Source organism: Lithobates pipiens, unplaced genomic scaffold (assembly GCF_037356315.1).
Source record: "Lithobates pipiens isolate NorthernLeopardFrog02 unplaced genomic scaffold, aLitPip1_a1.2 Scaffold_18, whole genome shotgun sequence".
NCBI classification, from domain to species: domain Eukaryota; kingdom Metazoa; phylum Chordata; class Amphibia; order Anura; family Ranidae; genus Lithobates; species Lithobates pipiens.
In genome coordinates this window covers 41177370-41249113 of record NW_027507758.1, presented here as the reverse complement: position 1 = coordinate 41249113, position 71744 = coordinate 41177370, and the positions used below count along the sequence as shown (strand labels likewise).

The window sequence follows — 71744 nt, the reverse complement described above, 5'->3', positions numbered from 1 at the left end:
TTCTGTAACTGTGAGTGAGGTAACAGAAGTATGCTGTACTGGTGGAGTAGGCATGTTACAGTGTGGAATGTCATGTGACAAATTACTTTTCAGAGGAACTCTGCACTTTATTACTGTACACAGTGAAAGCTCATCTCTATGTTGGGAAACTGTCTCAATATTAGATTGGTCCCAGGCATTGATGAGTGCGCTCTGTGCAGAAAGGTCCCCCTGCATGCAAGGTGAGTGACCATGCCCACACTGTCTGGCGTAGTCCATGAATAGTGATGGACGAACTTCCGACGGGACGTTTCGCGAACGCGGCCGATAGTTCGCGAAACGGAACGTTCGTGGCGGGCCCCATTGACTTCAATGGGAGGCGAACTTCGCAAACCTATAGGTCAAATATGCAGCCACAAAATAATTATTAGCTGTGCAAACATAGTCCCACCACATGGCCAATGACATAACACATGTATGAGGGGAATCTGGGATCGACAACTACAAGCATTCTTTTTTTATATGGGAAATTGTTCTGACAATTCAGGACTGTGGAGCGCATGAAGGCAATGGAGGAGAGGGAAGGTCAGGGACCAGGGTAGGCAAAGAAGAGGGTGCAGGAGATGATCACCAGCAGCGTGACATACAGCAATGACACCTACACCGTGATAGAGTCATCTGACAACAGCACCGTGATAGAGAGCACTGACATCAGCAGCGTGACATACAGCAATGACACCTGCACCGTGATAGAGTCATCTGACAACAGCACCGTGATAGAGAGCACTGACATCAGCAGCGTGACATAAATCACTCACACCAGCACCGTGATATACAGCACTGACAGCAGCACCGTGATAGAGAGCACTGTCATCAGAAGCGTGACATACAGCACTGACATCAGCACCGTGATATACAGCACTGACAGCAGCACCGTGATAGAGAGCACTGACATCAGAAGCGTGACATACAGCACTGACATCAGCACCGTGATATACAGCACTGACAGCAGCACCGTGATAGAGAGCACTGACATCAGCAGCGTGACATTAAGCACTCACACCAGCACCGTGATATACAGCACCGACAGCAGCACTGTGATAGAGAGCACTGACATCAGCAGCGTGACATTAAGCACTCACACCCGCACCGTGATATACAGCACTGACAGCAGCACCGTGATAGAGAGCACTGACATCAGAAGCGTGACATACAGCACTGACATCAGCACCGTGATATACAGCACTGACATCAGCAGCATGACATTAAGCACTCACACCAGCACCGTGATATACAGCACCGACAGCAGCACCGTGATAGAGAGCACTGACATCAGCAGCGTGACATTAAGCACTCACACCCGCACCGTGATATACAGCACTGACAGCAGCACCGTGATAGAGAGCACTGACATCAGAAGCGTGACATACAGCACTGATATCAGCACCATGATATACAGCACTGACATCAGCAGCGTGACATTAAGCACTCACACCCGCACCGTGATATACAGCACTGACAGCAGCACCGTGATAGAGAGCACTGACATCAGAAGCGTGGCATCAGGCTGCTGCAACAATCAGTAGCACAGCAAACCTATATACACCTAACACCTATACCAGTCCTGAAAAGAACTTTTGTGTACCAAATAGCTAGCGGTTTATCTTTCCCTGCTCCAAACAGCAACCTTTCCCTATAGTGACAGAAGAAAGAATGTAAAATGGCCGCCGGATCGGGTGCATTTATAAGTTAGGGGGAATGTCCAAGTGTCCATGTGCTGTCATGTCTCAATTGGCTGTCCTGTACCCCATGATGGATGTGTCATCAGGTCAAAGTTCCTTTACACAGTAAAAACACGGAAGTCCGCTGGGCGAACGGCGCCAATAGTCCGCCGAAATGGCGGACCGCGAACAGCCGAAATTCGCCGCGAAACGACCGCCGGGCGAACTGTTCGGCCATCCCTATCCATGAACCCTATGGGCTTACAGCTTGGAGGAGTCGGCAAAGACACACCAGGGGGGTTATAACCCCCATTATTCCGGTCGGCAAAGATGCACCAGAGGGGTTATAACCCTCCCTTATTTCATTCAAAATGAAAAAAGATTTTTTTTGCCTTTAATTCTACTTAAACAAAAAAAAAAAAAAGACTAATGCAGGCATCTAGTAACTGGTTCACACATACAGGTGTAACCATGCCCTACAAACAACCCTTGGGAATGTGCAAAACATGGACGTGTTTCCCTGTTTTGCACATTCCCGAGGCTTGTGTGTAGGGCATCCCATTCTTTTCAATGGGCTGCCCTACATTTGAGAAATGTGGAAAAGAGGTCTCTGACTGCAGCACCATGCGGCTTGGCATGTGCATTTGCAGATGTGTGGGGATGCCATTAACAATAGTGCTGCTGTGCATCTGTTAATGGCAGTGGGTTTCTATGCATGTCAGAAAAGCAATCAATTTTGCACACATTCCTGACACACATACATGTGAACTTAGCCAGCCTGGTAAACGCTTCTGAAACACCCTATTAGCAGTTTTACTGCTACAGGGCGGCAACTGCGTGCCAGATCATGCATTATATATATGTGTATGTATACATACATATATATATTTATATATACACACACGTGTGTGTGTGTGTGTGTGTATATAATTTATTAATATTCTAGTAATGGTGGCAGTCAGTGACTTATAGTGGGACTAGGATATTTCAGCAAACAGTTGGGAAACTAACTGACGCTTTTAGGGAATCAGTGACCCTAATACAGTGCTAAAAATATGCACTGTCACTGTACTAATGACACTGGCTAGGAAGGGATTAACATCAAAGGGTTAATTGTGTGCCTAGCTAGTGTTTAGGTGTACTGTGTGAGGAACTTTTAATAGGGGAGGTAGTGGATTTTATCCCCTGCTTTGCAGGGACGCAAACTCCATCCCTCCCCTCCTTGTTAGGACTGCAATCTGCCTTGTTTATATATGCAAATTGCAGTTCTGTCTCCCTGCCTGACGATTGGTGGGGGAGGATGAGTATCCAGCACCCCACCCCCCCCCCCCAGTCAGATCACATGTGTGTGTATATATATATATATATATATATATATATATATATATATATATATATATATATATAAAACACACATACATACACAGTCATGGCAGAAATTGTTGGCACCCACCCCAGAAATTTTTCAAGAAAATCAAGTATTTCTCACAGAAAAGTATTGCAGTAACACATGTTTTGCTATACACATGTTTATTCCCTTTGTGTGTATTGGAACAAAACAAAAAAAAAAAAAGGAAGGAAAAAAAGCAAATTGGACATAATGTCACACAAAACTCCAAAAAAGGGCTGGTCAAAATTCTTGGCACCCTTAACTTAATATTTGGTTGCACAACCTTTGGAAAAAATAACTAAAAATCGGTCGCTTCCTATAACTATCAATAAGCTTCTTACACCTCTCACCCAGAATTTTGGACTACTCTTCCTTTGCAAACTGCTCCGGGTCTCTCTTATTGGACTGGAGCCTTTTCCCCAACAGCAATTTTAAGATCTCTCCACAGGTGTTCAATGGGATTTAGATCTGGACTCATTGCTGGCTACCATAGAACTCTCCAGCGCTTTGTTGCCATCCATTTCCGGGTGCTTTTTGACGTATGTTTGGGGTCATTGTCCTGCTGGAAGACCCAAGATCTCGGACACAAACCCAGATTTCTGACACTGGGCTCTACAGTGCGACCCAAAATCCTTTGGTAGTCCTCAGATTTCATGATGCCTTGCACACATTCAAGGCACCCAGTGCTAGAGGCAGCAAAACAAACCCAAAATATCATTGAACCTCCACCATATTTCACTGTAAGTACTGTTTTCTTTGTAGGCCTCATTCCGTTTTTTGGTAAACAGTAGAATGATGTGCTTTACCAAAGAGCTCCATCTTGGTCTCATCTGTTCACAAGACGTTTTCCCAGAAGGATTTTGGCTTACTCAAGTACATTTTGGCAAACTGTAGTCTTGCTTTTCTATGTCTCTGTCAGCAGTGGGGTCCTCCTGGCATAGTTGCCAACATTGTAAAAAAAAAAAAAATAATAATAATATCGGGACACTTTTTTGGCAGTAGGCAGAGTTGTATTATAATTAGGGGGCGGGGCATGCGGTTATAGGTGTGGCATATAAAAAGGCAAAAAAAGCGGCAGCAAAATATGGGCATTGCTTACATGTGGGCGTGGCTCAAAGGGGTGTGGTTAGAGTCTGAGATTCGGGGGGAGAGAAAAGGGAGACAGCAGCCCCCCCCCCCCCCCCCCGATCCTGTACCACAATAGCAATATGTGTTTGCCAGAGTTTGACAATCAGCAGATAAAGATACTCCAAATACCTGGTGTTAGCGCTTCAATCATCCCGGCGCCATGATTGTTATGGTGTCAGGATGATTGAAGCGCATTATTTCTATTATTACATTGTAATATGAAATGAAATCATTCAACTCACCATAATGCAGAATCAGTGGGAGCCATTAGCGCGGCACTAGCCACGTTGCCTGCCATCAGGTGTCCCATCAGAGGTACCTTCCTCACATCTGTGTCCATCAGCGGAGCCCCTCCTTACATCTGGTGCCCCTCTGACATCCAGACTGACCGGCCCCCACATCCACAGACTGGCCCCCACATACTCACTGCACGGACTCCCCCGACAGGACATTACATCTCCTGGCCTGACTTTGAACTGTGGCGCCGCTCACTGTTCTTCACACACCCTGGCAGCGGGGGGTGGGCGGCGCCACAGGTTCTCTATTGAAGACCAGCTTCTGGTCTTTTTAAAAATGGCGGCCGGCGGAAGACATTGTCTCCGCCGGCCGCGGCAAAAAAACGGGAAATTCAATTTCCCGGGACAAATGTCCTAATCCCGGGAATGTCCCGGGAAATTCTGGACAGTTGGCAACTATGAGTTTTTTTTATTCCTTCAGCCAGCAACCTGAATGAAAAAAAAAAAATCAAGTTTTCTACATCCACATTGTATGCTGATATCAGGAAATAGGCAGCAGAAGCCAATCTAATGATTAGCTTGTGTCCAACAGGGGAAGCTACATACATAGCTGTTGAACCCACTGAATTTTGATCCGTGTGTGCTCGGCCTAACTGTACAGGTAACCGCACCATTCCCATCCAGCACACTGACTTTTTCTGTCTTTCACTCTGCTCTCCCCCACTTATCAACATCTTCCTTGCACTTCAGCACACCTAACCGCAGGGTGTATTTTATTTAAAGCAACTCGCTTTTAAATCATAATATTTAAAGAGCAACTGTCATCTCTGTTCCACAGCAGGGGGGGACTCCACGCCATTTTTTTTTTTATTTGGCGTGGAGTTCCCCTTAATAGCCATACCAGACCTGAAGGTCTGGTAATTGAATTGGGGGGGGGGACCCCACGTTTGTTTGTTTTTGTTTTTAAATCAATGACTGTTCTATGTATTACGGGGAGCCGACAATTCATTATAGCCACAAGTGCTTTTAAATGACTTTTTTTTCCTGCAGAAATGACACTTTGTGCAGGGACAGTTCTAATCACGGGAAACATGCGCCCCTTTACAGGCATACTATAGACACCCCTGTATGAAATTTAAAAGAATATTACACTTTTATTGTTTCACTTTAAGCATTATTAAAATCACTGCTCCCAAAAAAACTGCAGTTTTTAAAAGTTTGCATTGATACATGTCCCCTGGGGCAGGACCCAGGGCTCCAAACCCTTTTTATGACAATAACTTGCATATAAGCCTTTAAAATTAGCACTTTAGATTTCTCCCGTAGACTTTTACAGGGTGTTCCATGGCTTTTTGAATTTGCTGTGAACACCCCAAATTGTTTGCCGTTCCGAACAGGCAATGTTCGTGTCGAACACAAGTTCGACTCGAAGCTCATCCCTAATCCTGGCCACATACAGAGGCCCAACATACAGGGAGCACCTTCAGATGTTCTAGGGACATAAATTACACACCCAATTTCCTGACAACCTATCTGTCAGAGAATTAGTAGACCAGACTGTGTGGACTCCACAGAGGAAACCAGAAACACATGCAAGTGAAAAATAATGGTGTTTATTTACACAAGTGAAAAGTAAGTGAATATAATAGTGCACAACCAACCCAAAAACCACAAACAATGATATATACAAATATTGGGGAATACCAGAATTGTAACAAAAGCCAGGCCGAGGTCATACACAGGGGGGTCAGCAGATGGGTAATGATGGGGAACCAATGGGACAGGGCGAGGAAAGATGGATGATGGGCTGTAGAGCAGGGATCCAAGGCAAACAGGAGGGACAGGTCCAGGATGGGGTCAGATACAGGCTCAAGGTCAGAATCCAGGGAGAAAGATATCAAGGCAAGCATGTGTGGGCTTGCTGGGTATTTATAAGACTGCATTATTTGTCCTCAAGTAACACCTGAGTGCAGGAAGTGTTGCCTGCTCCTTACTGCCAGGATCCATCCGCTGGTGGACGCTAGTACTGCGGCCCAATGGTGACATAACACCAGCAGGGAAAGTCTCTCCTGACAGTTACAAACTGCCAGGAGACACCTGCTGGTGGACCTCAGTACTGCATGCTAAATGATGGATCTTACCAGCGGACAGACCCTTTCCTGACAGTACCCCCCTCAAAGGAGCGGCCTCCGGACGCTCCAATTGGCTGAAATTGTCCATAGTCTATGGCGTCAAACAGAACACTGAATGGGGGGGTATATCAGGCTGTGCAACAGGCTCTTCAGGCAGGGCATCTAGGTAGACAGAGGGCTCCAGGTCATCGGCAGGGTCCGGGTTGTTGGACTGGGCAGCAGTCACCTTGAACAGGGCAACAGGCACATCAGCCTGGGCAGCGGGCACAGGCACACATCGGACCGGGAAACTGGCGCATCAGACCGGAAGGCAGGCAGCGGCACGTCAGGCTGGAAGGCAGGCAGTGACACGTCAGGTGCATCAGATTGGAAGGCATCAGACTGGAAGGACGGGAGCAGGACATCAGGCTGGACAGCGGGCACTGGGATGTCAGGCTGGACAGCGGGCACTGGGACGTCAGGCACATCAGACTGGAGCATAGGAAGTTCAGGCGGAGACACTGGCTGGATAGCAGGCAGATGTTTGGCAGAATCGGGTGGGTGATCAGGTTCAGCTGGCATGCAGGCAGACTGGAGCAGGTTGGTTGGTGTGGAGGCAGGTTGCGTTACTGGCAGGATCAAATGGGTAGGAAAGAACTTCCGTCTCTTTAGATTTAGCTACTGAAGACCTGTAGGTAGCTGCAGATCTATAGGTAGGGGGATGAAGCAGACTGGAGAGAAGGGCTGGAATATGGCAAGGAAGAGGTAACAGTAGCTAGGGGAAGTTCTTGAGGGATAGTAGGCAACGGGAAAGAGGCAGTTGGATTAAAGGCAGGGTATGTGCAACAGGAAGAAACAGAGTATTGATATTTGGTGGGGAGTAGAGTATATTGGGCTGAAACTGAGGTTGCCATAGGTGATGGTGGAAGAGGCTCTTGGGCAGGCAGGTCTTTGGTAGCAGAGATGGTTTGTTGTGGGCTGGCTGTGGCTGATTGCAAAATACCAGACCATGCTAAAAGTAGTAGTTGTACAAACTGCGGGTTACATACTGCCTGTCTGACAAGGAATTGTACAGAATCAACACATTCTATTATCTGTTGGGAACAGGCTGTGTAATGCTCAAAAAAGTAAGGGGAATCATCTTCCAGAAGCCATACCAGTGATGTGACCTGATTAATACTGAAAGGGGGAGAAAAATCATCATGGCCCCCCTGGGATGCAGGGCCAGCAGGGCCGTTTTTTAAGGCAGGGCAAAAGGGGCACCTGGGCCCTGTCATTGTTGTGGGGCCCAAAGCAGCTGCCTCATACTTGACAACTATCCTGGTTTAAATTCCCTCGTCCTTTGAGGGTTTTAGTCCTGTGCTGTGTCCCAATATCTCAGTGTGAAGTGTTGCTACTAATGCTGCCCAGCTCTGCCCTATTGTTTGTAAAGATGACTCATCTGCAGACCCTGTGTTTACATGTAAATTACCAGCATTCATATGTAAATAGGGGCAGCCGACAGCATTAATATGTATATCATGCCCCTCTGAGGTCATATCCACAGTTATCTCTAGCAACCAATAAACAAGCAGAAATCATGTGCTGTAACCTCTAGCAACCAGTCAGTGAGTGGTAATGATACACTGTAACCTCTGGCAACCAATCGCTATAGCTGCCTGATCTGATTCAGTAAACTGATTGAGTCTAACTGCTATTTATTGTATGTCTCAGAGCAGGTGGAGAGCAAAACTGCATGGGGGGCCCCCCCCAAGAAAAGTTTTGCCCAGGGTCCAATCAATATTAAAGACGGCCCTGAGGGCCAGCTCTGCGCAGATTTGAATTAATGGCTGAACATCCCCAAACAGCATACAGCCCTGATCAACCCAGGAGTGAGCTAAACGAATCTTTCAGTGTCCGGCGGAGATAGTCACTACTCTCAGACACCAGCAAAGCATAATAACGAATCACCTCTAAATTCATTTCAGCAAAGCAACCTGAACCAAGATGGTTCCTCTGTGTAGCCACTTCTGGTCAGGGATGGCCTTGGTATACTATCAGAGAATTAGTAGACCAGACTGTGTGGACTGCACAGAGGAAACCAGAAACACATGTAAGTGAAAAATAATGGTGTTTATTTACATAGGTGAAAAGTAAGTGAATATAATAGTGCACAACCAACCCAAAACCACAAACAACAATGATATATACAAATAGTGGGGAATACCAGAATTGTAACAAAAGCCAGGCCGAGGTCATACACAGGGGGGTCAGCAGATGGGGAACCAACAGCACAGGGCGAGGACAGATAGATAGATGGATGGATGGGCTGTACAGCAGGGATCCAAGGCAAACAGGAGGGCCAGGTCCAGGATGGGGTCAGGCTCCAGGGAGAAAGATACCAAGACAAGCATGTGTGGGCTTGCCGGGTATTTATAAGACTGCATTAATTGTCCTCCAGTAACACTTGAGTGAAGAGAGTGTTGCCTGCTCCCTACTGCCAGGATCCATCCGCTGGTGGACGCTAGTACTGTGGCCCAATGGTGACATAACACCAGCAGGGAAAGTCTCTCCTGACAGTTACAAACTGCCAGGAGACACCTGCTGGTGGACCTCAGTACTGCATGCCAAATGATGGATCTTACCAGCGGACGGACCCTTTCCTGACACTATCACACGTTTGAAGGCCCTGGAGCATCAGGACAATGGAAACGCCCACAAAATGACCCCATTTTGGAAAGAAACACCAACTTATATTCTATGAGGCATAATGAGTCTTTTGAACATGTCATTTTTTTCCCCACAATTTTTCGGAAAAATTGTGGAAAGAAAATGAAAACACATTTTTTTACACATTTTTACTACACTGATGGGTGCTGATGAGGGTCCACTTACTGATGGACACTGTATTAACACTGATGAGGCACTATAGAGCACAGATGTGGCACTAATGTAGCACTGTAGGGCACTGCTGGGTACAGATGGGACACTGCTGGGGCAGTGCTGGGCACAGTTGGGGCACTGTTGGGTACTGGTGTGACACTGCTGGGGCACATATGTGCACTGATGGGTACAGATGTGCACTGTAGAGCATTGCCTGGCACAAATGTGGCATGGCTGGGTACTGATATGGCACTGCTTTGGCACAGGTGTGGCACTGCTGAGGCACAGATCTGCACTGCTGGGGCACTGTAGCGCACGGCTGGGCACAAATGTGGCATGGCTGGGTACTGATGTGGCACAGCTGGTTACTGATATGGCACTGATGGGCTCTGATGTTGCACTGCTGGAGCACAGATGGGCACTTGGAATACATGCAAAAAAAGCAAGCAGCCTCAAGTTGCAGCTTCTCCCTCCTCTGCTCACACGATCAGTGTGAGGAGAGGAGAGAACCGGACAGGACGCCGGTTCATGGACAGTGATCGCTCTGGATCTGCTGGACGGAGTGATCACATGGCAAAGGGGCGGGTACTAGGGACCCGTAGCGTCATGGATCGGGGTAAAGGGCCAATCCCAGCAGCCCTTTACCCCGATTTGTGATACGCTGGGCCCCGAGTACACGGCGAGCATGGACACTCCTGTGTGTGCGCCCCAGGGTGTGTGTGGGGATCGTGATTCTGGGGGGACATCATTGTGCACCTCCCAGAATTATCCAACCACACTGTAGCCATCATTCAGCTATGGCCCGGTTGGAAAGTTTGTGTGTCCCAATACTTTTGGTAATATAATGTATGTGTGATTGGACAGAGGTGGAGAGAGAGGAACAGGACTATCTAGGAAGACAAGATGAAGTAGATTGTGTATTTTATACCTGGGGAGCCAGAGGCAGAAGAGAACACTGTGCTGGGATGGGATCCTCCATATAGAGATGAGACAGTTTGAGCCGCCAAACAGTTCTTTTCAAGCATGGAGAACTTCCACTTCATGATGTGACCATTGGTGTGTTTTAGGGCTCCTGAGGCATTATAGATGCCGACATTACAGACCAGCTTTTTAAAGGCGAACTCGGGGCTCAACCCCCCCTTCTCACTAGATTTACTGGGTTCAGTTACAGGGAGGGTTACTCTTGGGGCTATAGGGGGGATTAGTATTGGGGTTACAGGGAGGGTTATTCTTGGGGATATAGGAAGGGATAGTATTGGGGTTACAGGGAGGGTTATTCTTGGGGATATAGGGAGGGTTAGTATTGGGGATACAGGGGGGGTATTCTTGTGGATATAGGGAGGGTTAGAATTGGGTTTACAAGGAGGGTTATTCTTGAGGATATAGGGAGGGTTAGTATTGGGGTTACAGGGAGAGTTATTCTTAGGGGTATAGGGAGGGTTTGTATTAGGGTTACAGGGAAGGTTATTCTTGGGGATATAGGGAGGGTTAGTTTTGGGGTTACGGGGGGTTATTGTTGGGGATATAAGGAGGGATAGTATTGGGGTTACAGGGAGGGTTATTCTTGGGGATATAGGGAGGGTTAGTGTTCGGGTTACAGGGAGGGTTATTACTGGGGTTACAGTGAAGGATGTTCTTGGGGATATAGGAAGGTATAGTATTGGGGTTAATGGGAGAGTTATTCTTGGGGATATAGGGAGGGATAGTATTGGGGATATAGGGAGGGATAGTATTGGAGTTACAGGGGCGGTTATTCTTGGGGATATAGGGAGGGATGGTATTGTGGTTACAGGGAGGGTCAGAGAGAGCTATTGAGCTATATAGTAAACAGCAGGCTTTTTTTCAGCCAAGTTGCTTAGGATAGCCTAGAAAATACTTGAAAAGGAGCTGAGTGCTCCACCTCCTGGCTGTAAATGAGAATACAAAATAATCCTATCATTTTACAAAAAATATATATTATTCAAAAGTGCTTAACAAAATCCATACACAAACGCATTACTTTTGGTTTACATTTTATTCCAATTTACACAGCAGATTTCTCCCTGGAGACACAAAGCAGTTAGCAGTTGAGGCAGCCATCTTGGCAATTGCATGCACCAGATCTGGTGGGGAACTTGAGTTAGGCGATATGAGTTCCACCTCTTGTTCTGACTCCTGCACAGGTTTGCTTTGGTCAAACATTTCTTCTGGTGTGCTTGGCATATTCACTTCACAGCTTTCAGGGATCAGTGTTTCTGGTGATGGGCTCTCATAGTTACATAGTTAGTAAGGTTGAATAAAGACACCAGTCCATCCTGAGTGAGTACACACTCACATCAGTCCCTACCATCAAGGATTTCAAGGATATCACCAATTTCTTGGACAGAAGCCAATTAACCTACCAGCATGTCTTTGGAGTGTGGGAGGAAACCGGAGTACCCGGAGGAAACCCACGCAGGCACAGGGAGAACATGCAAACTCTGAGCAGGTAGTGTCATGGTTGGGATTTGAACCAGTGACGCTTTTTACTGCTAGGCGAAAGTGCTACTCACTACACCACTGTGCTGCCCGAATATAAGAAAAACAAATATAATAAACGCACACCGAATATATTAAACGCACACCGAATATAAGAAAACGCACACCGAATATAAGAAAACGCACACTCCATCTCACAGCAACCAGATCCTCTGGAAGGAGCAGGACACTGTCCCCACCCAGACTGAGAATGGACCCTGCCTGCTGCTGGCCGTCATGAACACCATGCTGGCATGGAAGGTAACGTACCGAGCATCACACACAGCTTCCCATAGACAGGCACTGCAGACTGGGACATGGTACACAGGAGGGGCTGCAGACAGGAACGGGGCTAGAGATCTCTCTCTCCACCTTCCTCCCTCCCCCCTCTCTCCCCCTCCCCCCTCCCCTCTCTCCCCCTCTCTCCCCTCTCTCCCCCTCTCTCCCCTCTCTCTCTCCCACTCCCCCTCTCTCTCTCTTCCTCCCCTCTCTCTCTCTCCCGCTCCCCCTCTCTCTCTCTTCCTCCCCCCTCTCTCCCGCCTTCCCCCCTCTCTCCCTTCCCCCCTCTCTCTCTCTTCCTTCCCCCTTCTCTCTCTCCCTTCCCCCCTCTCTCTCCCTTCCCCCCCTCTCTCCCTTCCCCCTTCTCTCTCTCCCTTCCCCCTTCTCTCTCTCCCTTCCCCCTTCTCTCTCTCCTCCCTCTCTTCCCCTCCCCCTCTCTCTCTCTTCCTCTCCCCCTCCCTCCCTCTTCCTCCCCCTCTCTTCCTCCCCCTCCCTTCCCCTCCCCCTCTCTCTCTTCCTCCCTCTCTCTTCCTCCCTCTCCCTCTCTCACTCCCTCTCTTCCCCTCCCCCCTCTCTCTCTCCCCCGCTCCCTCACTCTCTTTCCCTCCCTGTCACCCTCCCTCACTGCGCTGGGATCCCCCCACTCTCCTTCCTCTGTGGATGTGGAATGATTCAATGACACCCCTTCCCATTCTCCCAAGGCAAAGGAGGAAATCCTAGAGGGCTTGTCACCTGTCCCAGATGTTGTATTGGCTGCATATGTCTGAGGAGGGTGCCCTGGAGGTGGTGCTGATCGCCTGTGGGCTAGATCCACGCATCTTTCTGCAGCCATTTTTACTTGCTTGAATTTTTTTTTATCCATTATGGGCGTGAGTGGGGCCTCGTGTCTAAATTTTGCCTAAGGCCTCACAAAGCCTAGAGCCGCCTCTGCCCCTGGCTCTATGACATTGTTATGAGCCTCTTCATGGTACATCGGCCACGGTGTAAACACATTCTCCTGGCAGTTTGCCGTTGGGAAGAAGTTCTGTGGTGGCTGCTGAATCTGGTACCCAAAGTCATTGATGTAATTCTGCTCCCCTGGCTCTATGACATTGTTATGAGCCTCTTCATGGTACATCGGCCACGGTGTAAACACATTCTCCTGGCAGTATGCTGCTGGGAAGAAGACCTGTGGTGGCTGCTGAATCTGGTAGCCAAAGTCATCAATGTAATTCTGCTCCCCTTGCTCTATGACATTGTTATGAGCCTCTTCATGGTACATCGGCCACGGTGTAAACACATTCTCCTGGCAGTATGCTGCTGGGAAGAAGTCCTGTGGTGGCTGCTGAATCTGGTAGCCAAAGTCATCGATGTAATTCTGCTCCCCTGGCTCTATGACATTGTTATGAGCCTCTTCATGGTACATCGGCCACGGTGTAAACACATTCTCCTGGCAGTATGCTGCTGGGAAGAAGTCCTGTGGTGGCTGCTGAATCTGGTAGCCAAAGTCATCGATGTAATTCTGCTCCCCTGGCTCTATGACATTGTTATGAGCCTCTTCATGGTACATCGGCCACGGTGTAAACACATTCTCCTGGCAGTATGCTTCTGGGAAGAAGTCCTGTGGTGGCTGCTGAATCTGGTAGCCAAAGTCATCGATGTAATTCTGCTCCCCTGGCTCTATGACATTGTTATGAGCCTCTTCATGGTACATCGGCCACGGTGTAAATACATTCTCCTGGCAGTATGCTGCTGGGAAGAAGTCCTGGGGTGGCTGCTGAATCTGGTAGCCAAAGCCATCAATGTAATTCTGCTCCCCTGGCTCTATGACATTGTTATGAGCCTCTTCATGATGCATCGGCCATGGTGTAAACACATTCTCTTGGCAGTATGCTGCTGGGAAGAAGTTCTGTGGTGGCTGCTGAATCTGGTAGCCAAAGTCATCGATATAATTCTGCTCCCCTGGCTCTATGACATTGTTATGAGCCTCTTCATGGTACATCGGCCACGGTGTAAACACATTCTCCTGGCAGTATGCTGCTGGGAAGAAGTCCTGGGGTGGCTGCTGAATCTGGTAGCCAAAGCCATCAATGTAATTCTGCTCCCCTGGCTCTAAGACATTGTTATGAGCCTCTTCATGGTACATCGGCCACGGTGTAAACACATTCTCCTGGCAGTATGCTGCTGGGAAGAAGTCCTGTGGTGGCTGCTGAATCTGGTAGCCAAAGTCATCGATGTAATTCTGCTCCCCTGGCTCTATGACATTGTTATGAGCCTCTTCATGGTGCATCGGCCATGGTGTCAACACATTCTCCTGGCAGTATGCCGTTGGGAAGAAGTCCTGTGGTGGCTGCTGAATCTGGTAGCCAAAGTCATCGATATAATTCTGCTCCCCTGGCTCTATGACATTGTTATGAGCCTCTTCATGGTACATCGGCAACGGTGTAAACACATTCTCCTGGCAGTATGCCGCTGGGAAGAATTCCTGTGGTGGCTGCTGAATCTGGTAGCCAAAGTCATCGATATCATTCTGCTCCCCTGGCTCTTTTAGGTTCATATGAGCCTCCTCATAATCCATTGGCCAGGGTGTGAAGAGATTCTCCTGTCTGACTGCTGGTGATGGCTGAAGAAAGACCATTTGCTCTGCCAATTGTTGAAGAGCCGCCTTATAATGGTTCTCCATTGGATTTGATACTGGTCCATGGATGTTCAGTGGTAATATTGGAGACCTGTCCATTGGTTCCTCCTTCTGACACTCACTGTCATCACTACAGTCAGCAAAATTAGGCTTCTTCTCTGGCGATAATGGTGGATGTGAAAATAAGTCCATTGGTGACATCTTCAGACTGTCGCTCATGTATGAAAAGCCTGTGAAATACTCCTGCTCATATCGTGATATTGGAGCCTCCCAGGCCAGGTAGTTGATATACTCATTCAAGGGCATGCTGTTATTTGATGGTTCCTCACAAATCTAGACAGAGAAAAAGACATTCATTACTGCTTCTAATTGATACAGAGAGTGGTAACAAAGTATGATGAACCCCACACCCAAAGTGCAGCAGATTTCACCAAGTAGGCTCCTTCCACCCTAGCTCCCTCTAGTGGTCAGATAACATACACAATAATTAACTCCAATAATGAACAGAAATCATTCAGACCCTACTGTATGATTATATAGTGATCACGAATTCATAGACAGGTCTGAAAAGTCTGTTTAAAACAAATGTCTTAGATGGTGAGGAGCCTGCTGCTGAAAATCTCCCCTCCCCGTCCAATGTCTTTGGACTCTATTATCTGTATACTTACTGGTTCGGATTTAGGTGGCATTGCTTTTTTTCGCTCTAACTCTGCCCAGTCGATGGTCTTGAAGAACGGATTGTTCCTGATGTCACTGACTAGATGGTTTCGTTCCTCTTGGTCTTTCCACAGAAGCTGTAATGAAGAATGAAATATAATGAGATGCTGCATGACCAATAACAATATCTGAGCAATAGAGGAGCTTAAGGCTCTCTGTAACTTACCTTAACTAAGAGGTTATGGAGGTCAGGGTCCATACCCTCCTCATAATCTGGCTCCATTTCAAGAATATTCGTCTTTATTTCTTCCCAGTCCTCCGTGGTGTAGAAGGGATGTTTCCCAAACGCCATCTCGTATACTATGACTCCAAGGGAGAAATAGTCAACCATACTGAAATAATACATTTTTTGCAAGACCTGTAGAAACATAAGAGAAAGAGGGATGAGCACATTGTCAGACCAGGCAGAGGACAGAGATGACAACATAGCGACATATGTGATGTATAAAGCTCATGCATGACTAAAATTGCAGTGAAACGGCATCAAACTGAAGTGGAGCTTGCGAATATTGGAGGTGGGGCTTAAACAGGATGTATAGTCAAAACCCCTTTTTTTTTTTTTTTTACGTGTCGGATAAAATAGAAAGGGATTAAACACTCTGGGGCTTTGCCTAGAGGTGCCCTTTAATTGCCCCAATTAAAGTAGGTGGATGAAGGTATACTGACCCCAATAGCTCAATTTTCACAAGCGCTCCCCATGTTAAAGAGGAGAAGGGAAACAGTGGGTGAGCAGTTACTGGAGGTTTTACCCCATTCATATGTGTGAAATGGGCCAGGCAGATGAATCCATATACACTCGGCCTCAATGTCCCCTACAAAGAAGCCCCAACACTGCTCCATGACTCAGAACTTCCCAGCTTTTGTTGGGGATATTGTTCTAGCCTGGAAACCCATTAAAAGCAACCGGGTCACCAGTGGAGACATTCTCTATTTAGTGGAAGTGGAGCACCCCTTTATCTCTTCTCCATATCCAACCATAATAATGGGTATATCTTGATAAATGTTCTAATTAAATCTGATATCGGGAGCATACTTACTTCTGGAGCCATGTAGATTGGTGTCCCTGTATGTTCGTTACTTCTCTTAGCCTGGGTGACTCCCTTCGCTGACAAGCCAAAATCCGCAACTCTGGCATGGCCAGCGTTGTCTAACAGGATATTTTCTGGCTTGAGATCTCTGTGAACGATCTCTTTGTCATGCAGGAATTGCAGGCCGCAAATAATTTCCGCTGTTAGGTTTCTGATGGAGAGAGAAATACATGGATTAGCATCAAAAATCATCACACACCAGTTAATGGTAAAGATAAAGTGAGTTCTCCCTATAGTACATAGGGGTATAGATGGATGGGATCAGCTGGAGGGGCCTGGATAGGTCACTGCCTGTTCTCAGTAGTCAGCCTCCCCCGACTCCAAAGTGACCCTGACAAACTTACCTTAAGGTGTCCAGAGGAAGTGGAGCTGAATTTCTTATCAGGTCGGAGAGATCTCCTCCGCACAGAAACTCCATAACAAAGGCCAGATGGTTCTGTGAAAATAGGAAAAACAGGTTACGTTATAGACATTGAAGTTTTCACTTTGTGAAGGAATATATGAAGACATGCACACCAGCAGAGAGTGCAGTGTGGCATCTTTACTAAATGCTTCCTGGGGAGGAACTCAGGAAACCCAGACAGAGAATAATATTAGACCGCCATTGCTGGAAGACCTTTACCACAATACTAGTTTTGTCAAGTTGTTATGGTGGCCCAATGACTTCTATATTTTGGCTTCCCATCCTGAAAGATGTATGTCGATCAGGAATCCTGATTTATCCTGCCTTGCCAGTTGTAGACGTGTTCTGACTCAGTGACTCAAAGTTTTAAGGCCAGAGATAGCCAGGCAACTAGTAATGTCTGAAGTCAGTAATGGCGGCCTCTCAGTATGTGGTTTCTTGAAGGAAAGCCTCTACTCTGTACAGTTTATGTCACTAAGCTCCAGCCTTGTAGGAAGCACTCTAGAGACTTCTTCTTTCACCTTTACTGCATTGTCCTGATCAATAGCCAGAGCCCTCAGAAGAACCTGATGTGGGACACAAGTTAAGCTTTCTTCTGCCTCCTCCAATTCAGCACTTAGTGCCTGAAGGACTAGATGACGGGTCTGAACACTGTCATCTCATGGGGCAGGGGGATGCTTTGCCATGTGTAAGTTTTGACTACCAAAAAAAGTCACCATTTGCATAACTATTGTAGGGAGTCTGGATCAATAGTGGAGCGCAATACAGGAAAGAGAAGAAGAAATTGGGAGATTAAAAGACTTACGTTTGTTTGGAAAGATCCATAAATATGGGTGATGTATGGGCACTCTCTGCCTTCTTCCAGAATCCATCTTTCTGTGAGTGCCATCCAGGGTCCACATCTCAGTAGTTTTCTCTTTGAGATGAACTTTACCGCCAGCTTTTGGTTAGTGGCTGGATGGGTGGCCAACACCACTTTCCCAAAGCTCCCTTCTCCAAGTTCCTCATGGAAGGTGAAGGTTTCAGCATATAGTTTCCTGATACTGCAGGATGGGACCAGTTCAGATGTCTTCTTGTTCATGGTGGGGATGGATGAAAGTGAACTCCACACAGACATTTTGTCTCCAAGATATGAAGGGACCAGAGGTGATGACTCACTTATTTTGCACTTTGGAGGTTGTTGTTGCTTCATAAAGTTGGCAAATGAAGCCCAAAATTTGTTTTCAACCTCACCATTAGAAGGAGTGAGTGAATTTTGCTGGTTCTCATTAACTGTATCCAGTTTAATCTCACTGGTGGATGGAACCAGTGCAATTTGCTCACCCTCAATGGTAGATGGGGAGACTGCACTTGGTTGGTCCTCCACAGTTATAGCCAGAGTTGCCTCATTGTCACTGTTGGCTGAAACCAGTGCAGTTTGCTTACCCTCAATGGTAGATGGGGAGACTGCCCTTGGTTGGTCCTCCACAGTCATAGCCAGAGTTGCCTCGTTGTCATTGGTGGATAGAACCAGTGCAGTTTGCTCACCCTCGATGGTAGATGGGGAGACTGCACTTGGTTGGTCCTCCACAGTCATAGCCAGTGTTGCCTCATTGTCACTGGTGGATGGAACCAGTGCAGTTTGCTCACCCTCGATGGTAGATGGGGAGACTGCACTTGGTTGGTCCTCCACAGTCATAGCCAGAGTTGCCTCGTTGTCATTGGTGGATGAAACCAGTGCAGTTTGCTCACCCTCAATGGTAGATGGGGAGACTGCCCTTGGTTGGTCCTCCACAGTCATAGCCAGAGTTGCCTCGTTGTCATTGGTGGATAGAACCAGTGCAGTTTGCTCACCCTCGATGGTAGATGGGGAGACTGCACTTGGTTGGTCCTCCACAGTCATAGCCAGAGTTGCCTCGTTGTCATTGGTGGATAGCACCAGTGCAGTTTGCTCACCCTCAATGGTAGATGGGGAGACTGCACTTGGTTGGTCTTCCACAGTCATAGCCGGTGTTGTTGGCTCTCTGTCACTGGTGGATGGAACCAGTGGGTTGTCCTCCCCCTCCAAGGTGGGGGTGGTGACACTGGGAGATGATGGATCATATTCTCCTGGAGAGAGAAAAAAATGTTTTAATTCTTTCTGTTTTATAAACATACAAATCTTTAGACATTAAAATATATTTTCTTATTGTGCATTTATAACTTCTATATATACATAGACACCCCTCCCCCCCGGGAGTTCATTCTCAGCTCCTGGCTTTTTTGTGCCAGAACAAGTGTACCGTAAAGTGCTTTAAAAAGCCCACATAACTTCCCTAACAGCTATTCACCCCCCAAATGTCATGATTTCTACCAAGAGATACCAATCCTAATGTGATATCTCACTGGGCTGAGATCTCGGTGCCAAAGACCACTGATCTTCTACAGGGGGAGCCCATTGTGGTTTATTATGTATGCTGCCTGTTTAGTAGTCCTTGTTTTGTAATGATGCTTCCTCTCAATTCAATGTCGTCATTCTGCTAAATCCTAAATATATATATATGAGCGCGTCACTAGCTACGTTGACTGCCACCAGATGCCATCAGGTGTCCCAAGCGGAGTCTGTCCTTACATCAGGTGCCCCATCAGAGGTACCTTCCTCACATCTGTGTCCATCAGCGGAGCCAGTGGCGAACTAAGTGGGGGGCGGGGGCGGGCCGCCCCGGGTGCCACACATTGGGGGGGGTGTCAGGCCGGCGTCCTCCCCCTCCGCAACTGAAGAGGAGACAGCGCCGTGGGTTCGCAGCCCACACAGAGAGAGCCCGAGGCACTGGCAGTGGGCGGCATTGCAGGGGGGAGGTGCGAGCAGCACCCGAGTGGAGTGACACCTGTCGGCTCAGTGATCTAGGACCCGGTGGCCGGCGCAACAATCCTCTTCTCTCTGTGGTCAAGTCGCGCCATTCTGATCAGTCTCGGCAGCGGCTGTCACTCACAGCCGAGCAGAGTGAAGCCGCCTCCCCTTCCTGCATGCACAGCACTGTGTAGACGTAAAGGAGGAGGGGGAGGCAGCTTCACTCTGCTCGGCTGTGAGTGACAGCCGCTGCCGAGACTGATCAGAACGGTGCGACGCGAGTCACGCGACCACAGAGAGAAGGGGATTTTTTACGCCGGGTCCCGGATCACTGAGCCATCAGGTGTCACTCCACTTGGGTGCTGCTCGCACTTCCCCCCTGCAATGTCACTGACTTGGGCTCTTCATGTGTGTTCAGGTACATTATGGGTCTGTGGGGGGGGCTGTATTGTTAGGGGGTTCTTTACTGTAGGGGGGTCTGAGCGCTGTAGGGGGGTCTGAGCGCTGTAGGGGGGTCTGTGCACTGTAGGGGGGTCTGTGCACTGTAGGGGGGTCTGTGCACTGTGGGGGGGTCTGCACTGTAGGGGGGCTCTGCACTGTAGGGGGGGTCCTGCACAGTAGGAGGGGTCCTGCACAGTAGGGGGGTCTGCACTATAGGGGGAGGGGTCTGTACAGTAGGGGAAGATTTGGCACTGTAGGGGGGTTCTTTACTGTAGGGGGTATGCACTGTGGGGGGGTTCTGCACTGTAGGGGAGTCTTGCACTGTAGGGGGGTCTGCACTGTAGGGGGAGTCCTGCACTGTAGGGGGGAGTCCTGCACTGTAGGAGGGGTCCTGTACTGTAGGGGGGTCCTGCACTGTAGGGGGGTCTGTACTATAGGGGGTCTGCACTATAGGGGGAGAGGTCTGTACAGTAGGGGAAGATTTGGCACTGTAGGGGGGTATGCAGTGTAGGGGGGTATGCACTGTAGGGGGGAGGGGTCTGTACTGTAGGGGAGGATTCTGCACTGTAGGGGAGTCTGTACTGTAGTGGAGGGGCCTGCACTGTAAGGGGGTCTGTACTGTAGGGGAGTTCTTACTGTAGGGGGGAGAGGTCTGTACTGTAGGGGGGTCTGCGCTGTAGGGTGGAGGGGTCTGTACTGTAGGAGGGTCTGCACTGTAGGGGAGGATTCTGTACTGTAGGGGGGTCTGTACTGTAGGGGATTCTACACTGTAGATGGGGGGGCCTGTATGGTAGGGAGGGAGGTCTGCACTGTAGGGGGTCTGTGTAACATGCAGGGTGTCCAGAGCTGTGAGGGGCTGTGTAATGTAAAGGGGTGCAGAGGTGCAGGGTGCTGTGTAATGTAAAGTGGTCCAGGGGTGCAGGGAGCTGTGTATTGTAAAGGGGACCAGAGGTACAAGGGCTGTGTAATGTAAAGGGGTCAGGAGGTTCGGGGCACTGTGTTATGTAAAGGGGTCCAGAGGTACAAGGGGTGTGTAATGTAAAGGGGTCCAGAGGTGCAGGATGCTGTGTAATGTAAAGAGGTGCTTAGGTGCAAGGTCCTGTGTAATGTAAAGGGGTCCAGAGGTGCAGGGTGCTGTGTAATGTAAAGGGGTCCAGAGGTGCAGGGTGCTGTGTAATGTAAAGGGGTCCAGAAGTGCAGGGTGCTGTGTAATGTAAAGCGGTCCAGAGGTGCAGGGTGCTGCGTAATGTAAAGGGGTCCAGAGGTTCAGGGTGCTGCGTAATGTAAAGGGGTCCAGAGGTTCAGGGTGCTGTGTAATGTAAAGAGGTCCATAGGTGCAAGGTCCTGTGTAATGTAAAGGGGTCCAGAGGTGCAGGGTGATGTGTAATGTAAAGGGGTCCAGAGGTGCAGTTGTGGAGAGGGGGGGTACACAGTAGTGACAAAAAGATATTGAAGGATGCAGAGGTATGCAGGGGGCACAGTGGGGTATTTTTAAATTTTAAGGTGGGGGGTGCCAGATATAGGATCCGCCCCGGGTGCCAAATGCTCTAGGTACGCCTCTGAGCGGAGCCCCTCCTTACATCTGGTGCCCCTCTGACATCCAGACTGAGCGGCCCCCACATCCACAGACTGGCCCCGGCATCCACAGACTGGCCCCCACATACTCACTGCACGGACTTCCCCGACAGGACATTACATCTCCTGGCCTTCAAGCGGCAGCGGTCGTTGCCACGCTGACTTTGAACTGTGGCGCCCACTGCTCTTCACACACACTGCAGCGGGGGTGGGCGGTGCCACAGGTTCTCTATTGAAGACCAGCTTCTGGTCTTCTTAAAAATGGTGGCCCGCGGAGACATTGTCTCCGCTGGATGCGGACCTCTAGCGGCCGGCGACAAAAAAACTGGAAATTCAATTTCCCAGCACAAACCGAATCCCCCATCCGGACTATCCCGCGTTGCCACCATTCATCAATTTTCTCTTCCGTCCATGCCCAGAGAGATTAGCTTGAGTGCCATGGGTTGCAAACTTCTTGATAATGTTGAGCACTCCTCGACTCGAGCTTCTCTCCTTTTTATCTGCTTTCAGGTGTTATTTTTTTATATTGCCCACACCTGTTACTTGCCCCAGGTGAGTTTTAGGCTGGGTTCACACTGCTGCGGTGCTGAGAATCGGATGTGATTCGCACCGCACTGCAGTGCAAATCACATCCGATCTCTGTGCGATGCGAGTTCAGCCATACAGATAGTATGGCTGAATTTGCATCGCACCCGGCCCAAACTCGCACAGGACCCTTTTTTTGGTCCGCAGCAGAATCGGATTGCATGGGTGTTCACACCATGCGATCCGATTCCTGTCCAAGTTTGCAGATCGCACTGCGATATGCGAACTGATCTGGGGGTGTCATTAACATTTCACTGACACTCCCAGCAGTTCGCATAGGGCAGTGTGAACTGCCGCCGGGAGGTATGCGATGCGGGAACCCGCCACGGATTAGCGGCGTTCCCGCATCGCTGCAATGTGAACCCAGCCTAAAGGAGCATCACATGCTTGAAACAATCTTATTTATCCACAATTTTGAAAGGGTGCCAAGAATTGTGACCAGCCCATTTTTGGAGTTTTGTGTGACATTATGTCCAATTTGCCTCTTTTCCTTTTTTTGTTTTGTTCCAATATACACAAAGGGAATAAACATGTGTATAGCAAAACATGTGTTACTGCAAAACTTTTCTGTGAGAAATACTTGATTTTCTGGAAACATTTCTGGGGTGCCAACAATTTCAGCCACAACTGTATATCCCATAGTTTGTAGACGCTATAACGTTTGGGTAAACCAATCAATGTACGCTTACTGGGATTTTTACCAAAAATATGTAGCAGAATATATATTGGCCTAAATTGATGAACAAATTAGATGTTTTACATTTTTTTATTGGATGTTTTATAGCAGAAAGTAAAAATATTGTTGTTTTTTTTTTTTTTTTTAAATATTCAGTTTTTTTTGTTTATAACGCAAAAATGAAAAGCCGCAGAGGTGATCAAATACCACCAAAGGAAATATGTATTTGTGGAGGGAAATGACACATTTTATTTGGGTACAGCGTCGACTGCGCACTTGTATTAAAATAACGGTGTTGTAATGCAAAAAATGGCCTGGTCATGGAGGGGGTAAATCTTCTGAGGGGCAAGTGGTTGATGGCAGGGAGTTTCTCTGCGTGTCAGAAAAGTATACAGATAGGTGTGTGAGGAACTTAGCAATTTATCAACATGCTGCTTGTGGTAAACTTTAATTAAGCCAATCGCCATATAGAGAGTTATGTTCCAAGGACTGCTGAACTATCTAGGGTGGACCTATCACATCTCTGACTAACTTTCTACCGGTAAAGGCCGTTGTTGTGCCGAGAATGGCTTCCCCGCCGAGATCGGCTCCCCCTCTCATTTTTTTTTTTTTTTTGCCCCTCCTATTATTTTATTTATTATTACACATTTTATCTAATTTATTATTACCCCCTTTTTTGGGGGGGGGGGACCCGCAAACAAAACTAAAACATTTTAAAAAATAGATCAATTCCAGCCTCACTGTGCCATCAATTGCCGCCACTGTGCCATCAAACGAAGGCACAGTGCACATCTGTTTCTCTGACTGCTCTACTCTTTGTATAAAGCATCCTCACTCTTCTTTCTTACCCCAGGCCCTTTCTGTCCAGGGGAAGCGGAATTAGATGCAAATGTGCATATATATATATACACACACACACACACACACATTATTATATCATGTGTGGATGAACTAATACATTATATCATGTGTGGATGAACTAATACATTATATCATGTGTGGATGGACTAATATACACACACATATATATATATACATATATACATATATATATATATATATATATATATATATTATATTATGTGTGTATGCGTGAGGACGAGCACGGGGTATTATGTGTGGATGGACTAATACACACACATATATAATATATATATATATATATATATATATATATATATATATATATATATATATATATATATATATATTTATATTATATTATTACATACGCGGGGACTAATGCATATATATATATATATATATATATATATATATATATACACATATATACATAAATATATGTATATATATATATATATATATATATATATATATATATATATATATATATATATATATATTATATTATGTGTGTATGCGTGAGGACGAGCACGGGGTATTATGTGTGGATGGACTAATACACACACATATATAAAATATATATATATATATATATGCATATATATATATATATATATATATATATATATATATATATATATATATATATATATATATATATTTATATTATATTATTACATTATATGTGTATGCGCGGGGACCTATATATATATATATTTTATATATAGATATATACACATATATATACATATATATATATATATATATATATATATACATAAATATATATATATATATATATATATATATAAATATATATATATATATATATATACACACACATATATATATATATATATATATATATATATACATATACACATAAATATATATATAAATATATATATATATATATATACATACATAAATATATGTGTATATATATATATATATATATATATATATATATATATATATATAAATTACATTATGTGTGTATGCGCGGGGACGAGCAGGGGGGCGGGGAAGGTAAAAGTGTAATTTGCATTCGGGATAGAGGAGGAGGATCCGTAGTGCAGAGGGATGGATAGGCGGAGTTCCGATCTGCGCCGAGAGACAGGGGGAGCTGATCTCGGCGGGGAAGCCATTCTCGGCACAACACCGTAAAGCCGTCCCCAATTTCCAACAATAACAAATCCGCTCCGCCACCATAGCAACCACCCTGACCCGCCCCGTGCTCCCCCAGCATGCCGCGCTCCGCCCCCCTTCCATCCTGTGATTGGCTGATCACACTAGTCACGCATCCGTCGGTGACGTTCCTCCCTCGTATCGGAGTTTTCCCGCCATCTGTGTGAGGCAGCCCGGAGCTGAGGGGAGCCGTTGCCATGGCCAAGCAGAGCACTCGGTTCAGCTTCTTCGCCAAGTCCCCTACTCTGTCCAGGAGCCGGACCAAGAGCGGCCCGTCCTCCTCACCCACCGAGGCCGACCTACCCTCCCTGGGGGGGAAGAAGAACAACTCCCCTCCGAAGGAGTCAGCGGGGCCCCGAAACATGGAGGGAAGACCCCCGGGCCAGCACCCCAGGTACCGGGCGGGGGGTGTGTATGTATGTAGCGGAAATATGAGAGGGACCTGTAGTACCATTCACCGCCAGGTGAGGGGGGGTGTGGATCAGAAATGAGGGACCTGCACTGTAATACCATCGCATGGGAAAAAAAATATATATATATAATATGCACTTTGCTTTTACAATTCAAAATTGTGATGGGTCTGTTGTGTGTTCTCCATATTGGGCAGACAATGAGATGTGGTCATTCCTCCCACACCGAATCCATACTCCTGCTGGCCAACTGCCATCTGAAGGAGTGAGCTGAGATTATATTTGAATAATAAAAATATATCCAGTATAGAATTCCCTCCAGTTTCCTACATTATAATTGAATGAAATCCTACATACCTTCTCTGTGTCTCTGTCGGGGTTTTAGGTGAATACAGGGGCAGATGGTGTTAAGAACTGCCCTAAACCCCCGCCTGATACCCTTACGCACTCCTCTACGAGGGGCTTTGGGCTGTGCGGGGGGCTGGTTTTCTGCTGGTAAGTCTGCAACCATGTTTGATTGCATATTCGGGTCTCCTAAGTTGATAAACAAAAGATCCCCTGACTTAATCGCACTTCTATCACTATGAAAACGCGCCAGTTATAAAATAATCAGCAACGTGTCTCAGAGCAACAAAGCTCACGTCCTTTCCCAAGAAGAGAAATTCTGCAAGTGAGCCCAGCTCCTGCCAGAGCTCCTTTTTATATCGGGGACTGGCCCGCTATGACATCATCAGGTGGGTTGACCAATGGGCATGTCGCAAGACCACTTTCTTTTTTTTTCTTCTAACTGACAATCTAAAAATAGATATGGCCATGTCACATGACTTTTTTTAACTGACAAAACTGTTAACCCTTCGCTGCAAGAGACAGTTTTGACATGTCTCGCACACTTGCTACAATAAACATGTTTTTTAGCTAGAAAAATTACTTATAATAGCCAAATATGATATATTTTCTGAAAGCATGAACCTCAGAGGTTGCCATATTTTACATCTGTATATATGGTTAATGGTGTTGCGCTCCACTAATAGTACAGATAAATAAAATAGATAAATATGGGAATATTGAGAACTTTTCTTCTTTTATATAGAAATAGACACTTTCACTATTACTCCGTTGCACCTTATTGGACATTGAACTATTCATTGTTGGGTTATTTTCAGATTTTTTACACTATGTGCACTATGGATTGAAAAAAAAAAAATATATATATATATACATTTTTTTTTTTTTTTTTTCAATCCATAGTGTATATAGTGTAAAAAAATCTGAAAATAACCAAACAATGAATAGTTCAATGTCCAATAAGGTACAAGGAGTAATTAATAGTAAAAGTGTCTATTTCTCTATAAAAGAAGAAAAGTTCTCAATCCATATCACTACTATTCATTGTTTGGTTATTTCAAATTTTTTTTTTTTTTTTTTTTACCACTATATTTTTTGAGTTTTTACACTATATGCACTATGGATTGAATTATATTCTATATCATATATATATTGATTATATGTTTAAACTTTTGGCACTGAATGCACTTTATTGCTTATTGTCACCAGATGCACTTTTGTGGAAGAAGTATTTTATGATAGTTTGCATGCGTTTAGATTCAAAATTCGTTTTTGAAGGAGCATCTACTTATTTTTGAATGAGATAACAGTAATTATTTGCACATTGTATATTGACAGTTATACCCATATTTATCTGTACTATTAGTGGAGCGCAACACCATATATACAGTTTATCGATTTGGGGGAGGGTTTGAACCCCTGTCGGTGTTCAGCTGCAGCCAGGGGAGAAGAACTCCCCTCCGAAGGAGTCAGCGGGGGCCCCCGAAACACGGAGGGAAGAAATATGAGGGACCTGTAGTACCATTCACCGCCAGGTGAGGGGGTGTGGAGCAGAAATGAGTGATTTGTACTGTAATACCATCTACTGCCAGGCGAGGGGTTGTGGAGCAACAATGAGAAAGGGAGGGGGACCTGTAATACTATTCATTGCCATGTGAGGGGGGTGTGGAGAAGAAATATTGGAGAGGATCTGTAGTATCATTCATTGCCACATGAGGGAGGTGTGGGGAAGGAGGGATCTGTAGTACCATCTACTGCCACGTGAGGGGGGTGTGAAGCAGAAATAAGGGAGAGGAAGGGATCTCCAGTACCGTTTACTGCCATGTGGGGGGGCTGTGGCACTGAAAGCGGTTGTATAATCCTTTTTACAACTTTTACCTACAGGAAAGCCTATAATAAGGCTTACCTGTAGGTAAAAATAAATCTCCTAAACAGAACAGGTTTAGGAGATATTCCCCTCACAATGCGCACGGGGGATTCTCGGCTGAAAGTCCGACAGACTATTCACCGACATGTGGGGGGGATGTGGAGCAACAATATGAGAAAGGGAGGTAGATCTGTAATACCTTCCACAGCCATGTGAGGGGGATGGAAAGCATGCATATGGGCAAAGGGGGATCTGTAGTACTATTTTACTGAATGAAATTGATTCATTCAGATTTGTTGTGATTGGCCTCTACCATGTGATCACTGACCAATCGCAGCTAACAGCACAGTTGTATACAATGGATGGCATGAAAGAAAGTCATCCATTGTTTACAATTGACGTGATCTGCTGTGATTGGTCACATCGATCACATGACACTGGCAGCGGGCCGGTGCACTGATCAGTTGACGGCTGTCCGCTGACAGACTACATGGATGCAATGCCCTGTGCAAAAGTTATAGCGTTTACAAAATAGGGGATAGTTTTATGGCATTTTTATCAAATCTTTTTAAATACATTTTTGGGGGGATATTTATTATAGCAAAGTGTGAATTTTTTTTATTTTTTCAAAATTGTCGCTCTTTTGTTTATAGAGCAAAAGATAAAAACCGCGTGGATGATCAAATACCACCAAAAGAAAGCTATTTGTTGGGGGGGGGGGGGGGGGGGGAAGACATCCATTTTTGTTTGGGAACCATGTCGCATGAGCGTGCAATTGTCCGTTAAAGTGACACAGTGCCGAATCTCAAAAAGTGCTCTGGTCTTTGGTCAGCAAAATGGTCCGGGGCTTAAGTGGTTAATGCAACTAGTTTAAAGTGGTTGTAAACCTCAGACATGAAATATGAACAAAACATATCCCTCTATAGTGTGTACTTGTCTCAGTTAAGAGCACTAAGTGTCACTTTTTTGTCTGCTGCTTCTTTTAGCATGAATCGCTTCTGACAAGATTTCCTGACACCAAGAGAAAAATGGTGATACAGGAGGGAGCTCCAGCTGACTGACAACCTCAGCTCTGTTGCTGTGTGAAGGGGGGGGGGGGTGTACCTTCCCTCCAATCAGCTTTCAGGAGCTCTCCTCACTGAGCTCTGCAGAATGTTACTTCAGCTCTGCCCCCACCCCCCCCCCCCTTTTTTTTTTTTTTTTTTTTTAATATAGACAAGCTTAGTAAATTCAGGACTTTGCCTGAAGAGGAGACCGCAGATACACAGGTACAACTTTTATATAGGAGATTTGTTTAAAGAGGAAGTAAACCCTTCCAAACAACTTGGACCTATAGGTAAGCCTAGATTAAGGCTTACCTGTAGGTCCAAGCAATATCTCCTAAACCTATATGGTTTAGGAGATATTTGCCCGAAAATGGGCACCGCTGTCTACGGCGCATGCGCCGTAGACAGCGGCGCGCAGGCGCACTAAATGCGGCAAATCCAAGAATGGATTTGCCTAAATTGTCGACTCCCGTGCGCATGCGCGGGAGTGACGTCATCGCGGCTTCGCCGTATGGCAGCGGCGGAGCTGCGAGACGCGACTCCCGTGCGCATGCGCGGGAGTGACGTCATCGCGGTTGCGCCGCTGTGATTCGTCGGAGCTGCGAGACGCCACAAGCAACATGGATGCGGCGGACTACAGGGGACAGCGGCGACTTCGCTGGCTCCTGTGTCAGGTAAGTGACACATAATGAGCTACTATGCGATGCATAGTAGTCCATTATGCTTTACCTTTGCAGGGAAAAAAAGAGGAAGTAAACCCATCAGGGTTTACTTCCTCTTTAATCTGTGTATATTGCATAAGGATTGTCCCTTCACTGGGTATATGTAAGGGTTTACAACCACCTTAGTGATTAGCTAACTGTATTTAGCTTATGTTCTCTCTCTTCTATGCTTGGAGTTCTGCTATAAAACGTTGGACACTTCCTGGGATATTATTAATATAAGAAATTTATTTTTCTGTCTGCAGTGTTTGCGATTTCTCACCTGGTGACCTTGTTTGGGCCAAGATACCAGGTCACCCCTGGTGGCCGTCATTAGTTTACAACCACCCCAACGAAGACACACATTTCAGAGGAAAGGGCAAGTCTCTTTATGTTCACGTGCAGTTCTTTGATGACCCACCAACTAGAGGATGGATAGGCATAAAATATGTGAAGAATTATTCAGGTAAGTAAGCGCTTTAAATGTTGAAGTTTTATTTATAAACATTTTTTTTTATGTGTAAACCAGTTATGCTGGACTTGGTCAATGAGCAGACCGGAGGACAGTGGTGTGAGAAGAGCATGTTAATCCCTATCCAGCGTTTCAGTGTCACTTTGAAAAGTTCTGAGCGCACAGGGGGTGGGGAGGATCCACAATCATATGACCAATGTGACTGGCTTGCATAGTGGTCACTTGATGGGGAGCTGGTCCTGCCAGCTACTGATTGTTGGGATCTAGATGTGTCATTGACAGGGTGGATAAAATATAGATTAAAGAACGTTACGGCTATGAGGGTACCTCATCCAGCTTTGCATAGAGGGCCAACATGATGGATTATTGCGGTACCAGAGAGGGATTTTATACACAAGTTAATAAAGAATACATTTATTGTAACAAAATTTACACATAGAAAACACACAATAAAAACATCCGACTCATTGTAAGGTTCAATACAATAGTTACTGAAAATATCAGAGATGGTCGACGAGTTTCACTTAACCGATTCTGAAGAAGTTATTAACCACTTAAGGACCAGGCCTCTTTTTCAGATTTGGCATTTACATGTTTAAAACTTTTTTTTTTTTGCTAGAAAATTACTTAGAGCCCCCAAACATAATATAAACACACACACACACACACACACACACACAACGCCCTAGAGAATAAAATGGTGGTCATTGCAACAGCTTTTTTTTTACACCGTATTTTCTCAGCGGTCTTAAGAGCGTACTTTTTTGAGAAAAAATTCACCTTTTTGAATTAAAAAAGACACCAGTAAAATTAGCCCAAGGTTTTTTTTTTTTTTTTTTTTGAGAAAGATAATGTTAAGCCGAGTAAATTGATACCAGACATGTCATGCTTCAAAATTGCGCCGCTCATGGAATGGCGTCAAACTTTTACCCTCAAAAATCTCCATAAGCGATATTTAAAACATTTTACAGGTTGCAGAATTATTGATCTCGCTCTACCGATCGGGGTAATACCTCATATGTGTGGTTTGACTGCCGTTTTCATATGCGTTCGCTTCTGTGTGCGAGCTCGTCGGGATGGGGGGGGGGGGGGGGTTACATTTATTTTTTATTTTTTTATTTATTTTACTTGATTTTATTTTTACACTTAAAAAAAAAAAAAATACATGGATCACTTTTATTCCTATTACAAGGAATGTAAACAGCCCTTGTAATAGAAAACATGACAGGTCCTCTTAAATATGAGATCTGGGGGTCAAAAAGTCCTCAGATCTCATATTCGGACTATACCTTTTTAAGAGGTGTGGGCGGAAGTGACGTTTTGACGTTGCTTCCGCCCTCCTATGGTATAGAGATGGGTGGGGGCCATCTTAGCCTCTCTCGTCTCTATACCCAGCAGAAGAAAGGACCCGACGGCTCCGGAGAAGGGGGGTGGCACCTTCCGCCACCGATAACGGTGATCTTGCGGTGAACCCACCGCAGAGACCACCGTTATCGTACACAGGTCCGCCTCCTGTAAATAGGGTTATCTCGCTTGTGGCAGCAGTATCTGCTGTTACTGAGATATCCCTCTTCAAAAAAACGACGTGTATTTACATGAGGCGGTCCTTAAGTGGTTAAGTGAAACGTGTCAACCATCTGATATTTTTTGTAACTATTATAGATGTTTTTTTTTCGTGTTTTCTACGTGTAAATTTTTGTTAAAATGTATTCTTAACTTGTGTATAAAACCCCTCTCTGGTACCGCAACAATCCATGTTAGTTCTCTAGCTATGCATATATATATTATTATATATATCTCTCTATATTGATATATATAATAAAAATGGATGCTTTTGGAGTAAAAATCTAAAGAGTTTTCTATTTAGCATGAAATGGAGCTTAGTTCTGTAGCATGAGGCTGTATATTCTGCAAAATGTTAAATTTTTGGTAAACTCATTCAATGAATCCTAACTGAGAGAACACGCACTGCATTGATGCATTCACACATTTCAAAGTAATCACGAGATGAAACAAAGTTGAGGAATATTCTTTTATCCCATTGTTTTGAAAATCTATGTACACGACAGACTGTGTGATTGTTTGAAGAGAAATGCATCTGTACTAGGCTGTAAGTGTGAGGCGGAAGGGCAAGCGGTAAAAATGAAGTTAAAGATTCTAACTACCTGCAAGAAGGAGTCCTTCAATTTTTAAAGGGCACCTGTCATTTCAGATCCATCATGGCAGCGCCTGTTAGCGGGCATCCAGTCAACTGCTGCTGCCACCTCCCTCGCCTTCAACCTAAGAGGGTTTTCACACTGCCGTGCTCATAGCATCGGCGGTAAAACGCCGCTATTTTTAGCTGCGTCTTACTGTCGGATTTGCAGCGCATTTCGGCCGCCCCCGCTAGCGGGCAAGAAAGGGTTAAACCCGCCTACAATAGCGGGATTCTGCCAGCAGTAATACAGCTCTGCCCCATTGATTTCAATGGGGAGCAGTGGTGGAGGAGCGGTAAACGCACCGCTCCAAAGAAGCTGCTGGCAGGACTTTTCTGAACGTCCTGCCAGCGCACCGCTCCAGTGTGAAAGCCCTCGGGCTTTCACACTGGAGACGATGGTGCAGCAGTTTGAGGGCGGATTGCAGGCGCTATTTCTAACACTATAGAGCCTTCAAAACGCCCTCGGTGTGAAAGGGGTCTAATTGTAACAATGACAAGCCTCCATCCCTGATATGTATACAACAAAAGGAGGAAAGAAATGGGACTTTGTATGAGGCAATTCACTGAATGCATAACTTTATTCAATTCGTTTATAAAATTATTAAATCACATTTATAGAGGGTGTCGATCTGAAATACAGGACACAATATAATGTAATAGTTATACAGAGCAATATAAAACTTAATAAGCACTATAGTTAAAAAAGGACACTCATCCATTCATAAAAGTTCAATGAACATAATTGATTTTTCATTGTGAGCCAAAATTGTCTAAGCATCAGTTCGATGTAATTCGACGCAGGTTTCATGGCTCATGCAGTAAAATGGTCTGAAATTAAATCAGTGTAAGTATAGGATATCCCCTAGGATATAGGTGTGACTTAAGCCCCATACACACTATGGGTTTTTCTGCTGAGTTTTTCCTTCAGGTTTACCAAAACCATGTAGTGGAAGGGCCTGCCTGATTCAATACAAATTGAAACTTCTAATGTTTGACCTCATATTATATGGTTTTGGTAAATCTGAAGGAAAAACTCAGCAGAAAAAACGATAGTGTGTATGGGGCTTAAGTCACACCTATATCCTAGGGATATGAGCCATGAAACATGCGTCGAATTACATCGAACTGATGCTTAGACAATTTTGGCTCACAATGAAAAATCAATTAAACTGATAGTGTGTATGGGGCTTTACAGTACGGCCAAATGGTGACGCCCACCCTTTAAATCCAAGGGAAGAAGAGGGACAAGGATGATCATCTCCCCCGGGCCTGAGGTGAGGAGTCCCATCCAGACCAGAGACAACAGCCAGGTGGTGACCATGTCACGTCCATGTGAATCTGGTGTATATTTAACAGTCCACACTGCTCTGCAAGGGAAGGAAAATGAAACCATGTGAAATGAATGTGTTGAAGTAATTCACCTGGTCTTCTCCTGGCTGTTGTCTGGTCTGAGGTGAGGTGGGACACCTCACCTCAGCCCCGGGGGGGAGATGATCATCCTTGTCCCTCTTCTTCCCCTGGATTTAAGGTTGGGTGTTACGCCGTCACCATTTGGCCGTACTGTAAGTTACACACCTTTTTTTTTATTTTGAGAGATTGTTCTCCGTTTTTAACCACTTGCTTACTGGGCACTTAAACCCCCCTCAGTCCCAGACCAATTTTCAGCTTTCAGCGCTGATGCACTTTGAATGACAATTGCGCGGTCATACAACACTGTACCCAAATGAAATTTTTATCATTTTTTTCCCACAAATAGAGCTTTCTTTTGGTGGTATTTAGTTACAGCTCGGAGTTTTATTTTTTGCTAAACAAACAAAAAAAGATGCAAAAAAAAAAAAATCATGTTTTAATAGTTTGTTATAAAATTTTGCAAATGGGTCATTTTTCTCCTTCATTGAAGTGCGCTGATTAGGCGGCACTGATGGGCTGCATTGGTGGGCACTGATGGGCTGCATTGGTGGGCACTGATGGGCTGCATTGGTGGGCACTAATGGGCACAGATAAGGCGGTTACCGATGGGCACTGATGGGCAGCACTGCTGGGCGGCACTGCTGGGCACTGATGGGCGGCACTGGGGTGCAGCACCTTTGAGGCAGATTGTGGGCACTGTGGGTGGCACTGTGGGCACTATGGGCACTGCTGGGTGGCACTGACGGGGGGCACTTACTTTCATTCAGGATGGCACTGCAGGGGGCAGGTGGGCACTGGCAGGGGGCAGGTGGTCGCTTGTATTGTAGGCCGTGATCGGGACTGATGTCCCGATCACGGCCGCCGGTGATCGGCTTTTTTTTTTTCTCCTCGCGCTGTCAGCGCGAGGAGGAATAATAGCCGATTACCGGCTCCGTTCTATCACATGATCAGCTGTCATTGGCTGACAGCTGATCACGTGATAAGGGGTCGGGATCGACCCCTTTCACGGATCGGTGATCAGGCGAGTCTCATGGATTCGCCGATCACAGAGCGCGCCCCTCAGGGGGCGCACAGGCCGCTCGTACACGGGACGACGTCAATAGACGTAGTCCCGGAAAAGTAGGTCCGCGCTAATGCCGTCATTTGGCAATAGCGCGGATTCCAAGTGGTTAAAGGATATTCTATACTTGTAGATATCGCTGATTTAATTTCAGAGCATTTTACTCCTGATGATTGGCATGAGCCATGAGTTGCATCGAACTGATGCTTAGACAATTTTGGCTCACCATGAAAAATAGATTATGTTCATTGAACTTTTATGAATGGATGAGTGTTCTCTCGTAACTATAATGCTTACGTCTTATCTTGCTCTGTATAACCATTACATATTTATGCAAATGTATTACATTAGTTTGTGTCCTGTATTTCAGATTGACACCCTCTATAATATGATTTGTTAATAATTATTTTATAAATGAATCGAATAAGGTATGCATTCAGTGACTTGCCTCAAGTCCCATTTCTTTCCTCCCTTTTGTTGTATACAAAATATTGCGTTGGGTTTTTTTTTTTTTTTTTTTGTGGGGAGAAAAAAGGACATCAATTTTTGTTTGGGTACAGCTTGTCACAACTGGGCGATTGTCACTTAAAGCAATGCAGTGCCGTATCTCAAATGGGCTGATCATTGAGTAGCCAAATCTTCCGTGGCCGAAGTGGTTAAATCGAGGAGATTTAAATCAAAGCCACCCTGGTCATTGACACATCACTCAGTGAGTGCGTTCTCAAAAACCTTGGCAGCCCAAAGGTGCCTGTGTGGGAGTTGAAGCCCACCCTTTTGCCGTCGCACATTAGTTACGCTGGCAACAGGTTAGCTGCTTGCCGACCAGCTGCTGTCGTTGTACGGCGGCAGGTTGGCACTGCTGCGTGAATCGCCGTAGCTGTATGTGCAATACCCCCCCCCCCCACCACCTCATGCCATTCAGGAGGTGACCTAAATCGATATCTTTGCACATAAACAGTTTACTTATTGCCAGATGACTGAGAGCAGACTGTAAAAACCATGCCAAGCCTTTCCAAAGTTAGTTTAGTTAAAATCTTTGTGTGTGTGTGTATATGTGGATCATTTTTCTTTTTTTAAATGTCATATTTATTTGTACTTTTTAGGTTCCTCTGCCGCAGAAGCCCAAAAAGGGGCATGTTTTTCAGTACCAGGCCTGAAATAACTAAAGCAATGAAAATGGCAGATGATGCACTGAAAACCGAAAAGGACAAGAGGCTGGCACTGGCTGTTTGCACAGAACCTTCTGATACGGAGGAGGAAATGGAGGTAAAAAAAAAAAAAAAAAAAAACCTGACAAGACAACAATTATCAAGATGTGTATTTCCTCCCACCAACTGTTGCATAGATGTGTGCTGCTTTTTTATTCGGTTAAACACTACAAAATTTTGTTTGACAGAAGGGGTTTGTAGCTGCTGTTAAAGAGCAAGTAAACCCTGATGGGTTTACTTCCTCTTTCATTCCCTGCAAAGGCAAAGCATAATGGACTACTATGCATTGCATAGTGGCCCATTATGTATCACTTACCTGACACAGGAGCCAGCGAAGTCGCCGCTGTCCCCTGTAGTCCGACGCATCCATCTTCTCGGTGGGGTCTCGCAGCTCCGCCACTGTCATTCGGCGGAGCCGCGATAACGTCACTCCCGCGCATGCGCAGGGAGCCGACATGCGTGGCAGGTCCATTATTGGAAATGCCACGCTCAGTGCGCCTGCGCGCCACTGTCTACAGCGCATGTGCCGTACACAGCGGTGCCTGTCTTCGGGCAAATATCTCCTAAACCGTATAGGTTTAGGAGATATTTCTTGGACCTACAGGTAAGCCTTAATCTAGGCTTACCTGTAGGTCAAAGTGGGTTGTAAGGGTTTACAACCACTTTAAATACAAATATGTATTATGAATGTAGCCAGCAGAAACCTATATTCAGATTATCGGCGTGCAGATATCCATGCTGATGTGAGATATGGGGAAAAGTTCCACTTCCAACCTAGTGTACATCATATGACATCCTGGATTTTGATGGGAGCCGCCAGATGGTCCATGGCAGTCTCTATGACCTTCGGAGGCCGGGCGCTATGTTATGACTTTACATTAGGCCCGGCATTTGTAAACCGCTGTATATTCAGCTGGAAAGGCTGAGATCATGGTGCGTGGGGTTTTTTTTTTTCTTTTATTATTAATCTCAGGCTTGCAGACTCCACATCTCTCTGTAAAGAGGACCCGCCTTGCACTATTCCTATTGCAAGGGATGTTTACATTCCTTCTAATAGGAATAAAAGTTATTTATTTATTTTATTTTTTAAAGGGTGAGTGTGAACACCCATGCGATCCGATTCTGGTGCGGACCAAAAAAGGGGCCTGTGAAAGTTTGGTCTGAATGCAATGCAAATTCAGCCATACTATCTGAGAAACTGCACAAAAATTGAATTATTGTTATTGTTTATCTGCACTCATGAGGCTTTATTAGAACTTACAAATGTGTGCCTCTTCTGAGCACTGCCAACTCTCATGGTAACGCAGACCCTTTTGGTTCATGGGCTAGTATGCACATTTTTAAAAAAAATGTGTTTGTTTTGTTTCTGAAATCATTGCAACTTGCATAATTTTCTGTTTAAATGAAGTAGCAAATAAATCTTAGGTGCAAGTTGCACTGGTGTGAACTAGGGCTAAGGTTAACGTGGTTAAACATAATCCCTTCGCCACCCGTGGTATAGCCGAAAGAAGGATACAGCTGCAGGCTCACTTTGCTGGGAGGACGTCTATTGATGTCTTCCCATGACCTTGCAGCCTGCGTCCCTCCTGCGACATGCATAAGCAGGGATCTGTGATTGCTGTGTCCTTAGGACACAGATGATCGGAGTTAAGAGCCAATTGCAGCGTGCTCGTTACAATGTGACCAGCTGTGTCCCATAACAGCGTAAACAGGATTTGAAAGTTATCGGCAATCCTCTCCTTGCGCTAAGTGCATGAGGAGACCCGATAACCGGCAAATCCAAACAGGGAACATCTACACTAATAATCAGGTCGCCGATCTTCAGTGTCCCGAATTTATAAATTCGTAAATTTTGTGAAAAAAAAATGCCTTTTTCTTTGTTTCTGTCATACATTTTTGCTAATTAGTAATTTTTCTTCATAAATTTTGGCCAAAATTTATACTGCTACATATCTTTGGTAAAAATAACCCACATTAGTATATATTTGGTCTTTGTGAAATTTAGATTCTACAAATTATGGTGCCAATCACTGAAAATTGATCACTTCTGATCAGGCCTTCAGTACATCAGGTGTATCTCATTTCTTGAGACACTAACAAGTCAGGAAAGTACAAATACCCCCCAAATGACCCCTTTTTAAAAATAGATTCTGCTACTCTTCCTGAGTACGGCGATACCACATGTGTGAGACTTTTACACAGCCTGGCCACATACAGAACACCAACATTGATGTAGTACCTTCAGACGTTCTACGAGGAAAAATGACGCATCTCATTTCACAGCCACCTATTACACTTTTGAAGGCCCTGGAGTACTAGGACAATGGAATTTCCCATAAAATGACCCCATTTTGGAAAGCAAACACCCCAACGTATAATCTGTGAGGCATAATGAGTCTTTTGAATGGCTCATTTTTTCCCAGAAGTTTTTGGAATATGTGGAAAAAAATTAAAACGCCTTTATTTATTTTTTTTTATTTTATTTTTACACAAAATTGTCAATTTATAAGATATTTCTAACACATAGCATGTATATAGCAAAAATTACACCCCAAAATACATTCTGCTACTCCTCCCGAGTATGGCGATACTGCATGTGTAGGACTTGCACAGCCTGGCCACATAGAGAGGCCGAACATTGAAGTAGTACGTTCAGGCATTCTAGGAGCATAAATGACACATCTCATTTCATTCCTACCCATCACACTTTTGAAGGTCCTGGACCACAAGGACAGTAAAATTACCCATCAAATGACCCCATTTTGGAAAGCAAACACCCCAACGTATATTCTATGACACATGGGCTGCAAATAGGTACTTGGGTACTCTGATGGGCTGGAGATAGGTACTCTGGTGACGGGTACTCTGGTGACGGGTACTCGGGTACTCTGATGGCCTGGTGACAGATATGGGCCGGGGCAGGTGCTCGGGCACCCTGATGGGCCGGGGCAGGTGCTCGGGCACCCTGATGGGCCGGGGCAGGTGCTCGGGCACCCTGATGGGCCGGGGCAGGTGCTCGGGCACCCTGATGGGCCGGGGCAGGTGCTCGGGCACCCTGATGGGCCGGGGCAGGTGCTCTGATGGACTGTGATTGACAGGTAATATGAGGGGTGGTAACAGGTCCTCTTTATTGGGGGGGGGGGGGGGGGGGGCAGGCAATCAGTGTGATTGGTGTACACTAGGCGGTAACGAGATGTTACCGCAATCTCCTCCTCCTCGATCGGTGTGTGAGGAGCAGAACAACCCAGTAACATCTCGTTACCACGGTTTGTTTACATTTTAGTGATAGGCTGTAAAAGGATCACGTGGGTAAACAGCCGGCTAATGGCTGTTTACCAGCGCCGGTGACGAGCAGTGTTCCCAGTGCACAGTCGGGGTGTGACCATCTGTGAGCAGCCGTGACTTCATCACGGCCGATCACGTGGTAAACGGCCATAACCAATGGCTGTTCACCCACTTCAGTGGCGAGCAGTATCTCCGTAACACGCCGCCACCGAAGAAACAGGGATGCGCGCGCACGATCGCGCGCATTCCCTGTTTAAACGGGAGGACGTCATATGACTGCCTCCCGCCACAATAGGTGTGCCGTCTGGCCGTCATTTGACAGCCGGCGGTCAGTATCTAGTTAAAGATAAACATCCTAAAGGTCGATTCCCAGACTTAACGTCTGAACGAGGTGGGACACTTCATTTGATCACGAGAAGGCTAAAAAAACTGGTGATTACCCCTAAAGCTGGCTTTGACCCTGACTATGACGAAGCACTGAGAGATATCAAGACTGCCGAGCAGAATCTTAGACTATCTGGAGAAACAATGCAAGAGGCTTGGTTGTAAAAATATAGTGTATTGGGGAACGGCGAAGAATCGCTACCAAATGGAAATGCCAGAGAGTGTAACGGAGCGCAATCTGCCAGAGGAGTACGAGCTCAAATCCACAAAGGGCTACAAACGTTACTGGACAAAGACCATTGAGAAGCTTTTTGGTGAGCTGGTCAATGCAGAAGAGCGCAGGGACGCAGCACTTAAAGATTGCATGAGGAGGTTGTTTTACAACTTTGATAAAAACTGCAAAGAGTGGCAGACAGCCGTGGAATGTCAGGAAAGTACAAATACCCCCCAAATGACCCCTTTTTACAAAGTAGACATTCCAAGGTATTAAGTAGCATGGTGAGTTTTTTTAAGTTGTAATTTTTTCCCACAATTCTTTGCAAAATGAAGATTTTTTTTTTGATTTTTTTTATTTTTTTTTACAAAATTGTCATATCAGGTTATTTCTCGCACACAGCATATGCATACAACAAATTACTAGTGATGCACCGAAATTTCGGCCGCCGAAACATATCGGCCGAAAATGCCCTTTTCGGCAATTTGCCGAAAGAGAAAAACGGCCGATAATGGAGCCGAAAATGGGGCGTGGCCTGGGTGGGGGGCGGGGCCCCGCCCCTGGTGACGCCCATCATGGGGGGTGTATAGCGCAGGAGAGCCACCTCTGCCGCCTGTTTGATAACAGCACCGGGAACATCACAGCTTTCATTTAAATTGCTGTGTGTTCCCGGCCGCGCGCCGTCACACGCAGCCCCTCCCCCTTGTCCGGGCACTTTGATAGACAGATCATCCGCAGCACACAGTGCACAGGCTGGCTGCAATGCGACACACTGGCTGCAATGCGGCACACTGGCTGCAATGGGGGATGCTTCTTGTACCACGTCCTCTGTCTCTGACCATCTCCTGTACCATGTCCCCAGTCTGACCATCTTCTGTACCACGTCCCCTGTCTCTGACCATCTCCTGTACCGTGTCCCCTGTCTCTGACCATCTCCTGTACCGTGTCCCCAGTCTCTGACCACCTCCTGTACCGTGTCCCCAGTCTCTGACCACCTCCTGTACCGTGTCCCCAGTCTCTGACCACCTCCTGTACCGTGTCCCCAGTCTCTGACCACCTCCTGTACCGTGTCCCCAGTCTCTGACCACCTCCTGTACCGTGTCCCCAGTCTCTGACCACCTCCTGTATAAAAATATTTTTTAAAATTTTCATTTTCGGTATCGGTTTCGGCACCAAAAAACCCATTCGGTGCATCCCTACAAATTACACCCCAAAATACATTCTGCTACTCTTCCCGAGTACGGCGATACCACATGTGTGAGACTTTTACACATCCTGGCCACATACAGAACACCAACATTGATGTAGTACCTTCAGACGTTCTACGAGCAAAAATGACGCATCTCATTTCTCAACCACCTATTACACTTTTGAAGGCCCTGGAGTACCAGGACAATGGAATTTCCCATAAAATTACCCCATTTTGGAAAGCAAACACCCCAAAATACATTCTGCTACTCCTCCCAAGTATGGCGATACTGCATGTGTAGGACTTACACAGCCTGGCCACATAGAGAGGCCGAACATTGAAGTAGTACGTTCAGGCGTTCTAGGAGCATAAATGACACATCTCATTTCATTCCTACCCATCACACTTTTGAAGGTCCTGGAGAAATTACCCACAAAATTACCCCATTTTGGAAAGCAAACACCCCAATGTATATTATATGAGACATGGGCTGCAAGTAGGTAATCGGGTACTCTGATGGCCTGGTGACAGGTGCTCGGGTACTCTGATGGCCTGGTGACAGGTGCTCGGGTACTCTGATGGCCTGGTGACAGGTGCTCGGGTACTCTGATGGGCCTGGTGACAGGTGCTCGGGTACTCTGATGGGCCTGGTGACAGGTGATCGGGTACTCTGATGGGCCTGGTGACAGGTGCTCGGGTACCCTGATGGGTCCTGGTGACAGGTGCTCGGGTACCCTGATGGGTCCTGGTGACAGGTGCTCGGGTACCCTGATGGGTCCTGGTGACAGGTGCTCGGGTACCCTGATGGGCCTGGTGACAGGTGCTATGAGGGGTGGTGACAGGTCCTCTTTATTGAGGGGGGTAGGCAGGCAATTAGTGTGATTGGTGTACACTAGGCGGTAACGAGATGTTACCGCAATCTCCTCCTCACACACGATCGGTGTGTGGGGAGGAGAACAACCCGGTAACATCTCGTTACCGCGGTTTGTTTACATTTTAGTGATCGGCTGTGAAAGGATCACAGCCGATCACGTGGGTAAACAGCCGGCCAATGGCTGTTTACCAGCGTCGGTGACGAGCAGTGTTCCCAGTGCACAGTCGGGGTGTGACCATCTGTGATCGGCCGTGACTTCATCACGGCCGATCACGTGGTAAACAGCCATAACCAATGGCTGTTCATCCCCTTCAGTGGTGAGCAGTGTCTCCGTGACACGCCGCCACCGAAGAAACAGGGATGCACGCGCACGATCGCGCGCATTCCCTGTTTAAACGGGAGGACGTCATATGACAGCTCCCTGACCCCACTCACATGTTTTTCCTCCTGGCCAATCAGCAAATCCTGAGACCCGACTGGCCGGGATTCCTAAGCCCCCTTTGGCCGGATTGCAGGACTCCTGATTGGCCAGGAGGAGACTGTTGGGACTTGGAGAGAGAAACGCAAGGATAAAGGTAATGTGGGGTTGGCGAGCGATGAGCGAGCAAAGCGGCAATCGACGGGGGGTGGGTGTTGGGAGGGCATCGGCGATCGATCAAGCGATGGGGGGTGGGTTGATTTGGTGGCGGTTGGATGGCTGGTTGGGGGGTGTTGGCTGGATGGGGGCCGTCCCCAAGAAATTTGAGCGCCAGCCGCCACTAACTGTGAGTAGGTGGCAGGTACAGGCACAATCTTGTACTTGTATGTCAGCACATTCTTTTGGGTTCAGTGGCGCCACCTGCCGAACTGTGCTGTGAATTGAGAATTTGCCAGCTGATTTCAACTATTGATTTTGCCTGAAGTCAGCTGAGGGGCTGTGTCCAATCACACACAGTTCTGTGCAACAGGAACAACAATCTAGCTGTTTTTTCTCCCTGGAAAAACAGGGGGGAAAACTAGACAGATCAAAAAGTAAAAGCCGTAAACATTACACATTGTTAGGCACACAGTTAAAACCCTGATTACCAGCATTGTTAGTACAGTGTTATGTACAGTCAGGGCCGGGGCTACCACTAGGCAAACTAGGCAGCCACCTAGTGTGCACTGCTGCCTAGGGGGCGCCCGACCACTGGTGTTTCTACTCTCTTCTCCCCGCAGCAAGCAACAAAGTCTCAGCATCAGAAAGCCGTCGCCGTTCCATTCGCTCATAGTGTCAGAGGCGCAGTGGTGGCAGAGGACACTGTCTGTGTCCTGACTCCCAAATGAATAGAAGCAAGTAAACATTCATTGATGGGCGCGGGCGAGGCTGCATTTGATGGGCGAGGCTGCATTTGATGGGCGAGGCTGCATTTGATGGGCGCGGCTGCATTTGATGTGCGCTTCATTAAAAAGGTGGGGTATACATGGACAGGGCGAAGGGGGTGGAGTCAGGAGTGTAGCCAAATGAGGGAGGCGGCAAAAGGAGATTTCACCTAGGATCTCAAAAGTCCTTGCACCAGCCCTGTGTACACAACTATTCCTGAGCAATGTATTAGTGTCCTTAATGACGTCAGTGTCAGTTAGTGACCCTCCCTGATAGCGTCTTTTAGCGCCAGTTTGCCCGCCACCCTATTACAGTCACACTATAAGTCACTGATCACCGCCATTACAGCGTAGCGCCTTTAACTGCGTAAACTCCAGTATATATACACCATAGTTTGTGGACGCTATAGCTTTTTCACAAACCAATTAATACACTTGTGGTTTTTTTTTTCTTACCAAAGACATGTAGAGGAATACATTTTGGCCTATATTTTTTAAAAAGAAATTTGATTTTTTTTTTTATTATATATGTTTTAGAATAGAAAGTAGAACATATTGATTTTTTTTTTTTTGATTTTTTTCGGTCTTTTTTTACTCCCTATAATAAAATAAAAAATCCAGCAGTGATCAAATATCGCCTAAAGAAACTGGTATTTGTGTGAATAAAATTATGTAAATTTCATTTGGGTACAGCATTGCATGACCGCGCAATTGTCAGTTAAAATAGCGCTGTGCTAAATAGCAAAAAAATGCCCTGGTTATGAAGGGGGTAAAACCGTCCGGAAGTCTGGTGGTTAACGTACCATGAATAAATAAAAAGTAATTCCTTATGGAAAACACCTACCTAAAATGAGGATCTTGTCTATAAACTGCATGGCTTTGTTGGTAAATGGTGAACCCATTCACTGAAGCCGAGGGGAAGCGCGGTAATGACGATTCATGCCATGCGTTTCAGTCCTATTCCTTTAGTATTACACCTCAATAAACATAACTCACATTAGCCGCACTAAATAATACTGCAGGGATATTTTTTTGTTTGCTGCTGTGTGTTGGCGGCTCATTTTGAATGAATGAACGACTTTAACACTGAAAACTTTAACGCTCAATTTACTACACAATGGAATAATATTAAAGTAAATCTGAAGCAATGTTTTTGTTTTGGTTTTTGCATGTTTTTTTTTTTAAATAAAGTTACAAAGGGTTGAACCCCCTGTGAGATTTTGTTTTGCCATTTGTATCCCACTGGGGAGATTTATTTTCAGTCCCTCACCTGTAGACACAACAGAAGAAATCTCCCCAAAGTGAGGGCAATGCCACCTTAGTCAGTGGTCACTGGAACAAGACCCCTCGTTATAAGATATCCACTCTATTCCTTTTCTGATGACAGATCATAAATTTGGATTTTTCCCCAATTTTGGTCCCGGTGACAATGGTAACCAGGACAAGTAGGCTGAGTGAACCTCCCTAAGGCTAGATTCAGACATGTGGAGAAATTGCTGCTCCTCTGAAAAGTGATCTGCTTTTGGATTGTTTTTTAGAGGCATTTGACAGGCGGTGGGGAGGTGACATGATGCGTCCTCTTTTTAGCTCCATAAAAGCTGAACTAAAGGGGTTGATTTACAAAAGGCAAATATTCTTCCCACTGACAATGATGGGGCAGTTTTCCTCCGCCTGATACCAATGATGGGGTACTATTCCTCCCACTGACATCAAGGATGGGGCACTATTCCTCCCACTGACGTCGAGGATGGACTATTTCTCCCACTGATACCAATGATGGGGCGCTATTGCTTCCACTGACGCCAATGATTGGGCACTATTCCTCCTTTTTTCGCTGCCTTCCCGTTGGTCTTCCGCTCCCCCAGTTGGTGAGTGATTTGTGCCGATCTCTTCTGTCTTCAGTATTAACTGAAGCATATTAAACTATGTTTAGCGCAAGCTGCAGAGAAAGGTACTAGGGAATCTCTGTCCTCAGCAATGTTAATTTAGTTGACTAAATGAATACTATTTTAGTCGACTAAAATACGATTAAAACTAAAACAATTGAGATGACTTAAATACAACTAAAACTAAAAGCCATTTAAGTCAAAAGACTAAAGTAAGACTAAAACTAAAATATCATTTTAGTCAAAAGACTATGACTGCAACTAAATTTCAATTACTGAAATGTACTGGAGATTTTAGTCAACTAAAACTTAGGACATTTTAGTCGACTAAAATGTACTGGAGAATTAGTCGACTAAATACAACTAAAACTAAAACAGTTGCAGAAGACTAAAATGGGACTAAAACTAAAATGCCATTTTAGTCCTAAGACTAAAATTAACACTGGTTCTCAGTTTCTTTCTCTGTCTCAAAAGTGAGACATAAGGGGTCTGTTTAGACCCTTGTCATTTCACCAAAGCCCCATAACAGGGCTTCTAAAAATAATTGTAAAAAAGTAATTAAAATATAAAAAAAATTATATTGTAGAAATTAATAAAAAAAATAAAAAACTACTGACGCTGTCCACTGCCCTACTGGCACCAATTTGTTCTCTACTGACACCGTCCATTACTCTGCTGATTTACATGCATGTGTGTTTATGCTCTGGGGTGCACACCCTAATGCAATAGGCTGTGCACACCAATGCCTCCTAGGTTTTGGGGCTGTGCGTTTTCGATTGATGTACACAGTGTAAGAAGAAACAACTCTAGTCCCTGCATGCAAGGGTGGCTCTGTAGGATGCTGCAAGAGAAAGGAACCACCCTGACACAGGATTAAATGATAAAGAAGTACTCAGATGCTTAACTGCTTAAAGTGGAGGGCCACCCTAAAAAACAAAACTACATTAAAATGTTCCCAAAAAAAATAATTTTTTTTTTTTTTTAATTATCTTACCAGAAATGCCTGTTGCTAGGCAGATCGTCCTAAACTGCCTCTTCCTACTCCGCGGTGATCTTCGCTGGTCTTCGTTCTTCTCCTCCGGCATGTTCTGGGAACTGTGTGTGCCCCCAGAACACAGCGCGCCCCATTCACAAAGCGCTGCACGACTCGGGCATGCGCAGTAGGAAATGGGCAGTGAAGCCGCAAGCCTCCACTGCCTGTTTCCCTTAGATAGAATGGCAGCGCCGGGACCCAATAGCCGAGGGATGGGTCGGCCTCGGGAGCCTGACATCGCGGGCACCCTGGACAGGTAAGTGCGCTTATTAAAAGTCAGCAGCTGGCTGGCCCTCCCCTTTAAAAACAGAGTTTAATATAACTTTAAACTTAAAGTGTACGTTCACCTTTACAGAAAAATCTATAAGGTGAACTTACACAGGACCCCCTTCCCACCCCCAGTCCCGCTGATCTGTTGTGCAGCGATCTCTCGTTCTGAGCCTCCCGTATAGCCGCATCATGAGTCCGGAGCTCGGCATTCACACGTCTTCTTCCCCGCTGATAGGACTGGCTACATGGGCTCTGATTGGTCGGCGCCACCCATGTGACGGTGTTGACCAATTAAAATGCTCCTAAACATCCCTTCTGACGGGGTACGTTTTGGAGATTGGGCTGTGGGGATTTCTAAGCCCCGGACCAGTGATGCAGCTATACCGGGGCTCAGAACGAGGAGATCACAGCACAACAGGCTAGCGGCCCTCGGGGGAGGAGGGGGCCCTGTGCAAGTTCACCTTACAGATTCTTCTGTAAAGGCAAACTTACCCTTTAGGCTTGGGTCACACTATTGTGAATTGGATGCGGTTTCCCCACATCCAATTCGCAATAGCAGAATCATTTTGACCGGCTCTATATTGAGGCGGTTAACATATCTCCGCTGCGGCTTCGGTGTGTCTTTTGGTCAGTTTCAGGTCCAAATTTGGGCAAAAATTTGGGCTGAAATTGGAGCTGAAGCGGTGAACGGGGACACACCGGACCCCTGCTGTGAGGTGAATGCAAAGATAGTGTGAACCCAGCCATAAACATGCCAGATGCCCAAAGTCTCCATCTATCGGCGCCAAGATCCCATGGGGAAAAGGTGCTGATATTTCATTTATTATCTAAACAAAACAAATCACTATAATGCTATTTATTCTATAACAGGATGAATTAAATGTATGTAAATCCATACAAATAGGGAGTCCTTGGTCTTAGGAGGGAAGCATAGCGGGGAGTTCCCATCCGTGTGCAATACATCTTAATGGGTTTTTCTTGTAGCAATCCCTTTGGTAAATGAGGTGTTTGCAGGTCGGGTCCTGTAAATGCAGCAGCTTTCCTCTGATTCACTAGAAATACAAAGACAAGGCCCAGGGCTCTCAGCTTTTCATTTACCAGGGCTTGATCTCCATAGACATATTTTCTTTTTCAAACTAAATTGCTGTGTAAATGTTCAGTTATACCAGCAAACCTCTGCCGCTGCCATGAACGATCCATCACAGCAAATACACTGATTCTTTCTTGGCGATATATACTACATATACAGTACCTCACAAAAGTGAGTACACCCCTTACATTTTTATAAATAGTTTATTATATCTTTTCATGTGACAACGCTGAAGAAATGACACTTTGCTACAATGTAAAGTAGTGAGTGTACAGCTTGTATAAGTGTAAATTTCCTGTCCCCTCAAAATAACTCAACACATTGATGTCTAAACCGCTGGCAACAAAAGTGAGTGCACTCCTGAGTGTCCAAATTGGGCCCAAAGTGTCTATTTTTTGTGGCCACCATTATTTTCCAGCACTGCCGGGAGTCCGCCATTTTTTTTCTTTTTTTTTAAAGCCAGCAGCTACAAATACTGCAGCTGCTGACTTTTAAAATAGTGACACTTACCCGCCCAGCGCGCCCGCGATGTCGGCACCCAAAGCCGATCTCTTGATCGTCTCTCAGGTGCTGCCGCCACCATCTTGGGTATGGGAATCAGGAAGTGGAGCCCTTTGGCTTCATTTCCCGGTTCCCTACTGCGCATGCGCGAGTTGCGCTGCGCAATAAGGATGGTCCCGCTGTCTCTGGGATCCGTGTGTTTCCCAGCAGGCAGCGGGGGGACTTTCGGAAAGGGGCGTAGATTCTGCAGAATCTACGCCGGAATCTACGCCCATGTTGAGGACAAGGGCCTCTTCCCGACAACCCTGGCCGTTGGTTATCGGGGTCTGCGGGGGGCTTATCGGAATCCGGGAGCCCCCTTTAATAAGGGGGCCCCCCACCCTATGTGAATGAGTATGGGGTACAATGTACCCCTACCCATTCACCTGTAAAATAAAGTACAAAAAAAGCCACAACACACAAGATATAATAGTTTATTGCACAGCTCCGGGGGTCTTCTCGCCGGACTCCTCCGCTATCTTCTTTTAGCTCTTTTGCTAGCGGAGGAGCCCGGCTTTCTTCCTCGCCGCCGCCCTCTTCTTCCGACTTCGGGGGTCTTGTCCCCCTCTTCGGTTCTTCTGCCGGGCCACCGCGCCTTCTTATAGCTCTTTTACAGGCGGTGGCCCGGTCTGCTCCTCCTCCGGGACGCGTGGCGACTTGTATAAGGACAAGGGGCGGGGTCATTGGTTGATGTCACATGGTGACAGTCCCAGCATCCTCCAGGACTGTGACATTGTAAGGGGGTGGGGTCACCATGTGACATCAACCGATGACCCCGCCCCTTCTCCTTATATAAGTCGCTGCGCGGCGCGTCCCTGGCATTGCGGCCGGAGAGAGCATCGAGTCAACATCTCCAGGAGAAGAAGAAGAGGAGGAACGGAAGGCGGCGGCTACAGAAGACCGGATCACCGCCTGTAAAAGAGCTATAAGAAGGTGCGGTGGCCTGGCAGAAGAACCAAAGAGGGGGACAAGACCCCGAAGTCGGAAGAAGAGGGCGGCAGCGAGGAAGAAAGCCGGGCTCCTCCGCTAGCAAAAGAGCTAAAATAAGATAGCAGAGGAGTCCGGCGAGAAGACCCTCGAAGATGGAAGACTCCCGGAGCTGTGCAATAAACTATTTTATCTTGTGTGTGTTTTTTTTGTACTTTATTTTACAGGTGAATGGGTAGGGGTACATTATACCCCATACTCATTCACATAGGGTGGGGGGCCCCCTTATTAAAGGGGGCTACCGGATTCCGATAAGCCCCCCCCGCAGACCCCGATAACCAACGGCCAGGGTTGTCGGGAAGAGGCCCTTGTCCTCATCAACATGGGGACAAGGTGCTTTGGGGTGGGGGGGCCGCACGCCCCCACTCCCCCAAGGCACCCCCCATGTTGAGGGCACGCGGCCTGGTACGGCTCAGGAGGGGGGATTGCTGCCTGCTCGTCCCCACCCCCTTTCCTGGCTGGCCGGGTAGCGTGCTCGGATAAGGGTCTGGTGTGGATCTGGGGGGGACCCCCACACCATTTTTTCGGCGTAGGGGGTTCCCCTTGTAATCCATACCAGACCTAAGGGCCTGGTATGCTCTCGGAGGGGGAACCCACGCCAATTTTTTTTCAGAAATTTGGCGTGGCGTTCCCCCTTCAGAGCTCATTCCCTGATTGGCCACGGCAAAAGTCGCCTGGCCTGGGGCGACTTGTAAGTCGCCCCAGGTAGTGTCTAAGTCGTGTTCAAGTCGTCTCCAATTTGCCTCACAAAGTCGTCCTGAAGTCGTGTCGCCCCTGTGTGAACAGAGCCTTAATCTGTTCAACCAGAGTCTAGCAGACATCCCGGGTATGATAAAGTTCATAATATAATAAATAATAAAAATTATTCAATAATGTAATCAAATCCAAAAACACTGAAATTTGCTCATTTGCAGAATTGTCACTGTCATTAGATTTAGTGTTTGACGAATTTCTCCACAAATCACTATCGCTCAATTCTGCATATGATTATAATTTATTATCACTGTTTTCTAGCTGGTCTATAACCACTTTTGACATAAAGGGACACTTTTTGGTTGCTATGGGCAATCTCCAAATTCCAGGCAGAAAAAACAGTATAATATAAAAGTGCATGCAGGGCACTGCACAGACCACTAGGGACAAAGGGGTGTGTAATTTTTTTTATACAGTACTGTAATCTGTAAGATTACAGTACTGTGTGTGTTTTGTGTATTTTAACTTTTTTGAATTTGGTGCTGATCTCCGCTCCCGTGCGCCGTAACGTCGCAGGGAACGGAGCTCAGAGGCATTCGGGCATTGTGTGAAGCGAGCGGAGGACAGCTCGATCACACAGCGCGGAGGACATCGCTGGATCCAGGGTACAAGATAAGTAACTTCTCCCTGTATCCAGCAATGCGATCCCGAGCTGGCTTGGGGTTACCACTTGGCTTGGGGTTACCACTTATGATAGTAAAATCCTAACCCGAGCAAGATTTGGGATTACCGCCAGGGAGGTTAATGCCAATCAGTGCCCACCTGTACCACCTATCCATGCCCACCAGTGCCGCCTACCATTGCCCGCCACTACTGCTTATTAGTGCCCACCAGTGCCACCTAACAGTGCCCATTAATGCCTCCTATCAGTGCTCATCAGTGCCACCTATCGGTGCCCACAAGTGTGGCATATTAGTGCCTCCTCATCAGTGCCCATAAGTGCCACCTTATCAATGCCCACCAGTTTAGCCTATCAGTGCCCATCGGTGCAAGCTCTATTTGTGTTAAGAAAATTATAAAAAAAATTGTTTGGGTATAGTGTAGCATGACCACGCAATTGTCATTCAAAGTACAATAGCCCTGAAAGCTGAAATATGGCTTGGGCAGGAAGGGGTGTTAGTGCCTGGTAGACAAGTGGTTAAACTCCTAATTTTTATCTGGATGCTGTGCAATGAGTTTTCTCTTTTCTCATTGTTATATCGCATGACTGATTCCTGAGGATACCTTAAGGACATATATCTTTGGTGGTTTCCATGATCGCTTTCCATAAGGCGGCTGGATAAGCTGATGTAGCCTACACCTAGTGTGAGGGATAAAGCTCACAGATGCGAGTACAGACCTTGCTAGGTCTATTGATCTGCTAAGCAGATATTTTGCTCTTTTCCTATGGGGAGCACTAAGTATTGCACCGAATAAGAACTGGACGACATTGCACCTTCTTTTCATCGCTCTATGGACTTTATGGTGTTTTCAGGACATTATTCTTTTGGACTTTTGAATGAATCACAAAATATATTAGGTGTGATAATTGTTGCACTATTTATATGACAGCGCAACATGTTTTTTTTTATATATACTCTTTATGGAGAGATCTGGGGTCTTTAAGACCCCAAATCTCTCCTTTGCACTTAAAAGCATTCAAAATGCCAAGTTTGGCTGTTTTGAGTACTGAATTTTTTTTAAAAATCTGGAGCCTTTAAGGCTGCGGTAAACTGGATGTGCCTGTTTGTTGCTCGGGCCTCCCATTGGGACGGGAGAGCCCGGGTGGAGCAGAGGAAGGCAGTGGAAGGGGGGGGCCTCGCCTTGCTTGTAATAACAATAGAGTGGCTGATTAGCCGCATTGGTTATTATCACAAGAAAGCCATCCCTCGGCTCGTATTGGTCAGCCGTCGGTGCCGGGGGCATGGACTGCGAAGTTTGGAAGAGGCTGGAGCAGACACCATGGAGTGAGCGATAAGAGAAAACGTGAGTGCAGTCCCCCCCCCCCCGCCCCCTAACCTGGATAGGATAAGCAGTGGAGGGGGGCTGCATATAGAACAATCTTTTCATCTTCCTCCTGCAGTCTCTGAATACCTGCGAGAGGTAGAGAAGCAGGCATTCCGAGACTGCAGGAGGAAGATGGAGGGAATGATTCTTCTATATGCAGCCACTCCTCCTATCCTGGTTCTCTCTGATGCCACCCCCCCCGCGCTCTCCGCCTCCCCCGGGCTCTCCACCACCTCCCCCGGGCTCTCTGCTACCCCCCTTGGCTCTCCACCTCCCCCCATGCTCTCTGCCACCCCTCCGGGCTCTCCACCTCCCCCATGCTCTCCGCCACCCCCTGGGCTCCATATCTCCCCCCATGCTCTCCGCCACCCCCCCATGCTCTCCGCCCTCATGCTTTCCACCACCCCCTGTGCTCTTCACATTCCTCCATGTTCTCTGCTGCCCCCCTGTGCTCTCCACCTCACCCCATGCTTCCTGACATGCCCCCTGTGCTCTCCACGTTCCTCCATGCTCTTTACTGCCCACCTGTGCTCTCCACATTCCACCATGTTCTCTGCTGCCCCCCCCCCCCCCCCTGTGCTCTTCACATTCCACCATGCTCTCCGCTACCCCTGTGCTCTCCGCTACCCCTGTGCTCTCCGCTACCCCTGTGCTCTCCGCTACCCCTGTGCTCTCCAAATTCCCCCATGCTCTCCGCTACCCCTGTGCTCTCCACATTCCCCCATGCTCTCCGCTACCCCTGTGCTCTCCACATTCCCCCATGCTCTCTGCTGCCCACCTCCCCCCGGCTCTCTGCTGCCCTGTGCTCTCCACCTCCCCCCGGCTCTCTACTGCCTTCCTTGTGCTCACCACCCCCCGGCTCTCTGCCTTCCCTGTGCTCTCCACCTCCCCCCATGCTCTCCACCTACCCCCATGCTTTCCGCAACCCCCCCCCCCCCCCGTGCTCTCCACATTCCCTCATGCTCTCTGCTGCCCCCCCCCCATGCTCTCCACATCCGCCCATGCTCTCCGCCAGCCCCCCTGTGCTCTCCACATCCGCCCATGCTCTCCGCCAGCCCCCCTGTGCTCTCCACATCCGCCCATGCTCTTTGCCCCCCCCCATGCTTTCCACATCCCTCCATGCTCTCTGCTGCCCCCCTGTGCTCTCCACCCTCCCATGCTGTTTCCTGGTCCCCCCTCCCCCCCACACCTTTGTTGGGTTCCCTCGCCCGGGGGATCCATCAGGGTGGAGAGTGGGGAACGGGCCAGTTAACATGTTAAGGGCTGCTCAATCCAAAATGCCCGGGCCTATTTTTTTGTCCCAGTCCGAGCCTGCTCGGTTCTAAAAGAAAATGGTACCGACATGATGCCTGCAGCTGCATATCACCCCAGTATAGGCTGACCAGATGTCCCCGGTTCCAGGGGACAGTCCCCGGATTGAGGACACTGTCCCCCGGACCAAGTCTGCCAAATTGAATTGCAACCCCCCCCCCCCCTGCTCCTACTAGCTTAGGGGGTGTATTTTTTCCATTATCTGTGTCCCTTTCTGATGATGATGTGCTGGTCAGAGCGGATGGATTATTTCTTCAGTTTCCGGCACATGCCCATTCCAGTCATTTTCCTCCGCTCCCCACCCAGTAGTAGCCGGGGCCCGGAGAGTGAGACCTGAGAGGCTGTGAGGCCCGCGGAGGCGGCAACAGGCAGAGAGAGGCAGCTGAGCTCAGCTGATGATGTCCAGCAGCAGGAATAGAGGGGGAGGGGATCCAATGGTGGGGCTGCCAGTGCCTTCAAGGCTTCAACACAGGTGTGCTTTGGGGTGTCTGTGAATAGACTACATTGCACTGTGTCTGTCTCTCTGGCCTAATGGGTGGTATCAGAACTCACAGGCAGTGGGGGGCACTTAATGGTCAAAAGTTAACAAAATCAGCACCCAGCAGCCATGTTATGTGACACAATATTACAGAGCCATGATAGAGTGCCCCCTGCCTGTGAGTTATCATAATGCTGATGATCTTAACTAGTTGCCGATCACCTGATAGCAGATTTACTGCTACAGGGCGGTCGACCTGCACAGGATCACTTATATACGTGATCACAGCCAATCAGCGGATCCGACGGACTCGCCTAGTGGTCTGCCTAAACAAGGCAGTGCGCCATTCTGTCAGTGTGGAAGACATTGATCCTGTGTTCCTAGAAATAGAACATGTTCTAAATATTTCTGACTGAACCATTTCCTATCGGGAAAACCGCTCGTCTGTATGCTGCTCCCATGGACCAAAAACGGAGCATGTTCTGAAGCAAGTACGAGACGGAGGCTATTGGCTATTGAACTTCCCTTTTCTAGTCCCGTCGTACCTGTTGTAGGTCACCGCGCTCTAGACTGTTGGACTTTGTTGTGATCATGTGTAGGCAAGACAGTTTCAGTGGAACTCTGCCGGAAAAAATCTTTGGAGTTTATTCTGACGGGAAAACCGGTCGTGTGTACGCGGCATTCGTGTCTGATTTGTCCACCACAATATCGCAGTCCCGCCATCAGTCGCTGATTGCTGCCATTACTAGTAAAAAAACAAAACAAAACAAAAGTATGTCCCCGGATTTAATTTTAACCACTTGCTTACTGGGCACTTAACCACTTGCTTACTGGGCACTTAAACCCCCCTCAGTCCCAGACCAATTTTCAGCTTTCAGCGCTGATGCACTTTGAGTGACAATTGCGCGGGCATACAACACTGTACCCAAATGAAATTTTTATCATTTTTTTCCCACAAATAGAGCTTTCTTTTGGTGGTATTTAGTTACAGCTCGGAGTTTTATTTTTTGCTAAACAAACAAAAAAAGATGCAAAAAAAAAAAAAAAAAAAATCATGTTTTAATAGTTTGTTATAAAATTTTGCAAACGGGTCATTTTTCTCCTTCATTGAAGTGCGCTGATTAGGCGGCACTGATAGGCTGCATTGGTGGGCACTGATGGGCTGCATTGGTGGGCACTGATGGGCTGCATTGGTGGGCACTGATGGGCTGCACTGGTGGGCACTGATAGGCATAGTTAAGGCGGCACTAATAGGCACAGATAAGGCGGCACCGATGGGCACAGATAAGGCGGCACTGATGGGCAAAGATGGGCACAGATAAGATGGCACGGATGGGTGGCACGGATAAGTGGCACGGATGGGTGGCACGGATGGGCACTGATAGGTACCACAGATAGATGGGACTGATGGGCACTGATAGGTGGCACTGATAGGTGGCTCTGATAGGTGGCACTGCTGGGCACTGATGGGCGGCACTGCTGGGCACTGATGGGCGGCACTGGGGTGCAGCACCTTTGAGGCAGATTGGGTGGCACTGTGGGGTGGCACTGTGGGTGGCACTGTGGGCACTATGGGCACTGACAGGGGGCACTGACGGGGGGCACTTACTTTTTCTTTTATTTTACTTCAGGATGGCACTGCGGGAGGCAGGTGGGCACAGGCAGGTGGCAGGTGGTCCCTTGTATTGATGGCCGTGATCGGGACTGATGTCCCGATCACGGCCGCCGGTGATCGGCTTTTTTTTTCTCTCCTCGCGCTGTCAGCGCGAGGAGGAATAATAGCCGATTACCGGCTCCGTTCTATCACATGATCAGCTGTCATTGGCTGACAGCTGATCACGTGATAAGGGGTCGGGATCGACCCCTTACACGGATCGGTGATCAGGCGAGTCTCACGGACTCGCCGATCACAGAGCGCGCCGCACGCGCCCCTCAGGGGGCGCGCAGGCCACTCGTAACCAGGACGACGTCAATAGACGTAGTCCTGAAAATGTAGGTCCGCGCTAATGCCGTCATTTGGCAATAGCGCGGATCTGAAGTGGTTAAACACCCTTCCTGACCAGACCAATTTTTAGCTTTTGGTGCTCTCACAATTTGAATGACAATTACTCAGTCATGCAACACTGTACCCAAATGAATTTTGTGTCCTTTTTTTCCCACAAATAGAGCTTTCTTTTGGTGGTATTTGATCACCTCTGGGGTTTTTATTTTTTGCGCTATAAATGAAAAAAGACCGAAAATTTTGAAAAAAAACGCATATTTCTTTGTTTCTGTGATAAAATTTTGCAAATTATAATTTTTTTTTTCATAAATTTTGGCCACAATTTATACTGCTACATATCTTTGGTAAAAATAACCCAAATTAGTGGATATTATTTGTTCTTTGTGAAAGTTAGAGAGTCTACAAGCTGTGGTGCGAATCGCACAAAATTGATCACATCTGATGTACTGGTATATGACATAAATTACACATTTCATTTCTCAACCACCTATTACAGTTTTGAAGGCCCTGGAGCACCAGAACAATGGAAATGCCCACAAAGTGACCCCATTTTGGAAAGCTAACACCCCAACGTATAATCTATGAGGCATAATGAGTCGTTTGAATGGTTCATTTTTTTTCCAGAAGTTTTAGAAAAATGTGGAAAAAAAAATGAAAATGCATTTTTTTTTTATGCAAAGTTGTCCATTTATAAGATATTTCCAACACATAGCATGTACATAGCAAAAATGACACCCCAAAATACGTTCTGCTACTCCTCCTGAGTATAACGATACCAAATGTGTGAGACTTTTACACAGCCTGACCACATACAGAGGCCTATTAGTTTTGAAGGCCCTGGAGCACCAGGACAATGGAAATGCCCACAAAGTGACCCTACATGGCACTGGAGGCAGATGGCACTGGAGGCAGACAGATGGGGCTGGCACTGACTAATTGCTCTGGCAAATGGCGCTGGCAGGTGGCGCTGGCGGCACTGGGGCTGACGGATGGCACTGGCGCTGGCAGGTGGCACTGGGGCTGGCGGCACTTGCGCTGGCAGGTGGCACTGGGGCTGGCAGGTGGCACTGGGGCTGGCAGGTGGCACTGGCGCTGGCAGGTGGCACTGGTAAGTGGCACTGGCGGCACTGGCACTGGTGGTGGCAGGTGGCACTGGCGGCACTGGGGCTGACGGATGGCACGTGGCACTGGCATGTGGCACTGGCTGCACTGACGGCACTGGGGCTGGCAGGTGGCACTGGGGCTGGCAGGTGGCACTGGCGGCACTGGCACTGGGGCTGATGGATGGCACGTGGCACTGGCAGGTGGCACTGACGGCACTGGCAGGTGGCACTGACGGCACTGGGGCTGACGGCCGGCACTGACGGAACTGGGGCTGACGGCCGGGAACTGGGGCTGACGGCCGGGAACTGGGGCTGACGGCCGGGAACTGGGGCTGACGGCCGGGAACTGGGGCTGACGGCCGGGAACTGGGGCTGACGGCCGGGAACTGGGGCTGACGGCCGGGAACTGGGGCTGACGGCCGGGAACTGGGGCTGGCAGGTGGCACTGGGGCTGGCAGGTGGCACTGGTAAGTGGCACTGGCGGCACTGGCACTGGTGGTGGCAGGTGGCACTGGGGCTGACGGATGGCACGTGGCACTGGCAGGTGGCACTGACGGCACTGGCAGGTGGCACTGGCTGCACTGACGGCACTGGGGCTGGCAGGTGGCACTGGGGCTGGCAGGTGGCACTGGGGCTGGCAGGTGGCACTGGGGCTTGCAGGTGGCACTGGTAAGTGGCACTGGCGGCACTGGCACTGGTGGTGGCACTGGCGGCACTGGGGCTGATGGATGGCACGTGGCACTGACGGCACTGGCAGGTGGCACTGGCTGCACTGACGGCACTGGGGCTGACGGCCGGCACTGACGGCACTGGGGCTGACGGCCGGCACTGACGGCACTGGGGCTGACGGCACTGGCGCTGGCGGGCGGCACTGGCGGGCGGCACTGGCGGGCGGCACTGGGGCTGGCGGGCGGCACTGGGGCTGACAGATCGCTCTCCCTCCTCACACGCTGTCTCTGTGTGAGGAGGGAGAGACACGGCAATGGGAGATGATCTCATATGTTTACATATGAGATCATCTCCCATTGGTAGCTGCGATCGCGCTGTGAACGGCCGCTTTGATTGGCCGTTCACGAGATCTGTATTCGCCTGTCTCCGGGAGACACGGCAAATACAGTACTTCCGCGATGCGCGCCCCCGGCGGCGCGCATTGCGGAAGTAAACGGACGGCCAGGCGAAGGAAGCCGCCCGCTCGAAGGCCATCATTCGGCCATAGGGCGGGTGGGAAGCGGTTAAAAATCTGGTCACCTTACCCTAGTACAAACACTTGAAGCAGAATGGCGTACAGTTATGTGATTTTGCAGCAAGTGGTTAAATAGCTAAGATCAAATAGAACTAAGGCCTCCATTAAAAAAATAAAAATAAATGTGGTGCAGATTTTAAATCGACTGTTAGACTATTTTCTTTCCAGGTCAAATGTTATTAAAGTGAAACTAAACTCTCTCAATCAGAATGAACTTTTTAATCCCTATGCTGCTAACATAGTAAATAGATAGGAAGGTATATTTACTTTTTTTTTATTTCTCTGCTACTTCCTGGTTTCTGGCCTAGACCAAAATGATGTCATACATCCCAGGAGTCTTCATGGGAGGGGAGGGGCTTTCTCATCTAAGCACACCCTCCTGCCTTGCATGCCCTGAGAGACTCAGGAAGGTTTTCAAAAAATGTATAAAGATTTCAAACAAACGGCTTTCTCGTTGTCATTTTGGGGTATTGTTTGTAGAATTTTGAGCGGAAAAAATGAATTTAGTTCATTTTTGGAATAAGACTGTAACAAAACAAAATGTGGAAAAAGTGAAGCGCTGTGAATACTTTCTGGATGCACTGTATGGGCAGATGAATTACAGGAAATAAATGCTCCATGAATCATCAGCCCTTACCCAAGTTGGCCGCATCTAGAAGTGCAAGGGGGGTGTTTTTCAAAGTGCTTTCTGAACAGTTAAAGCATGGAGACATGGATGGATGAGTGAAATTATTTTAAATATTAAAAACGTATTAAATAGCAATTTCGGTTTATAGCCCTAAGATAAAGTCTAGTTCCACTGTTATTTTGAATAGAGCGTATAAAAAAAAAATTGCCTTTAGATGGAGCTAGAGTTGCCACCTTTTCTTCAAGCTAAACCCGAACACTTTAACAGTGCACAGCAAATTTTTACCTCTCCTTAGAGACCCCCCATTAGAACAGAGTGCCCTTATATCAGTGCCCTATTAGATTAAAGACCCCCATTATATGAGTGCCCCCCTAAACACTTCCATTAGTTCAGGAATCCCCCTTTTACATTAAAGTCCCCTTTAGATCAGGAGTCCCCCTTCATCAGGTTTCAGGAGTCTGGAGTCCCCCTTTACACCAGGAGTCACCCTTTTACATTAGGAGCACTGTACTGAGCATCAATGGTCCCCCTATGAGATCAGAGTCCCCCCCCCCCCCCTTCACATCAGAGTCCTCCCTCACAACAGCAGAGGCCTGTTATATCAGTAACTCCACATATCAAGGGCCCCTTTACATTAGGAGCCCTCCTAAATCAAGAGACCCTCTTTTCAAATCTCAATTTACATTAGTAGTCTTCTTTACATCAGTACCCCGGTGTGGCAGGAGGGGGATGCAGAGTGTGGCAGGAGGGGCCCATGCAAATACAGAGGGGGGGGGGGGGCAATTACACAGAAGGGTCAAAACATAAGGGAGAGAGAGGCGACAGGCAGCTGCTGGTGCAGAAGTTTTTAATAAAATGCTTAAAAGCAATCCACTCACTCTCCATGTCAGAGCTGTATATGTCAGTCTGTGAAGTTGGCTGTCCCATTCTCCCCTCCGATCCACGCTGCTCTTATCACTGAATCGGGAAACTCATGTCAACTGTCAGCCTCTGATGATGGAGGCGTGCTTAAGCCTCTGGAATGCTCTGATTGGTCACAGCATCCCAGGCTGACAGCTCACTGCAGTCTCCCCGCAGCTCTGTATCCTTGGCTTCCTCCAGCGATTCAGTGATAAGAGCAGCGTGGATCGGAGGGGAGAATGGGACATCCAACTTCACAGACTGACATATACAGCTCTGACATGGAGAGTGAGTGGATTGCTTTTAAGCATTTATTTTATTAAAACCTTCCGCACCAGCAGCTGTCTGTCGCCCGCTCTCTCTCTCATATGTTTTGATTGCCCTGTAATTGCTCCCCCCGCCCGCCGCTCCGCTGCCCCTGCTGTCCAGGTCCCCCTGTGTGCTGGGGCTCGTAAAAGGCCCCATGGTACCCCTGTCAGCTGGAAATGGTGTCCGGGTGTGAGGCAAAGGGAAACCCGGGCACAGCCTCCTAAACCCGTACTGTCCGGGTCAAAACCAGACAGGTCGCAACCCTAGATGGAGCTGATCATAGTACCGTATATACTCGAATATAAGCCGAGATTTTCAGCCCCTTTTTTTAGGTTGAAAGTGCCCCCCTCGGCTTATACTCGAGTCACCGCCGTCTGTCTACCCGATCAGCGTGTCGTGCAGACAGACGGCGGCCATTCCACTATTCAAAAGCCGCGCCTCCCTGTCTGTGATGGGCGGAACACTCAATTTCCCAGCAGTCAGTGGTCCGCCTATCACGGACATCCGCTCATCCTCATACAACGGACGAGGATGAGAGGATGTCCGTGATAGGCGGAACACTGACTGCTGGGAAATTGAGTGTTCCGCCTATCACAGACGGAGGCGCGGCTTTTGAACAGTGGAATGGCCGCCGTCTGTCACAGATGAGAAGAGGTGCGGCGATCCTGGCATGTTTTTACATGCAGATCGCTGCAGAAGGACACAGGCTGCAGAAGGACAAAGAGGCACAGGACACGGGTAGGCTGGACGGACACACGGGTAGGCTGGACGGACACACGGGTAGGCTGGACGGACACACGGGTAGGCTGGACGGACACACGGGTAGGCTGGACAGGCATGTCTCACCCTCGGCTTATACACGAGTCAATAAGTTTTCCCATTTTTTTGTGGTAAATTAGGGGCCTCGGCTTATATTCGGATCGACCTATACTCGAGTATATACGGTATTTATTTCCTATGATTGTTAGCTTATAAAGCAGTATATTGCTGATTCACTCAATTCTTTATGAAGGAATGACATTTGACTTGGAGAGAAAATAGCCTAGTAACATGCCCTTCATTTACAGCAGAGAACATCTTGCCATGTACATGCAATCTTCCCACCTCCTGAATGCTTGTGTTTTTTTTTTGTTTTTTTGTTTTTTTGTTTTTTTTTGTTCTCTTTTCCTTTTGATGAACAGTGAACTAAAATGGAACTAATGAGCCACAACCATAAGCCAAGTGTTTGCCGTGCGGTAGCGATGCAGTCCTGTTCAACTTGACAATTTGCTGCTATGCAAAGCAAGAGGGCCACAGCATGAATACTGCCCCCTGTATGTTGGGTTTTAGGTGGTCAGGGGCTTGACTGCCTGTTTTTACCGCCATCTGGCTGCCCTGTGAAAAAGGCCTAAACAAAAAAAAAAAAAGGGAAATTGGATTGAATACTTACCACAATTTTCCTTTCCTGGCACCAATCAATGGTAGTATACTAACATGTATGCTGCCATTTTGGCACCAGGGAAATGGAAAATTTTATTAAATTCTTACCGTAATTTTCCTTTCCTGGCACTAATCCATGGCAGCATACATGTGGTTTAGTATGTTGCCATGTTGGCACCAGGGAAAAAAAATACTTGATCGGATGTTTTCTTCTAGAAAATTGTGCAGGACGGCTTTCTTCATGTCTGAATTACTGGTAAATACTGCGACAAAGGGGGAAATCGAACAGCCTGGTCTGCAGAGGTAACGCGCTCAGCCCTCTTTGCCACAGGATAGTTGGTAATGATTTCTGAAGCTGGTTAGCATACTCCCAGTAGCTGGATGTATTTTAGCGGATTTGGAGGATTACAACGAATGCACGCAAGTTCTTCTATACTGCTTCTCATAGGAAAGAGAGGAGTGGAAGCAAACAGCCTGCAGCTTGCCAGCGCCACCTACTGGAGATATGGGAGAAAAACATGCAGGTGTATAAAAACCTATTAATGGTACACCTATTGCTGACCTTTCGAGAATGTTAGTTGCCTGGCTGTCATGCAGATCTAAATGCTTCAATATTTTCATTTACCTGGAATAACTATACAGTCACATCCTCTGACTGCACTCTGACTATGAAATTTCCATCTAATCTCTCAAAAGGGATGGGAATACCCTACTTAGACTTTACACAGCTGTGTATTGCAGATGTGTGGTGGTGTAATTTATTCTTTTTTTAACTATTATTATTTAATACCAGAAACCAAAACAGGATTAAGGCTGCGTAAAGTGGATTTTCAGCCTGGGGGAAAAAAATTGAAAGTCAGCAGCTACAAATACTGTAATACTGTAACTGCTGACCAGTGGCAGCTGGTGCTCCAAATTTTTTTTTGGGGGGGGGGGGGGCGTAAACAAACTGAAAAATACTGAAACCCCTCCCCCACTAATTGCAGCCATTTGTGCCCATCAAATGCAGCCACCTGTGCACACCAAATGCAGCCACTGTGCCCACTGACCCCCCCCCCCCCCCACACACACACACTCGCAGAGTTTTGTGGCTCTGGTTCCTTCCCCCCACGCACGCGTGGATCACAGCACTGGCATGCCCCCCCCACAAGCACGGATTTCGGCTCTAACTCCCGAGGGGGGGGGGGGTGCCAGGGCCGCGATCTGCACGCAGGGGGGGTGCAGCTGACTCAGCCAGGCGGACATACCTTTCAGAGATGCGACAACCTCCGCTCTATTGCGAGTCTCCTCGCTTCTCTTCCTAAGCGCAAGGCATCCAATAGGGTGACCTGGCACTTTGGCCAATCAGGAAGCAGGTCTGATGTCCTGCCTCCTGATTGCCCGGGAGGAAGGTTAGTGTGAGAATAGCGAAAATTTATTTGCTTTTGTCACACAATTGGGTGGGATCAGGGCCCACTCTCTGCGGCCCGAGTCCACCCTATTTTGAAGTCATTAGAGCCTCTGGCTCTAATCAGGTTCTTCAAAATATACCACCCCCACCATAGGAATCCATACGTCCGGCATCCTGAATGGGACATGGATGGGGGGGGCCGGCGACCATGTGCCCACAGTGCATGGGCCGCCACTGCTGTTGACTTATAATATAATACTTACCTGCCCAGGGATCGTGCGATGTCGGTACCCCAAGCCAATCCATCCATCGGCTCCTGGTGAAGGCGCCAGCATCTTCACCAAGAGAAACAGTTAGTGAAGCCTTTGCAGCTTCACAGCCTGTCTCGTACTGCGCATGCGTGAGTCACGCTGCACTTTCAGACTCGTCCCGTTATTTTCTGGGACCTGTGTGCCTCCCAGAAGGCAGTGGAAGGGAAGGAGGAGGGGTTGAAAATTTTGTAGATCGCCACACAATAATTGCGGAAATCTTACCCAGAAGTGGGAGTTTTGCCAGGTATCCGCTGCCCCCTGAAAGGTGCCAAATGTGGCAGCGGGGGGGGTGGGGTAGCCAACAAGCGGAGTTTCCCCTTTTGGATGGAGCTTTGCTATAATGAATAAAGACAGACCATAGATCATTATGACTGGACATATGTTATACAAGAGGAGTTGGACGTATTCATACAGATGGAACAGATAGTAGCCATCTGGCATTAAGTCCCGTTCACACCGGTGTGACTTGTCATGCGATTTGACTGGTCCAAATCCCATGACAATCACACCCTATTGTCAGTAATGGAACAGTTCAAATCAATTTGACGCTGCACCGATTTGAAAAAAAAAGGATCCTGCACTCTTTTTTGCGATTTCAGATGCAATTTGCATAGACCTCTGTGCATGAAGTCGCACAGATTGACAGCCAAGTCGCACCTGAAGTCGCACTGATCTGCAGCTTTAAAATCATGCGACTTCAAATGAGGTCGCACAAATGTAAAAGTTGGATTTGGTGTGAACGGGGGCTAAAGGTCAAAGATAGCATCAGCCAATATTCTCAATGTGCAGTTCGTTTTGTTAACGAATTAATATTCGGATACATTTTTTTTGTATCCAAATACCCTAGTTTGAATTACAATATAAAAATTTTTACCGAACGCTCCGAATAACGTAACAAAATGCTTCAGAATTTTGGAAATTTGGACTGAAATTTGAATCTAATTTAAATTGAACTCCCATCAAATTCTCACAACACATATTGCTGAGATCAACTGCTGTGGGGGTTATTTACTAAAGGCAAATCCACTTTGCACTACAAGTGCACTTTCAAGTGCATTAGCTTTAGATCTAAGGGGAAGATCTGAAATGAGAGGAAACTCTGCTGATTTTATCATCCAATCATGTGAAGCTAAAATGCTGTTTTTTATTTTCCTTGCATGTCCCCCTCAGATCTACAGCAACTGCACTGCCGGGAGCAGCAGCAGAGGAAGAGCACCGGACAAAGAAGACAGAAGAAAGAAGAAGAGCGGAAGAAGAAGCAGCAGGAGAATGAGAAGCCTGGAGGAGGAAGATGCAGGAGAACATGGAGGAAGACCGGAGGAAGAAGCGGAGAAGAGGACAATTTTAATAAAAGACTTGTCAAAAACTGTCTACTGTATTTTTTAACACTACATTACTTTTTTGGTGAATGGGTAGGGGTACAACTATACCCCATACTCATTCACATAGGGGGGAAGCCTGTGATCGGGGGCCCTCATTGTTAAAGGGGGCTTACAGATTCCGATATGCCCCCCGCTCGCAGACCCCCGACAACCACTGGCAAGGTTTGTTAGGAAGAGGCCCTTGTCGCCATCAACATGGAAGCAAGATGGAAGCCTCTCCTTGCCCCAAAGCACCCATCCCCTCATGTTGAGGGCATGCAGCCTAGTATGGTGGTGGGGGGGGTCCCCTCCCTTTCCTGACCTGCCGGGCTGCATGCTCGGATAAGGGTCTGGTATGGATTTTGGGGGGACCCCCGCGCCATTTTGAAAAAAAAAAAAAATTGGTGTGAGGGAGTCCCGTCCGAATCCACTAGACCCAAGGGCCCGGTATGGGGGGGGGGGGCTCACACTTTTTTCATAATTTTTTATTTTATTTTTTTTAACCCGCAATTTTTTTTTTTACATTCAGCGCTGGAAGCCGCTGACAGCTGATGACTCATTGGCTGTTAGGGATGCGGCGGCCGGCTTTTCCGGCCCCCTCCTTAGCAACCAGCTACGTACAGTGTAAAAAAGATGCAAATCATGGTAAAAATGTGTGTCCAAAAAAGTGGCAAGCACCGCAGAAGGCACTGCAGAAACGCTCAAAAGCAACATGCATAGATGTGAATCGAGCCTAAAGGAGAATTAACCAAAAAAAGGTTAATTAAATCCACAAGTACTTTTTTTTTTTCACCACTACTATTCCTTTTATATTGGCTTTTAAAATGTACAAATGCAGCAATTTAGAAATTGGATGAAAGTTTTATCACTGGGAAACACTTTTTGAAAGATAAACAGTGCATTTTATATACAACTATACAGATCAGACCAAAATGAGGGACACATGAGGAGCACAGAGGGACAGTCCCTCAAAGTCAGGGACAGTTGGGAGCTATGCACCTTTATAATTACGAGAAGGAATAAGATTTTCCATGGACTAAAGATTTTGGATTTATGAGAACCAATAGGCCATCGAGGGTGGTTAGGATTGTTTCCATTTGAGTGGAATACACGTTCTCCTTGCATTGAACAGTCTATGGCTCTAGCCATGTGGACTGCCCCAATGCCAACCTGTATTTATTTTTGGCCAGATTACAAGCATTCACCCCGTGTGGTTTATTGGCCCAAAGAGAGTTACGAAACTCTGTCCAAAGAACCCAGATAGCAAGGATAACTAAGTTAGGAAAGCCTCAGCAGAGTCAAGCTAGGGACCCAGTGGAACAGTATGGCTGACGCTTGCAGAGGATTCAGCAGGTTAGCTGAAGAGCAAAGTCAGGGACCCAGTGGGACAGTGTTGGTGACACTTGGAAGCCACAGTGGGATAGTTGTGAAGGAGCTCAAGGCATCCAGTAGCGGCTGGGATTTGAAGAGTCTAGTGAGAGACTGGGAGCTCAGTGAGAGGATCCAGAACAGGATACTGTGAGTTGCGATTTGTACTGAAGTTACCAGATCAGTTGCTATAGGAGACAGCGGTCTACAGATAGTTTGCTGCAATTCAGCTTAAAGGTCCTTGAACTGTATAGCTGTTCTTCTATTCCGATTTTTGTCTCGGAGTCTGCCAAGTATTTTGCATCTGCCTAAGGGTGTTCAGGCCCTAACCCTCTCTCCCCAGTTCTGTTAAGAGAAAATAAATCTATTTTTGAATTCTCAAAGTGTCTGGTGCCCAACTAATGCTGCGTACACATGAGCGGAATGTCCAACAGAAAAAGTCAAGACAGAATCTTTTCATCGTATATTATGATTGTGTGTATGCCTCATCTGACTTTTTTTTTTTTTTTTTTTTAATTCTGACGTACCTAGAAATAGAACATGTTTTAAATATTTCCGACGGAACCAATTCCTATCAGGAAAACCGCTCGCCTGTTTGCTGTTCCACCGGACCAAAAACGACGCATGCTCTGAAGCAAGTACGAGACGGAGGCTATTGGCTACTGGCTATTGAACTTCATTTTTCTAGTCCCATCGTACGTGCTGTACGTCCCCGCGTTCTTGACGATCGGACTTTGGTGTGATCATGTGTACGCAAGACAGTTTCAGTGGAACTTCATCGGAAAAACCTTCACAGTATATTCCGACGGGAAAACCGGTCGTGTGTATGCGGCATTAGAGTCTGCAAAAGACTTCAGACTGGGGGACAAGGACCCTAAACATACAGCCAGAGCTACAATGGAATGGTTCAGAGCAAATCATATTTATGTGTTAGAATGGCCCAGTCAAAGTCCAGACCTAAATCCAATTTACATGTGGCAAAACATGAGAACATGTGGCAAAAATGTGACTCTCTAGATGTGCAAAGCTGGTAGAGACATCCCCAAAAAGACTTGTAGCTGTAATTACAGAGAAAGGTGGTTCTACAAAGTATTGACTCAGGGGGCTGAATACAAATGCAGGCCACACTTTTTAAATATTTATATGTAAAAATTTTTGAAAACCATTTATTATTTTCCTTCCATTTCTCAATTATGTGCCACTTTTTGTTTGCCTATCATGTAAAATCCCAATAAAATACATTTAAGTTTTTGGTTGTAACATGACAAAATGTGGAAAATTTTAAGGGGTATGAATACTTTTTCAAGGCACTGTAAATAGGAGTTTTGCATTGCATTGACATACTCCTGTTTCCATAGTAACACTAATGCCGTGTACACACAATCGGACTTTCCGATGGGAAATGTTGGATGGGAGCTTGTTGGCTGAAAGTCTGACCGTGTATATCGGCAGACTTTCCACCAAAAAATGTCGGCTAGCAGGTTCTCAAATTTTCCGCAAACAAAACTTTGTTGTCGGACTTTCCGATCGGATGTACACAAGTCTGTCCCACAAAAGTTCACGCATGCTCAGTGTTATGTCCCTTTGACACAGGGTCTCTCAGGGTGTTGCTAGCAATGCTGCCAGTGTCTGCTCAGCAAGTTACACACAGGCTGGATGCACTTCTTAACCAGGGAAGGGTTTATTACTCGCTCAGAAAGTGATTTACATTTTTACATGGAGGAGTCATATACAACAGATCTCCCTCTAAGTATCATGCTGCTGCTTCCAGTCCCACATATACTGTGCATGACTTCCTGGTACAGCCCCTCCCCCAGCATGCATCAGGAGAAAGGGGTTAAGAGTCACAGTGATTCTGCATAAACATTACACAGAATCAAGTAAGAGCCGGAAAACTAGCGTTCAAAATGGAGATATCACATGACTATTGAACTTCCTTTTTATCGGCTCGCTTGTACGTCACTATGTTCGTAATTGTTGGCCAACATTTGTGTGACCGTGTTTATACAAGACAAGTTGGAGCCAACAGCCTTCGAACAAAAATCCACAGTTTTGTTGTCGGAATGTCCAATCGTGTGTACATGGCATAAAAGTTGTATCAGTTATTCGTCATCACCCATATATTTACAGAAGGTGGACTGGTCCTTTAAGATCTGCAATAGGTGGCCACTTGCATAGTCCAGGAACGAAATTCCGAAACGGTAAAACTGGAGTTAGCAATGTTTTCCTATTGTACAGCAACATTTTGTACATAAATATTCATAACCAATATTTTATTTTCAGTAGGAAGCTCGACGTGAAGGTGAGAAGAGGCTTTTATAAGCACTTTCAAGGCTGTTTTGCTGATGTTTAGGATCTGTGAATAATGTAATTGTTGCAAAGTTGTATTTTATGGAGGGCAGTAAACATTGTCTGTTTCTGCTATGCCGCACTGCTCAGCCTTTCTAAAAATCCATCTGTAATGACTTTTCTTATTCTTTTTTTTTTTTTGTTAAAGAAAGCTTTAGTAAGAGAAATACTTTTGCTAAACTCCATCTAGTCGGGCTGTTTCTGGCTTTAACCACTTAAGCCCCGGACCAATTTGCAGCCAAAGGACCAGGCCCCTTTTTTTGTGATTCGTCACTACGTCACTTTAACTGACAATTGCGCGTGTTTTGCAAACAAAATTGGCATCCTTTTTTTCCCACAAATAGAGCTTTCTTTTGGTGGTATTTGATCATCTCTACGGTTTTTATTTTTTGCTCTATAAACAAAAATACAGCTATAATTTTGAAAAAAAATAAATTTTTTTTACTTTGTGCTATAATAAATATCACCAAAAAATATGTAGAAAAACATTTTTTTCTCAGTTTAGGCCGATATGTAGAAAAATACATAGTTTTGGTTAAAAAAAATCGCAATTAGCGATTGGTTTGCGCAAAAGTTATAGCGTTTACAAAATAGGGGATAGTTTTATAGCATTTTTATTAATATTTTTTTTTACTAGTAATGGCGGCGATCAGCGATTTTTATTGTGACTGCTACATTATGGCGGACACATCGGACATTTTTGGGACCATTGTCATTTATACAGCAATCAGTGCTATTTAAATGCACTGATAACTGTGTAAATGACACTGGCAGTGAAGGAGTTATCCACTAGGGGGCGGGGAGGGGTTAAGTGTGTGTGTTTGTTTGTTTGTTTGTTGTTTGTTTGTTTGTTTTTTTTTTTTTTAACTGTAGGGGGGGGTGTTGCTTGACATCTGACATCACTGATTGTCTTTCCCTATAACAGGGCTCAGTAGGAAGCACGGGGAAGAGGTTTGTTTACACAGACCTCTCCTCGTTCTTCAGCTCTGTGACCCAATCGCGGGACACCAGCGGTGATAGGGTCCGCCGTCGCCACACTCCCGACCCACGGCTGGGCACTTAACGTACAGGTACGTGCCTGTGCCCAGCCGTTCTGTCGACATATATGTGCAGAAAGAGGTCCTTAAGCAGTTAAAGTAGAAGTAAAGGCAAAACATTGTCTTCATTTTAGATAAAGTAATGGAGGGCTTATAACTTCTGTCATTTTTTATTCACCATAACAGGCTGACCTTGTTGGCCTAATAACAGCTCCTCCCGCTGTCTGTCAATTTTTACCGTATTCACCATAACAGGCTGACCTTGCTGGCCTAATAACAGCTCCTCCCGCTGTCTGTCAATTTTTACCGTATTCACCATAACAGGCTGACCTTGTTGGAACAATAGCAGCTCCTCCCGCTGTCCAACACTTTTTACCGTGTTCACCATGACAGGCTGACCTTGTTGGCCTAATAACAGCTCCTCCCGCTTTCTGTCAGTTTTTACCGTATTCACCATAACAGGCTGACCTTGTTGGCCTAATAACAGCTCCCGCTGTCTGTCAGTTTATACCGTATTCACCATAACAGGCTGACCTTGTTGGCCTAATAACAGCTCCTCCCGCTGTGTGTCAGTTTTTACCGTATTCACCATAACAGGCTGACCTTGTTGGCATAATAACAGCTCCCGCTGTCTGTCAGTTTTTACCGTATTCACCATAACAGGCTGACCTTGCTTGCCTAATAACAGCTCCTCCCGCTGTCTGTCAGTTTTTACCGTATTCACCATAACAGGCTGACCTTGCTGGCCTAATAACAGCTCCTCCCGCTGTCTTTCAGTTTTTACCGTATTCACCATAACAGGCTGACCTTCTTGGCCTAATAATAGCTCCCCCCGCTGTCTGTCACTTTTTACCGTATTCACCATGACAGGCTGACCTTGCTGGCATAATAACAGCTCCCTCCGCTGTCTGTCAGTTTTTACCGTATTCACCATAACAGGCTGACCTTGCTGGCCTAATAACAGCTCCTCCCGCTGTCTGTCAGTTTTTACCGTATTCACCATAACAGGCTGACCTTTTTGGCCTAATAACAGCTCCCTCTGTCTTTCAGTTTTTACCGTATTTACCATAACAGGCTTACCTTGTTGGCCTAATAACAGCTCCCGCTGTCTGCCAGTTTTTACCGTATTCACCATAACAGGCTGACCTTGTTGGCCTAATAACAGCTCCTCCCGCTGTCTGTCAGTTTATACCGTATTCACCATAACAGGCTGACCTTGTTGGCCTAATAACAGCTCCCGCTGTCTGTCAGTTTTTACTGTATTCACAACAGGCTGACCTTGTTGGCCTAATAGCTCCTCCCGCTGTCTGTCAGTTTTTACCGTATTCACCATGACAGGCTGACCTTGGTGGCCTAATAACAGCTCCTCCCGCTGTCTGTCAGTTTATACCGTATTCACCATAACAGGCTGACCTTGTTGGCCTAATAACAGCTCCCGTTGTCTGTCAGTTTTTACCGTATTTACCATAACAGGCTGACCTTTTTGGCCTAATAACAGCTCCCGCTGTCTTTCAGTTTTTACCGTATTCACCATAACAGGCTGACCTTTTTGGCCTAATAACAGCTCCCGCTGTCTGTTAGTTTTTACCGTATTCACCATGACAGGCTGACCTTGGTGGCCTAATAACAGCTCCTCCCACTGTCTTTCAGTTTTTACCGTATTCACCATAACAGGCTGACCTTGTTGGCCTAATAACAGCTCCTCCCGCTGTGTGTCAGTTTTTACCGTATTCACCATAACAGGCTGACCTTGTTGGCCTAATAACAGCTCCCGCTGTCTGTCAGTTTTTACCGTATTCACAACAGGCTGACCTTGTTGGCCTAATAACAGCTCCTCCCGCTGTCTGTCAGTTTTTACCGTATTCACCATGACAGGCTGACCTTGGTGGCCTAATAACAGCTCCTCCCGCTGTCTGTCAGTTTATACCATATTCACCATAACAGGCTGATCTTGATGGCCTAATAACAGCTCCCGTTGTCTGTCAGTTTTTACCGTATTAACCATAACAGGCTGACCTTGCTTGCCTAGTAACAGCTCCTCCCGCTGTCTGTCAGTTTATACCGTATTCACCATAACAGGCTGACCTTGTTGGCCTAATAACAGCTCCTCCCGCTGTGTGTCAGTTTTTACCGTATTCACCATAACAGGCTGGCCTTGTTGGCCTAATAACAGCTCCCGCTGTCTGTCAGTTTTTACCGTATTCACAACAGGCTGACCTTGTTGGCCTAATAACAGCTCCTCCCGCTGTCTGTCAGTTTTTACCGTATTCACCATGACAGGCTGACCTTGGTGGCCTAATAACAGCTCCTCCCGCTGTCTGTCAGTTTATACCATATTCACCATAACAGGCTGACCTTGTTGGCCTAATAACAGCTCCCGTTGTCTGTCAGTTTTTACCGTATTTACCATAACAGGCTGACCTTTTTGGCCTAATAACAGCTCCCGCTGTCTGTCAGTTTTTACTGTATTCACCATAACAGGCTGACCTTGTTGGCCTAATGACAGCTCCTCCCGCTGTGTGTCAGTTTTTACCGTATTCACCATAACAGGCTGACCTTGTTGGCATAATAACAGCTCCCGCTGTCTGTTAGTTTTGACCGTATTCACCATAACAGGCTGACCTTGTTGGCATAATAACAGCTCCCGCTGTCTGTCAGTTTATACCGTATTCACCATAACAGGCTGACCTTGTTGGCCTAATAACAGCTCCTCCCGCTGTGTGTCAGTTTTTACCGTATTCACCATAACAGGCTGACCTTGTTGGCATAATAACAGCTCCCGCTGTCTGTCAGTTTTTACCGTATTCACCATAACAGGCTGA

At 46.8% G+C, this 71744-nt stretch overlaps 3 protein-coding genes across 5 annotated transcripts; 1 reads left to right on the top strand and 2 right to left on the bottom strand.

Moving 5' to 3' along the window:
- Positions 1–11292: 11292 nt before the first annotated feature.
- On the bottom strand, positions 11293–15888 carry LOC143986667 (uncharacterized). Its single transcript, XM_077485073.1, has 3 exons — positions 15488–15888; positions 14445–15152; positions 11293–11334 (listed from the first exon to the last, which is right to left on the bottom strand). Exons 1-3 carry the CDS (start codon positions 15647–15649, stop codon positions 11293–11295), a joined length of 912 nt encoding a protein of 303 aa, XP_077341199.1. The 5' UTR covers positions 15650–15888.
- On the bottom strand, positions 15682–18807 carry LOC143986666 (protein kinase C theta type-like). The gene is made up of 4 exons (XM_077485072.1): positions 17833–18807; positions 16969–17060; positions 16574–16775; positions 15682–15894 (listed from the first exon to the last, which is right to left on the bottom strand). The coding sequence occupies exons 1-4, from the start codon at positions 18805–18807 to the stop codon at positions 15682–15684; spliced, it is 1482 nt and encodes a 493-aa protein (XP_077341198.1).
- Positions 18808–25102: 6295 nt separating this feature from the next.
- On the top strand, positions 25103–66796 carry LOC143987089 (DNA mismatch repair protein Msh6-like). Of its 3 annotated transcripts, XM_077485617.1 has the most exons (4): positions 25106–25559; positions 29801–30000; positions 35777–35939; positions 63978–66796. In XM_077485617.1, exons 2-4 carry the CDS (start codon positions 29966–29968, stop codon positions 64191–64193), a joined length of 414 nt encoding a protein of 137 aa, XP_077341743.1. In that variant the 5' UTR covers positions 25106–25559; positions 29801–29965; the 3' UTR covers positions 64194–66796. The 3 variants fall into 3 exon arrangements, with proteins under 3 accessions (XP_077341742.1, XP_077341741.1, XP_077341743.1); XM_077485616.1 differs by lacking the exon at positions 29801–30000 and having other exon boundaries at positions 25103–25559; XM_077485615.1 differs by lacking the exon at positions 35777–35939 and having other exon boundaries at positions 25103–25559.
- Positions 66797–71744: the final 4948 nt, after the last annotated feature.

Excerpts from the sequence above, each read along its gene's own strand:
- LOC143987089 (XM_077485615.1), top strand. The coding sequence starts at position 25,363 with ATGGCCAAGCAGAGCACTCGGTTCAGCTTCTTCGCCAAGTCCCCTACT. Across the intron at positions 25,560-29,800 it reads CCCCCGGGCCAGCACCCCAG|TGTTTGCGATTTCTCACCTG; the intron begins GTACCGGGCGGG and ends TTCTGTCTGCAG. Across the intron at positions 30,001-63,977 it reads ATATGTGAAGAATTATTCAG|ATCTACAGCAACTGCACTGC; the intron begins GTAAGTAAGCGC and ends TGTCCCCCTCAG.
- LOC143986666 (XM_077485072.1), bottom strand. The coding sequence starts at position 18,807 with ATGACTGTGGAGGACCAACCAAGGGCAGTCTCCCCATCTACCATTGAG. Across the intron at positions 16,776-16,968 it reads CTTCCTCTGGACACCTTAAG|AAACCTAACAGCGGAAATTA; the intron begins GTAAGTTTGTCA and ends TCTCTCCATCAG. Across the intron at positions 15,895-16,573 it reads CAATCTACATGGCTCCAGAA|GTCTTGCAAAAAATGTATTA; the intron begins GTAAGTATGCTC and ends ATGTTTCTACAG.
- LOC143986667 (XM_077485073.1), bottom strand. The coding sequence starts at position 15,649 with ATGCAGCATCTCATTATATTTCATTCTTCATTACAGCTTCTGTGGAAA. Across the intron at positions 15,153-15,487 it reads TGCCACCTAAATCCGAACCA|ATTTGTGAGGAACCATCAAA; the intron begins GTAAGTATACAG and ends TTCTCTGTCTAG. Across the intron at positions 11,335-14,444 it reads ATGAAGAGGCTCATAACAAT|CCAGGAGGTGGAGCACTCAG; the intron begins GTCATAGAGCCA and ends TCTCATTTACAG.